This window comes from Muntiacus reevesi, chromosome 3, assembly GCF_963930625.1.
Source record: "Muntiacus reevesi chromosome 3, mMunRee1.1, whole genome shotgun sequence".
NCBI lineage: Eukaryota > Metazoa > Chordata > Mammalia > Artiodactyla > Cervidae > Muntiacus > Muntiacus reevesi.
In genome coordinates, this window is record NC_089251.1 from 2,619,844 (window position 1) to 2,685,822 (window position 65,979).

Below are 65,979 nucleotides of genomic sequence, written 5' to 3' on the forward strand. Positions count from 1 at the left end.
AAACGGGCGGTGACTGTCAGCGGGCCCAGGGTTTTCTCTGAGGTGGTGGAAACGTCTGCAGTTAAGGTGAGGGTCGCACAGCTCTGCGGATTCACTAAAAAGCTCTGAACCACACACTTAAGGGGCTTCCAGGTGGCGCTACTGGCAAAGAATCAGGAGATCCCTGGGTCTGGAAAATCCCCTGGAGGAGGAAATGGCTACCCACTCCAATATTTGTGCCTGGAAAATTCCTTGGGCAGCGGAGTCTGGCGGGCTACCGTCCATGGGGTCGTAGAGTCAGACACGGCTGAGCACATGTATCGTAAGTGGGTGGATCACGGGGCATGTGAGTTATATCTCAGTGAAGCAGGGTTTGGGTTTTTTATTTTTTAATAAGGTAATTTCCTTCCCATTCAACTTGGAGATGTGTCGTGTTCCCAGCATAAGCAGGGCAGGGCACTTGCTGGGGCCCTGATGCCGCCCTGCCCCCAGAGTACGGGCCACAGCCCCTTAAACCCCACCCGGGGAAGCAGGGGCAGATACCCTCAGAGGGAGAGCTGGGGGTGCTCCAGCCAGCAGCTCGGCACGAGCGCACGCCTTGACCCTCCCAGGCTAAGAGAGTCTTGGCAAGAGGACAGGGCAGAAGTTTTATCTTCGCAGTTTTGACACAGCTAACACACTTGCGAAATGCATCAAAGGGGAGAAACATGAGCAACCGTGGTGACGACAGTTACCACGATGCTGTCAAGACACCGAGGTTTGCTTGCAAAACTTACCCACATCAGGGATGGAGACGGGATTAAGCACGAGGACTCGGAATTCATGATTCACCGGGTATGAGGCTCAGGGGACTACTAAGCGGGCTGAACACAAACCCTCCTGAGATGAGTCAAAGTGTCCAGAGGTCGAGAACAAACTCTGCTGACGTGGGAGGAGCAGCACGTGGGCGGTGACCGTTTAACGGGACTTTCCATGACACACGGGTATAAACAACCTTCACTGGACTAATTCACCTTAGAGCTGATCCCCTCTGGTTTGGGCATTTACTAGCCTATAAGTTTTAAAGAGAAAAAACCCCATTTGTATCACCTGTTTCATGGCTTAAAGACCATTTGGTAACAACATCACCAGCTGTCAGAGCTACCAGAGCCCTTTGGAAATCACCTAGCCTCACTGTCCCAACCCATTTTACAGATGAAGACATTGAGGCCCAGGGAGGGTGACTGACCCAAGGGCACACTGGGAGTTTCTCTGACATCTGGTCCAGGCTCTTTCTGAGGAACTGTGGGAAAACTCTCCTCCCTAGCTCAGATTTTAGAATTTTTAGAATATGAGTCTTTCAAAGGAAGCTGCCTTTTTACCAGGAAGCAATCCTCAAGCAAGATTTGAAAGCTAACAAGTTTTCATACCATTTGAAGGAACAGTCCAGGTCTGCTGTTTCATTTTTTCCAGAGTAAAACGTGGAATCACTTTCTTTCCCTGACACAGAAACAAAACAGGCAACTGGAGAAGGGGAAACTTCAGAGCACAGTGGCCGTTTCAGTTCAGCCCCAAACAGATCTGCACCACATGACCCGAGTGGTGACCCGTGGTCCCCAGGGTCAGCCCACAAGGAAGTGCCTCACCTCCTAACAGATGAGGCGTTAACGAGCCAAGACACGTGTGCGTCTCCTCAGCCAGCCGACATCACCCCGGGTGCCCGGGTGCCCCTGCCAAAAGGGTGTCGCCCCAGCAGTGGGCGGGGATGGGGTGCAGAGCCCCGCTCCCTGGATTGCCCTGGCCCAGGGTCCTGGCTCCGTCACTGGGGTGACAGGGGTCTCCAGCTCACCTTCTGGCCTGTCCAGCTCATCCCCCCTTAGGTGAACCAAAGCAGAACTTGACCGCACCGGATCAGGGACGCTGCGCCTAGAGTTCGTGGTCCTCCCGGCCCCTCAGTTCAGTCCGGCAGGTGAGGGGCACCGAGGGAGAAGTCTGAGGCTCTGGTTCAGAGGCCAGTCTCTCCTGGCATCCGACAGGCTTCTGAAACTGACGCTGGTCCCTGGCTGCGCCAGGATCAGGGGGCTGCCGGATCTCTGCCAACAGGTGTCACCTCCATCCTCCAGCCTCCAGGGTGGGGGAGAGCCCCAGCCGCGCCCAAACTGAGCCGAGTGAGTGTGGGTCCACCACCAGCCCCGAGTGGGACACTTGAGCGCCTGAGGCCGGAGAAGCAGGGTTCTGTCTGGGGCCACGAGGTGCCACCAGGTGGGCAGAGTCCAGAGAAAAAGAGGGGGTTCCCACCTCCCAGGTCTACTCTAGGATGAGTCCCTCAGGTTCTGCAAGACCCCTGCCCACGCCTCCCAAGTGGGACCCGTTCCTCTGGGCGTCCCCGCAAGGGCAGGTGTGCACGTGTACACACCAACACACACACTCACTCACTGCCCTCCAGGGGTCGGAGGGGAGTGCACGCAGAGGAGCTGAGAAGGATGAGATGACGGAGGCCGGGGCAGCTCTGCCAGGGGGCAGCGGCACCCTGTATCCTAGCCACATCCTCAGGACGGGAGACCAGGCTGCCGGCAGGTGGTCCCCACGGTTCTCAGGAAGCTCCCTCAGCCGGGTGTCCACAGAGCTCCCTTAGAGGACGGGGGTCTGCGATCTTGTCTGCATCGCTCTGAACATGTAAATGAGTATGAACCCCCTAGAATGTTGGGAGGGGAGCAGAGAAGACCCCATTCCTTCTCTGAAATTGGGGTTCTTGACAAGGTGACCCCAAGGCTTGCACCGCTGGAGAAGTGTCACTCGATTTCCCATTGATGACCACCTGCACTCTGGGGTCCTTTGGGGGGTCCACGGAGGCTGCAGGTCCTGTCTCTTTGGCCCCTGCGGCCCAGGAGAGCTGACGTTGCTTCACTGTGCAGATCAGCTGAGCCTTCTGGGCGGGGGCACCTGCCTTCCCATCCTCTCCCTACCCCCGCCAACTGCCCAGGGTAAAACAAAGACTCAGTGCCAAGCTACAGACAGCGGTCTTGTTGGCAGGGCAATAGCCCTCATAAAATACATTTTGTCCTCAGTGTTGCAGTCCATGCTTAGGTTGGAAAAGAATTGCCAGACAAGAGACAGAGTGAAACAGGATAGAGTTTATTAGTGCAAGAGTTGCGTTAGGACAGCTGGCCTCCTGACAGAGACAACCACCATCAGACATCATCTGCCTGTTTGTTTTTTTGTCTTAAATTATTTTTAAAATCAGAGGATAATTGCAATATTGTGATGGCTTCTTCCATACATCAACATGAGTCGGCCGTAGGTTTACACGTGTCTCCTCCTTCTTGAACCCCTCTCCCACCTCGCTCCCCACCCCACCCTTCTAGGCAGTCATGAAGCACTGGCTTTGGGGTCCCTGCCTCACACATCAAGCTCCCACTGTTTATCTGTTTTACATCTGGGAATGTATATGTTTCAATGCTCTTCTCTCAGACCATCCCACCCTCTCCTTCCCCCACTGTGTCCAGGCAGGGAACAAATGAACGGGGTAGGAATCTTGCGAGTCATTTGCTAACTGGGTGAGGTATGTATAGTTTCTTTGTACGGGGAAGGAGAGCAGGACGGCCTTTCGTGAGACAAAAATGGACAAGCCATACTGCCCGGGAGGGCTCAAAACTTCTGCAGCAGTTGCAACACGGTGGAAAGGGCGATGGGGGTCTGGTGCTTTCTGTTCCCGCGCGGGCTCAGTGAAGGTGAGCAGCAGTGATTCTGACCACCCCATGCACCGCCGGCCTTGGTCGCTGAGAGCTGAGTGAGCTTGACCTGGGACCACTGCTCATCTGTAAAGTGTGTGAAATCACCGAGTTCCCAGAGGGCCCCCTGATGACAGTAAGCGCCCCAACACGCGCTCATCTGAGTGGTGGGCTTCCTCCGGCCCCACCTATACCAGCCTGGGCTGCATACAACTTCTGCCTGGGGTCCTGTGAGAAAGACGAGTGTGGGGCGGCGGGGAGGGGTGGAGAAGGAGGAAGAGGAGCCGCCAGACCTTCTCCCTGCCCCGGCTGGGTGTCTATTGCCCCCTGCGGGTCCCCCTGACCCAGCCATGCCCTGAGCTGGACCCTGGGATGGAGTCTGGTGACCAGCAGAGCTGGAAGAGGTAGATTCAGTGACCCTCAGGTCCCCAGATGTCCAACCCAGCCAGCCCAGCGTGCTGCAGCCCGCCTGTCAGGAAGAGTGGGCCCAGGGCCCAGGGAACTTGGGGGGAGTGGAGGGTAGAGGGGGGCGGTGATCACAGAGCGGTTAGCAGGCGTCAGGACACAGGACCAGAGGCGCCTGCGCACTGTGTCACGTGCCCACACCCTCTGGGGCCTCCTGCGGCTCTTGGCCATGATCGTGAGGCCCAGCCGCCAAGCGGAAGGGAAGCCAGTATGGCCCTGAGCGGGTGCCCACCACACCCGTCCAGAGGAGAGAGCCTGGGCGCGTCCTCGCAGAGCTGGCCTGATGCAGGTCCCCGTCCAACCCGCCATGAGCCCCCGGCCTGGGAGGTGGGCAGAGTCTAGAAGGACGGGATTGGTTCCTACCTCCCCGGCTGGGCTCAACCTTCCCCGGGGGTTTCCTCTGGGATGAGAGCCCCTCAGGTCCTGGAGGACCCCTGCCCACCCCTCCCATGGGGGGCCGATTCCTCCGGGCGTCCCCACGAGGGCCCAGGTGCACGGGTGCACACACACACAACTCAGTCACTGACTGCCCTGCTGGGGGTCAGAGGGGTGTGCACACGGGGGGAGGGGAGGGGGTGAGAAGGAGGAGGTTGCGGACGGAGATAACGACGCCCTCAGCAACATGCCCAGCCCATAGCATGGGAAGGGGGTCGCCAGGGAGCCCACCGGGCCATCCCTAGAGAGGCCTGGGGAAGACAGGGTCTGGGGTCCTGTGTCCACCTCTCTGGGCTCCAGGAGCTAGGATGAGGCTCCTCCCCAGGAGAGGACTCCCTGTAGAGGGGGTGCTCCCCGAGGCCCCGTAAGATCGCAGGAGAGTCTGCTGGCCTTGCTCCCCGGTCCATGACCCACTGTGCTCTGAGTCCTTGGAAAAAGCTTCTGCTCCCTGAGGTCCTTCTGAGCAGGCGGCAGCCTGGGGATGTGGGGGACTGGGGACCCGGGGGTGCAGAAGGCAGCAGGGACTGGACCACCCATCGGGGATCAGGGACAAGACCCTGCTTGTTGGCCCCTGGGGGTCCTCATTTGGAGCCCTGGTTGGGGTGAGGAGGCCTCTGGAGTGACCTGGGCATGGGGACAGTGGAGGGGGAGGGGGCGAGGGAAGCGCTGAGGTCCCTCTTGCCCAGGAGCCGGCAGGCCCTGCTCCCTCGGGGGTGGCGGGGCCCTGGTGGAACCACCGCCTGGCTGAGTTGCTGTCACATCCCGCCAGGCTCCTCTGTCCACGGGGCTTTCAGGGTAAGAGTATTGAGGGGGCTGCCTTTTCCCTTCTCCAGGGGGTCTTCCCGGTGTGTCTTCTGCGTTGCAAGCAGGTTCTTTACCCGCTGAGCCATCGGGGAACCTGGACCGCAAACACGGGATTTGGTCTCTGCCTTTCCAGCCTGGGGCTGCAGTGCTGGAGACGGGCACGCGGGGGCGGGCAGAGCGCGCTCTGCTCCGCGGAGGAAGCCCAGGGTCGTTCCGGGCGTCCGCCCGCCTCTGACTCCACAGGCGCCTCTCACTGTCAGCCTCCAGGCCCGCCGTGTCAGCTGCTCAGAGGCGGAGGGGGCGCCGAGGCCCTCGTTGATGGTCCAGCTGCTGCGCCCCCGGCACGAACGGGGGCCGTGTGAGGCCTGGGGGTGGTCTGGCCTGACAGACGGCCCCTGACCCGCAGGAGCTCACGGCCGGAGGGGCGGGTGGACGGGAGAGGAGAGCAAGTCCGCCGAGAGAAGAGCGCGCGCTCCGGGGAACCGGGTCCTGGGGGAGGGCCGGGAGCCCGGGGGGCCCAGAAGGCTCCACGGGACACCGATGCGGAGACCAGAGGGACAGGGGCGGCCGGCCCCGCACGCCCTGAGCGGTGAGCTGGGGCGGGGGTGGGATGGTCAGAGGTGAGGTCAGCCCCGCACGCCCTGAGCGGTGAGCTGGGGCGGGGGTGGGGGGTCAGAGGTGAGGTCAGCCCGCACGCCCTGAGCGGTGAGCTGGGGTGGATGGGGGTCAGAGGCGAGGTCAGCCCTGCACGCCCTGAGCGGTGAGCTGGGGCAGGGGGTGGATGGGGGTCAGAGGTGAGGTCAGCCCCGCACGCCCTGAGCGGTGAGCTGGGGCGGGGGTGGGGGGTCAGAGGTGAGGTCAGCCCCGCACGCCCTGAGCGGTGAGCTGGGGCGGGGGTGGGGGTCAGAGGTGAGGTCAGCCCTGCACGCCCTGAGCGGTGAGCTGGGGCGGGGGTGGGGGGTCAGAGGTGAGGTCAGCCTTGCACGCCCTGAGCGGTGAGCTGGGGCGGGGGTGGGGAGGGTCAGAGGCGAGGTCAGCCCCGCACGCCCTGAGCGGTGAGCTGGGGTGGGAGGTGGGTCAGAGGTGAGGTCAGCCCCGCACGCCCTGAGCGGTGAGCTGGGGCGGGGTCGGGGGTCAGAGATGCGGAGACTCAGAGGAGGAAGAGACTTCCGCCAGAGGGCAGGTGAGGCAGGAGCCGGGGTGGCGGAGATGGAGAGGGTGGGGGGGAGGGGGAGGGCAGACCCGGGTCTCGCTGGATGTCCTGGGGTCTGTGCTGTGTGATGGTCTTCCCCTCACAAAGGCAAGGGGCTTCCCGCGTGGCTCAGCGGTAAGGAATCCTCCTGCAACACAGGAGCCACAGGAGACCCGGGTTCGATCCCTGGGTCGGGAAGATCCCCTGGAGGAGGGCATGGCAGCCACCCCAGCATTCTCGCCGGGAGAGTCCCGTGGACGGAGGAGCCGGCGGGCACAGTCCGTAGAGTCACAAAGAGTCGGACACGCCTGAAGCGCCTTAGCACGCACATGCAAGAGGGCAAACCCTGACCTTCACACGGTGTCTGTGGCCCGGATGCAGGCTCCGCTCAGATGGGGACCTCTGCCCGAGGCTGCCCAGGAGCTGGGCTGTGGTCCCAGCTGAGACTCCAGCAGGGCAGGTGTGTCTGAGGTCATTGGTGGATTCAGTACGGATGGAGGTGCAGGTCTTTCTAGTCTGTGGGCCTGACCCAATGTCAGTTCTGTGGGTGCTGGAGCCTCAGGCACCTCATAACATCTGATCCTGCCTCTCTGGAACATTGCGTCAGAGACAGGGAGACAGGGGAGAGAAACCCAGGAGGGGGACCAGGAGCGGTCACAGACTTTTCATCAGTGAGTCTTGGAAACGACAGCCCATCGCTTTGGCCCGATTCTGTTCATTTGAACCCAAAGCCCAAAGCCCCTCCACCCTCAGGGAGGACTCTCACGGGTGTGGGCCTGGAGGCGGGGATGCTGGGGGCTGCCGTGGGGCTCACCACCCACAGGCAAAGGGGAGAGGGGACAGCAGGACCTCATCCACTTATCACTCATCTGTGGGGTAAAGACTGAAGCTAAAGGAGAAGCAGGGGGCAGAGGATGAGATGGTTAGCTAGCATCACGGACTCAATGGACATGAACTCCGGGGGACAGTAGAGGGCAGAGGAGCCTGGCATGCAGCAGTCCATGGGGTCAAATAGGTCAGACGCCACTTAGTGACTGAACAACTACTAGAAGGAGAGTAAATGTAAAAGAATGAATTCTAAAGGAATGAAGAATTAAAGAAGAAAGCCCTCCCTCCCCTCGTGTGCCCTGAGCCCTGGTAGGTGAGGAAGATCCCAGGGTGTGTGCTTTTCCGGAATCCAGTTTCCCCTGGTGGACATCGGCCAGTCCATCCTCTTCCTCTTCTGAATTGTCCAGGGCCCCCGAATCATGTAAATACTGAGTCCATTTCCGATTTGTCTCTCTCATCGCTGTGCTGAAGGGAACATGTGAGTCCATAAATCTTTGTTTAGCTTAAATCCCTGGAAGGGAGATTCTCGGTCTAATGCAAACATGATTTTAACAGTGGTCACAGTTTAAACTCCGAGGTCTTCTTGGTCACTCTGAGCCTTGTTTGGGAAAGCAAGGGTCCACATGCTGGGGCTGAAGCCCCGAGGAGGGCAGCCGATAGGCTCGGCCTGCAGTGAAGGCGACCGAAGGCCAGAGATCACCACTGCCGCCGCCCACCCCAGGGCTCAGCCTCCAGCCGCTGGCGGCCTAAGTGCAGCTCAGAGGCAGAGCCTGAGGGTGAGAAGGGGAGGCTTAGGGAGCGGAGAGGGGGCGGGGGCGGGACACACAGGGACGCGGGAGCAGCCCCCAGAGGCTGACGCTGGGCCAGGAGCAAAGACGGTGCCCACCCCGCCCCGGCCCCCAGTTTCCAGAGCTCCAGCTCTGACTAGTAACCCCGCCTAGGCTTGCAGGGGGGACCTGGGGTGCTGAGTCGGGGTGCCGCAGAGCCGGGTGACCCTCCCCCGCCCCCCAGGAGCTGTTCAGGAAGGTGGTCCCTGCGGGCCAGAAGGGCAAGGAGCACCCGGCACCCACCGTCTGTGCCACCGTCACCCCGTTCAGCAGCGTGGCCAACTGTGTCATCACCACCTGCCTCGGGGACCGGAGCGTGTCGGCCTGCCACCGGGCCAGGGTGGTGGAGCACGGGATCCCAGGGCCAGGGCATCCCACGAGAGGGCCCAGGAACCCCTCTCCAGTTCTGGAAGCTTCCTGTTCTTGGAGAATTGTGTCTGCAGCTTGCCAGCTGGTCACTGTGGCTGCTGGGTGGGTAGGACGGGAGGGGTCCTTCCGTCCCAAAGCCCGCTCAGCCTGCCCCCACGAAACCAGGCCCACTGCTCACTGTGCTTCAAGGAGAGGGCACCCCAGCTGCCCAGGAACGCGGTGCTGCTGGAATGCTCAAGTTAAGTGGCCCAAGGGGCTGCCCTGGGAGGCAGGTCTGGGACTCCCCACTCTGCCCCCAACCACAGAGAATCCAGTTAGCAACACTTTTCACGGCGGTGTAGCCCAAACTGGCCATAACCTGTGAGCTTTACGAAGTCTCAGGAGACTAATGAATCCATGGTGGGTCCTCCCTGACCCCACCTCAAGTCTTCCCCAGCGCCCCCAGGCAGCCCCTATCCCAAGTCAGAGCCGACACCTAGGCGACCCCTCCTGAGTGGGGCTCGACGGAGGTCTCTATCTGTAGAAGAGGCGAAGAAGGCTTTCACAGGGCCTCAGACCCACCCTGGGGGCGGGGGCCCCAGGGGGCTGGGGCAGAGCCAGCAGCACAGCCCAGCCTCCCAGAAGGCGGGAGGCCCTTCTGCAGGAAACAAGAGGCGGCCCCAGGTCAGGGACGCTCGTGGGTCGGGGCAGTCACTACGGCAGGCGTTAGTTACCAGCTGCCTCTGGGCTTTGAGCTTCCCTAGTGGCTCAGACGGTAAAGAATCTGCCCGCAAGGCAGGAGACCGGTTCGATCGCTGGGTCAGGAAGATCCCCTGGAGGACACGCACACCGGGCCTTGCCTGGTTCTAAGTGCTTTTGTTGTCCCTCAGGCATGTCTGACCCTTTGCGACCCCATGGACTGCAGCACGCCAGGCCTCCCTGTCCATCACCATCTCCTGGAGTTTGTTCAAACTCATGTCCATTGAGTCGGTGATGCCATCCAACCATCTCATCCTCTGTCATCCCCTTCTCCTCCTGCCCTCAATCTTTCTCAGCGTCAGGGTCTTTTCCAATGAGTCAGCTCTTCGCATCAGGTGGCCAAAGTGTTGGGAGTTTCAGCTTCAACATCAGACCTTCCAGTGAACGCTCAGGACTGATTTCCTTTAGGATGGACTGGTTGGATCTCCTTGCTGTCCAAGGGGCTCTCAGGAGTCTTCTCCAACACCAGAGTTCAAAAGCATTAATTCTTCGGCACTCAGCTTTCTTTGTAGTCCAACTCTCACATCCACACATGACCACTGGAAAACCAAAGCCTTCATGAGATGGATCTTTGTCGGTAATGAGACGGACCTTTGTCTTTGCTTTTTAATACGCTGTCTAGGTCAGTCATGGCTTTTCCTCCAAGGAGCTTGCGTCCAAGTGTTTTGCAGAAGCTAGCTCGTGCTGTCCCGCCGCCCACGGAAGGCAGGTTCCACCCTACCGTCGGAGGCGCGGGGGCCGCGCGAGGATCGCCCCCACCCGGGGCGCGGCTGGCAGGAGGTCGCAACAGAGGAGTTCAGCCAGGCCCGCGGGCGCCAGGCAGGCGGTGCGGCCGGGAGGGTCCGCTAGAAGGCGCTGCGGCGCCGGCGAACTCGGGGAGGGCGCGGGCTGGGCCTCGCGGGCCGCCGTCCGCGGTATAAAAGGCGCGGCGCGCGCTCGCGCGTCCTTTCCGGGCGGCGAAGATGGAGAGGTTGGTGGGAGGCCAGGCGCCCGTCCGCCCCAGGGCGCGCCTGCGGCCAAGCCCCGCGCCCGGCGTCTCCGCCCGGGTGCTCTCCCCAGTTTCCCGGCTTGGAAGCCTCGGGAACACGGCAAGGCAGCGGGGGTTTAACGGGTGAGCTGGGACATTAGGGGAACGTGCCGCGCGCCCCCGGCCCGCCAGCATTCCGGCTCGTGGCGGTGGGCGTCGAAGCGCAGGAGCCTTTAATGTCTGGTTTTGTTTTTAAACGTATTGATCGCCACTGTATATTGGGCCCTGTCTCAAAGCTAGTTGGTCTACGGGTTACCCGTGGTTTGTAACGCAGTGGGTGTGGAAGCGGGGTCCCCTTACCGCAACAGTGGGGAGGGGGCGGCGGCATGCATAGCGCGGCCCTTCTGTCCCTTGGGGTCTGCACGCTGTATCGTAACCTCGGTTTTCCACACAGCCCGGAATGAAGCAGGGAGTCAAACGGAAGGTACCTGGGTTTGGCGTGCAGACGGGTGTAGGTCTGGAGGGCGAATGCAGCAAAGCCAAGCCTGGGTGGAGGGCCTCGTCGCGCGTCTCGCAGGCGCACAGAAAGTCTCGGGACTCGGACCCACGGGCGTCATGATCTTCCCCGCATGCCCCCAGAGGCGTTGCAGGTGTGGCTGCCGTGTCACGTCTGCGTCATGAGGTGGCAGAGAGCAGAGAGGCTTGGTCTACGCCCAGTGTACCGGCCGGTGGACATCTGGATGATTGATAGTCTGACACTTGACGAACTGCCCACCAAGGGTGGGTGGGTGTTGCCTGAAGCCTGTCGTGTAAGAACGCCATAATTCTCTCCTAGCGCTTGGCTGGGCCCCAGGACACCCCGAGGTTACCGTGTGAGGAGCAGCAGCAGATGGGCGGTTGCCTCTTGGCGCAGCGATCAGCAGGAAAGATGGGTAGGTTTCAGTAAGGCCGACCTACTTGTATTACGAAATGGTGGCACTAAAATTTCCCTTTCAAAGGTGAGCTCAATGCCACCTAGCAACTGACATGATTGAGCTTGTTTTAGGTGGATTGAAATGTTGCAGGGTATTCACACGTAACTGTTCTACCTTTTAAAAGAAATTTTACGATGGATTGTACAGTCAAACTCTTTAAAAGAAAAAGTTGACCGAAACAGACAGTTCCAGAGACCAGCTGCAGTGGCCTGCGGTGAGGCCTGTTTAAATCCCAGAGCGTTTTTTTCCTGTGTCGCCTTGTTTATTGTACTTTCCTGATCCATTGATCTATCCAGTGTCTCACTGGTAGCTCCCTGGGAGAGAAGGTGCAGAGATTTCTCGGGGGTGGGGGGAGGCCTCCTGGATGGGCTTCCTCGGTGACTCTGGTAAAGAATCCGCCTGCCAGTGCAGAGACCCAAGAAACTTGGGTTCAGTGCCTTGGTCAGAAAGACTCCCAAGAGGAGGGAATGGTCAGCCACTCCGGTATTCTTTCCTGGGAAATCCCATGGATAGAGGAGGCTGGCTCCACTGTGGTCCCCCAGGTTCATCAGCCAGCAGCCACCTTCGTCAGTTTTAAATACTCAGCAGTAGCTTCTCTTCACTGATTCTGGACCACCCGTTCTTATTGGATACAGGAAGGACGGTGACTGAGCCTGTGGAAGTCAGCGAGAGTGAGCCTCACGCTCCAGACCAGGGTAAGAGGCCGAGCCTGCTGAGCTGCTCCTGGAGGCCGGGGGTGGGGTGGGGGTGGGGGGGGGCGCTGCCCTGCAGCTGCCGGACTTGCCGGCACCACGGGTGCGGCAGCCCTGCTGCGCCTGTGCCGTTGGGGCAGAGAGGAAGCGGCTATTTCTACGCTCAGTGCTCAGAACCGTGGGCACTAAGAATGGTTTGTAGCCGGACATCACCGAGGGAGCCCCTTGTTCCCACGTGCTCAGAAGAGCAGGCTGGGGAGGACTGAGTGAGCGGACAGGCAGGCGGCAAGCTTGGGTCCAGCGGGGTTGACCCGGAGAGGGTCTGCTGGAAGTGATGGCTCTGTCAGTCTGTGGGAGGAATGTTTAGGAGTCCCTTGAGGGAAGGCCAGAGGATTCCGTTGACGGCGCTGCTGCAGAAAAACAGGGTTTGGGAGGATTCGCTGATTAGATTCCATCTCCCAGATCCGTAGGCGCAGCTGGTCTGTGGGAGAGGGACCCTCAGGTGGGACTCCTCAGGACACGTGTCAGGACAGGTGAGCTGGGCAGGGGGCTGGCTGGGGGTCTGACGGCTTCTGGACCCGCACAGGAGACTGGTTTGCCAGAATCTGGATGTGGGCTCTCCTGGAGGGGAGTCGGGTCATTAGCTGATGGGGCAGCTGGGTGGCAAGTTAGGGGTGTGTCGGGGAGTGTGTACAGCCAGCTGGAATCAGCTGTGGGGTGCTCTTGGGGGTGTTCGAGGACCTGACTGAAAGCCGCCCTGGGCAGAACTGGGGAGCAGGATGCAGCTGGTGACTCCCTGCTGGCAGGGGTGAGGGTTCTCAGGACGATGGAAGCTGGTTCCCTTGAGCTAGTGTGACCCAGCCCTCACACCCTGTGGGAGGGACCATGCGGCAGGTGAGGGCTGTCTGCACAGTGTGTAGCTGGTGGGTTTTCAATCCAGGTCGGGTGTTTTTGTTTTTTAAGAACAATCTTGAACTTGTGGCTGCTACTAGATTTTTGGTCCACATTTCCTCGCATTCTGCGCTTGAGTTTTTCTGTGGCTTCTCCACTGGAGTGGGGCCAGGGTGACGTGGACTTGCCAGAAGTCCAACGGCAGCAGGTCCAGTCCGTCCACCTTTGAGCTGGCGGCGGCATGTCCTTCCCCACCCTGCTGATGACCCTCGCTGACTGAATCCCCTAGAAACTGGGAGGAGTGCTGGGGGGATGGGGCTGAGGAGGCTTGTCTTTGCATTCCACAACCCCGCTGCTGTCTGAGGTCTCCACCCAAGCTAAGGAGGCTTGACCAGGGGAGCGGCATTGGTCCGACACCTCGAGCACTGGGAGGCGCGCCTAGTGAGTCCCCTCGGTTTCCTGTCTGCAGGCGGGAACCCCAGTGAGCAGCCCAGCAGCCACGCACCGCCAGAGTCAAGGGCAGTACAGAGCCTGGGAGAGGCACGGCCTTGGAAATTCCTCTGAAGAAGAACGTGTGGGCTTAGCTTGTCAGGATCTTGTGTGCGGACCCACCCCACAGTCCTGAGCTGTATCTGGATTATCCCCCCACCGAAGGGGAGAAGGAGGTTTGCAGACTAGTCCTGAGAACGAGTGTCTCACAGCTGAAACCTTGGGGCCGTGTTTTCAGCACAGGGTGTTACAGTGAATGGAAAGATCTGTCTTTGTGAGGGAGCATGTCCCCATGTTGGCAAAGCTGTAAAAAATAAATGCATCTTGAATAAACTATCTTGACTTGCCTTTCCTCTGTCTGACCAGCCAGGGCCCCAACAGGAGCTGAGGGTGCGAGGGTCAGGGTCCTGGGCTCTTTACTGGACAACGATAGCTTTTTGAAATCGATGAAATCTGAAGTTCTCCTGTAATTGTGTGCGCCCCTGCTTACGTCCCGTCCACGTGTGGTCCAGGTCAGGGCTGGTCACAACTGAGAACCATGGGCTCACTCAGCTTCCAGTCACCCTTGCCCGTGGCCCCAGTCAACCCCAAGCAGCCAGCTGCCAGGATGTGGGTCCAGGGGTGGCATGGGCCCCTGTGGCTGCCCCATTCCCTGCAGTAGACTCTCCAGGTTGAGTGGGGTGGGGGTACTCAGGGAAAGTGGAAAGGCTGGCTTAAGAGAACTAAGATCATGGCATCCTGTCCCATCACTTCATGGCAAATAGGGAAACAATGGAAACAGTGACACTATTTTCTTGGGCTCCAAAATCACTGGGGACAGGGACAGTAGCCATGAAATTAAAAGACACTCCTTGGAAGAAAAGCTGTGACAATGTATTAGACAGTGTATTAAAAAACAAAGACATCATTTTGCTGACAAATGCCCATATATAGTCAAAGCTCTGAATTTTCCAGCAGTCCTGTATGGATGTGAGTTGGACCATAAAGGAGGCTGTGCTTTCAAGCGAGTCAATTCTAATGGAAAGCAACCCTGAATATTCATTGGAAGGCCTGAAGCTGAAGCTCCAATACTGTGGCCACTTGATTCGAAGAACCGACTCATGAGAAAAGACCCTGATGCTGGGAAAGATTGAAGGCGGGAGGAGAAGGGGACGACAGGATGAGATGGATGGCATCACTGACATGAGCTTGGGAGGTAGTGAAGGACAGGGCAGCCTGGCGCGCTGCCTGCGATCAGAGGCCGCAGAGCTGAACATGACTCGGTGACTGAAGAATTCACAGAAAAGCTTTATTTACATGTAGTTCTCCAAAGTAACGAAACGTAGGCCTGGGCAGGTCCCAGGGCCAGCCGTCGGTGCTTGGGCTGTGAGTCCTTCCCTCTCTCCTGCCAGCTCCACTGTGAGAGCCCAGAAAACTCCAGGGGGCGGCGGCGGTGGTGGTGCAGGGGCAGGGGCCGCGTGGCTGCCGCGCTCTGGCCGCAGAGGGCCTCGGCGGGGTGGGAGGCGGGGAGGGGCCCGGGGGCAGGCCTGGCTGGTGGGCGGAGCCACGTCTCCGGGCGGGGCGGGGCGGGGCCTCACGTGTACTTGGTGTTGGAGATCTCCTTCCAGAGCAGGGTCTTGAGATGGCTGAGCACCAGCGAGTGGTGGGCCTCCACCTGGCTGGCCAGCCCGCTCAGCGTGGCGCAGGTGCGCAGCTGCCGGCCCAGCTCGGCGCGCAGGCCGGCGGGGGCGCCGGGCAGCAGGTAGTGGCGCAGCAGCTCGCAGACTTTGGCCAGGTTGGGCTGCACCAGGTCGCCCTTGCACTGGCGCAGGAGCGTGTCGCAGGGCGCCCGGCAGTCGCGCCCGTAGGTGCAGTCGGCGCTGCGCTCGCAGTGGCGGCCGCGCAGGAAGCGGCGCACGGCGGCCTCGGGCGCCACCTGCTGCAGGTCGGCCATCCTGAAGTCGTACTTGGCCGTGTAGCCCACGTTCGCCAGCGTGGTCTCGCACATGTAGAAGGTCCCGTAGGCGCCGTGGAAGAGCTCCTCCACGAATTCCAGCAGGCCGATGGCGATCTTGGCGCGCCAGGGCCAGGCGGGCCCCAGCCACTGCTGCAGGGCCCCGTGCAGGGCGGGCGGCAGCAGCGGCCGCAGCAGCGCCGGGAGGGCGGCCGCGGGCCCCGAGCTGCGCGGGACGCCCTCCGTGACGTAGAGGTCCCCGCAGTGGCCCAGCAGCGGGGAGGCGTGCCCCTTCCCCTGCAGGGACAGCAGCAGCAGGAACTCGTTGCGCTGCAGCAGCGCCCACACCGACTTGGCCTCGGCCAGCGACACCCTGCTGTCCTTGTTGAAGTCGGCCATGAGCAGGACCTGGCCGACCAGCGCGGGCAGGGAGGGAAGGTCCCCTAGGTTCGCCTGAGAGAGGGGAGGCGGGATGTGGGCGCGCAGCTGCAGGCTTGGCACCCGGCCCCACGCATCGGCCTCCAGCCCCCAGCAGGAAGGGGCAGCGAGGCGCTGGGGAGGCACCCTCACCACCCCTGGAAAGCCCACGTGCGTCTCTGCCCCCAGCGCTTGGGGAGCCCGGAGACTTCCCGCAGGAAGGTGGGAGCACTGGGGGGTCGCTCACCCCTCATCTGCCCCCCCCCCCCCCCCCCGGGTCCCACCTCCTCCCTGGCCTCCTCCCCGCCCCCTGCCCCCCGGCCCCGGGCGGGTTCTCATGCCTGTGGGTGCTCCCTGAGCCTCACGCCTGTGGCTTCTGCTTGGAGCCGGTGGGCTAGCCAGATACCCCCTGGCCCAAGTGGCCCCCCATCCAGCCTGCTGCCTGCCCTGTGCTCACGTCCTTGGGCGTGAACTTGACACACCCCCCGCCCTCAGGAGGGCCAACTGACCTTGAGAAAGCTGAGGGTCATCTCCCGGAACTCCTTAATCGAGGTGCCCCGAGTGGGCTTGTCAAAGAGCACCAGTTCCCGCCGCGGGGCCACATCGGCCCCGGCCTTCAAGCTCAGGCTCTCCTCGAGGCCACACTTGATGGTCACCTCCCTGCCCTGCCAGAGCCCGCTATACACCTGCGGGGAACAGAGGACCCCCTGTGCACACGCCCGCTCCGGCCGACCGCGGGCGGCGGAGCCCCGGGGCTGGGCCGGGCCGGCTCACCTGCTGGCCTGGGACGGAGGAGAGGCAGGTCCTCCACTCCACCTGCTGCAGGCTGCACAGGTCCTGGCAGAGGGAGCCTGAGATGATGCCCTTGTGGTACTGGTCACACTGAGGAGAGCAGGGAGACGCGGCAAGTGGCCTGGGGGAGCGAGGGCTCCATCCGCCCGCCCGCCCGCCCGCGCCTCATTAGCCGACACACAGGGAGAGGCTTGCAGCTCTGATCAGGTCGAGCTCTGCAGGAGCCGCTGCCCCCACCGGGCCCTTCCTGGCTCCAGACAGGGCCTTGCAGCCCCCTCAGTCCCGGGTGTGGGCTGAGCCGAGCCGGAAGGTGAGGCCCTTCCCAGGGCGGTCCCTAGGTGAGGGGGTGGGGGGAGATTTGTGGCATCTGGAGCAAGCGTGGGGTGAATTCCTGGATGTGCATCACCGTTGCCATGGTGCCCAGGCCCTTGGTGGAGCAGGCCTGCAGGAAGGGAGGGTGCCGGGGGCGGGGAGGCAGGGCCTCCTGAACGCCAAGGGCCTGGACTCACCTACGGGACCGGGGAGGAGGCTTCCGTGCTGCGGCTTCAGAGCCCGACAGCCGTTCATCAGGACAGAAAAGGGACCCCTCCACTGCAGGGGTCCGCTCTGACCCCCTCAGGGCCCCCGGAGCCGCAAGGCCCTTCATGGGGGTGTCTGCCAGTGCAGGCAGCCAGGCTGGGCCGGGGTCGGGGCCTGCCGGCCACGCTGCCCACCAGGGTGGGCAGGGGCTCCCACCAAAGCTGAGGTGGGCAGTGTAGCCGTCAGCCTCAGATGGGGCAAGACCCCTCCCCTCCCAACCTGTCTCCTGTCTGCAACCGGGCCGAGCACCCTGAGGTCCATGGGTACCTGATCCGTGACCCCTGGTCCTGCCTTTCCCCCCACGCACACCCTGGGTGACCTTGGACAAGCTGTGGAATCTCTCAGAGACAGCTGATACCCCCATGAGGTGGCCAGGTCTTCTCAGGAAAGGAGGGGGTGTCCCCACGGCCCAGCAGCCAGGGAGACCGCTCTGGCGCTGGCGGGAAGGCCAGGGCGCTCTGGGAAGACAGAAGCTGCAGATCCTCTGGTTGGAAGGGGCACGTTCCTTGTCTGCTCCCCCAGGCCCCCAGTCCTCTGTGTGTGGAAGGGCTGCTGCGGGCACACAGGAAGTGCTCAGAAAACACCCACCAGCTCTGAGCAGCTGCTCACTGCACCCCACTGGCCAGACCCCATCTCACGTGTCCTCCCAGGTCTCACTGCCCCAAGAGATCCCTCCACCCACGCGGGCAGCTCGGGACCTCGCCCAGTGCAAGGGGTCCCAAGCAGTACCTCTCCCCGCCCCTGCCCAGAGGCCAGACTCCCTGCACACGCACACCTGCCCCTGGGTGTCCCCAGCCCGCCGGGTTGGGAGTAGAGCTGTGTCTGGCACCCAGCTTGGGTCTGACCCCTGGAGGGTCCCAGCAAGCACTTCTGGAATAAACAAGGACTTTTCCCCTGGGGCTGGGTGCCCCGCCTTTGTGCCTGATGTTGGCCTGCCCCCAGCGAACAATTGACAATTGATAAGCCCCTTGCAAGTCTCGTCACATTGGCTCTGGACCCCTCCACCACCACCGCCGGACTGTCCCAAGTTTGGCCCCCACGGTACCCTGGGCAGAACAGGTCTGCTGAGCCCTTCCACAGTGCCACACAGCCCCCCAGCAAGAGCGCCCCTCACCCTGCAGGGGAGCAGAAACTCCAGGCCCCCACCAGGAGACAGGTTCAAAGCCAGGGGTCTCCCACTGCCCCCACTTCAGGACCCCAGGAACTCCACCGGGGCGGGTCCCCCCAGGCATGGATGCCCCAGACCCTGTTAGCCCGCCGAGGGCTCCCCCCTGCCCAGGGAGGCTGGTGGAGTCAGCGTCTGAGGGTTACCAGGGCCCCTTCGGCTGGCGTCACCTCCCCCTCCACCAGTCACAGGGCATCCTTCAGCAGGAGCCGTGAGCCACGTGGAGCAGTGCTCGTGGGCACACACACACTCCCGTGGACAAGCACACACAGGTCCACAAGCGCCCTCACACACATGTGCACAGCTTTGGTCTACCAGCCACAGTGGCGACTTAGCGCATCTCCACCCCCAGGCCCGGAAGATCACACCCTGCAGCCTCCTTTGCTGGACCCCTGGCCCCTCCTGATATGTCTATAACCGGCCCTGTCCACCCATCCGTCCGTTTGTCCACCCCCAGCCACTCGCCTGTGCTCCATGGGGCACCCCTTCCTCCCGGACCTCCCCCACGGCCTGCAGGGACAGCCCCGCAGGGCGCAGCCAGACGCTCCTAGAATCCACTGGGCGGGCACCTCAAGCCCCGGTTTCTAGGCTGCCCACCGTAGGAGCGCTGGCTGGGGGCGGACGGAGCCCGCAGACGGCCCCAGGCGACACTTACGATGACCACTCTGCAGACGTGGCCGCGGCAGAGCTCCGCGTAGGACGAGTAGTGCACGTAGGCCAGCCAGCTGCCCGCGAGGACGCCCAGCCACACCAGGAAGACATACTTGACCCTCAGGCCTGGGAGCCGGCCCTGCGGGGGAGGGGCCGTGAAGAAGCACAGCGTTCCAGGCGCGCTGACACCGCCTCCTAGACCCCGGCGCCCCCAGCCCCGCCTCCTAGACCCCAGCCCCCCCCCCAGCCCCGCCTCCTAGACCCCAGCCACCCCCCCCAGCCCCGCCTCCTAGACCCCAGCCCCGCCTCCTAGACCCAGCCCCGCCCCCTAGACCCCAGCCCCCCTAGGCCCGCCTCCTAGACCCCAGCCCCCCCAGCCCCGCCTCCTAGACCCCAGCCCCCCCCAGCCCCGCCTCCTAGACCCCAGCCCCCCCCAGCCCCGCCTCCTAGACCCCAGCCACCCCCCCCCAGCCCCGCCTCCTAGACCCCAGCCCCGCCTCCTAGACCCCAGCCCCCCCAGCCCCTCCTCCTAGACCCCAGCCCCCCCCAGCCCCGCCTCCTACACCCCAGCCCCGCCTCCTAGACCCCAGCCCCGCCTCCTAGACCCCGGCCCCCCCCAAGCCCCGCCTCCTAGACCCCAGCCACCCCCCCAGCCCCGCCTCCTAGACCCCAGCCCCGCCTCCTAGACCCCGGCCCCCCCAAGCCCCGCCTCCTAGGCCCCAGCCCCGCCTCCTAGACCCAGCCCCCCCCCGCCCCGCCTCCTAGACCCCAGCCCCGCCTCCTAGACCCCAGCCCCCCCCCCCAAGCCCCGCCCCAGTCAGTGTCTCCTTCCCCCACTCCGCGCACCCACTCCGGGTGCAAGGCAGGGAGGGGCCTGGTGTCTCCCAGACCTTGAAATCTCACAGGCAGGGAAAAATTAATTCCAAATGAGGAGGATTTAGGGTAGACAGCTCTTTATTTTGCTGAATAAAGAGATTTGGAACGATTTTTTCCCCCTGTCCTGCCCTCATTTCATCATGACATGTAACGTCTGTACAAGGTCAGGCTGGAGCTGCGCTTCCCCACCCCGGACCCCTCACCCTGGCGCGGCACCCTGCACATGGTTCCTCCCACTGGGGGAGACTTCAGGCAGGAACGGGGCCGGCAGAGAGCGCCGGGCTCGGAGCCGTGGTCACCTGCGAGCTTTTAAGGGACACAGCTTCGCACACCCCCCCCCCCCATCACAGCAGCCAAAGGGTAGACACGACCCGCGGGATGCACTGAGAAGTGGGCAAGCCAAACACGGCCCATCCACAGGAGAGAACGGTATCCAGTCATGAAAAGGCAAAGAACTCCCACCCAGGCATGGATGACCCAGCAGGACATCATGTCCAGGGAAATGAGCCAGACACAAGACAGAGCCTGTGTGACCCCACCCATGCCACAACCTAAAGGACTCAGATCCACAGAGACAGGAAGGGCGGCGACAAGGGGGAGCGGGGGGAGGAGGGGGCCTGCCCAGGACGGCCAGTGAGTGTGCGAAGGGGACAGAGCTTGAGGGCTTGAGTTTGGGAAAATGAAACGAGTTCTAGAGATGGATGGTGATGGTGGCTCAACAACGGGGATGTGTTCAATGCCCTTGAACGGCGCACTTAAAAACTGGCTAAGATGTTAAATTCATGCGATGTGCAATTTACCATAATAGAGAACAGATAACTAAGACACTCAGCCCCTGGCGCCGCTGCCAGAGGCTCCGTCCCAGGAGCGTGGGGTAGGCCAGGAACTGCTTCTCTGGGGGGCTCAGTCCCTCGGCCAGGTCTCCCTGGCTGACGAGTGGAATCACGGGGGGGGGACCCACAGCCCTACAGGAACTGGGGGGCACTGTCTCCCATCCAGCCCCCAAGCCAGGACTGCAGGAGCATCAGCTTCCTTCCCCACGCCCATCCCGGTAAATCACAGCCTCAGTGGCTGCTGTCCAGGGGTGGTCAGCTGATGGGCCAGGGCTACCAGGCGCTGCCCCGTGCAAGAGCTCAGACACCCCGACCGGCTCAGCCAAGCCCCAGAGAAGAGGGCCCGGGAGAGCAGGGGGCTTCAGGCCAGCCTGCCCCGGACGAGGGCCACTGCCAGCACTGGCCACACATCCCACTACCCGAGGGTCAGCGGGCGGCTCCAGTCCTGGTCAGTCATGGGTTCTCGCCACCTGGAGGCTGGGGCCCAGAAATGGGGCCAGCAGCTCTCCCGTGAGGACGGGGCAGGGCCTCCAGGATTAGCCCAGGCAGCTGCGCTCGTTTTTACGGTTCCTCCAGGAAAGGCAAGGTCCCCCACTCCTGCTATCTGGCCCACCCCCTCAGCCAGCCAGCCCGGGAGGCGCTGAGGCAGGAGGACCCCCGAGCTCCGGCGCAGGCTCGGAGCCACAGAGGCCCGGGGTGGTCCTGGCCAGGGTGGCAGGCCCGGGTCGCAGGTCCACTGGTCCTGCCACCACATCTGTTTCCGCCAGTTTTGTTCAAAGGGAAAAACAGGAAAGCAGACCAGCGGGTGGGGGGCCGGGGAGCCAGGGGCGTTGCTGGGGACAGGACAAGGTCAGAAGACTTCCAACAGCGGGTAACCGCGAGGCAGGCAGGCAGGGCCTCTGGGAGCTGGCGCCAGGGGTCCTGGGGTGACAGGCGGGAGAAGGGCGGGCTGTCGCCTGCACTGGCCTCAGGTGCTGACCTGGGCCAGACCCAGGTTCCCGGCCTGACCGCAAGGCCCACCTCGGACACGGCCCACCCTCCTGCCAGAGCCCCTCCAGCTCCGGCCTTCCCGCGGCGGCCCTGCTCCACAGACACTGACCCCGGTGCCGAGCTCTGCGTGACCCCCAGGCCCTGATCGCAGGCGGGCACTCCCTCCGGGGGGAGTCCCTGCCCCTGTGGGGTCCTGACGCCCACCGGTGAGCATGCCCCAGGACGGGGGGAGCCCACCCCTCATTGTTCCCCGGGCCGGCGGCTCCCCCCGCCCCCTGGCCTGCCCGGCTCCTATGGGGCACTTGGGGGGTCACTCGGGCGACAGAGCAGCATGATGACCGGCAGCCTTGGGGCCAGCAGCCCACGTGCACCGTGGCCTCCACCCCTCACCACCAATGCAGGAGTGTGTTTCACATGCGGGAAACTGAGGCTCAGGGTGTGTCCTCACATTAAGTGGGGGCGTCTCAGAACCAACCCAAGCCATTGGGAACCCATCACCTCTCCTGTCCAGGCTCATCTACTATTCCGGGGCTGAGCTCAGAGGCCTGACACCCCCGGTCGCAGACCCGCCACACTGGCCTCCTCTGTCAAGGCCTTTCCCTCAGGATGGGGCCACTGCACCCCCACCTCCCAGCCTGGGGGAGGACGCAGACCCTCAGCTCCCACCCGACCCGGAGCTGGGTGGGGACCCCTACCCCCCCAAGACCCCTGATGGCAGGACGGCTTCTGGTGCAGACAAGCCCCTGCGTGCATTACCTGGCTCCCGCCCTTCTGGGCGGGTCTGATCAGGGCTGTCTGCTTCTGCCCGGGCTGGGGTCATGAAGGGGGCAGGTTTGGCCTGCGTAATTTGCGACTCGCATTCAGCCCAGCTCAGACTACCCCAAGTAGCCATGACAGGGATCGCGGCAGCCGGCCCCCAAAGCAGCCTGGGGATCCCCTGCAGAAGGCAGGGTCCTGAGAGGGCCAGGGATCTGTCCAAGGTCACTGTGGGGTCAGGGCACACTCCTCATCTCTGGCTGGCTGGGGGATGGCCCAGGGGGAGGGCATGCCCTTCTTAGGGTGCTTCTACGGGTCCCAAGTTTTCCATCACAGAAAGACAAACCTGGTCTCCTAAGTAGAGCAAAGCGGGGCGGACCTGGTGTGGCTTCGGGGCCTGCGGGAGCAGCTCCGGCCCGCGGCGGGGCGGGGGCCTTCTGCAGCCCCAGAGGCACTGGGGCCAACCCCGCAGCATCCGCTCACCCGATCGGCAACCCCCACCCCGGGCCCCGGGCCCTGCCGGTCCCCGGCCCCCCAGGGACCACGCACCCCGGCCCTCAGCGACCCTGAGTCCGGAATCCGCCCGGGATCCCCGGGCTGGATGCCGCGCGCCCCCGCCGCGGCCCGCGCCCCAGGGCGGGAGGTGGGGGCGAGAGCCGGCCGGGCCGGGGGCGCGCCTACCTGCAGGCCCTTGGAGAAGGGGCAGAAGAGCACCAGGTGCGCCAGGCGCCGCAGCCGCCGCATGGTGGGCGCGGGCCGTGCGCGGGCCCGGCTCGCCTCCGCTCGGCCTCAGCCCCGCGGGCCGGCCCGCCCGCATCGGCCGCCGCGCCTCCTCCCCGCCCCGCGTCCACGCCGGAGCGCTCGCCTCTGACGGCCCGGCGGGTGCGCGGGGAGGGGGCGCGGCGGGGGCGCGCGCCGGGGGGAGGCGGGGAGCCAAAGGCGCGCGAGGGCGCGTGGCCGCGAGGCGGGCGGCGCGGGGGCGCGCGGCGGGGAGGGAGGGCCGGGGGCGCGGAGGGCCGCCTCGCGGGGAGGGGGAGGCGCGCGCGGCCCCGCCTCCGCCCCACCGCCCCGCCGCGCCCCGCCCCTGAGGGAAGGGGGAGGGCGCCGAAGCCCCGCCCCCCCGCGCCCCCGGCCCGCCCCCGGCGGCGCAGACAAGCCCCCTGCGTGCAAGCCCCCGCCGCCCGCGCGGCCGCCACGGGAGGGGACTGCACGGCCAGGGCCGTCGCGCGCCCCTCGGCGGAGGAGGAAGCGGGTGATGGAGCCGGGCAGCCTGCGGAGGTCCCCCGGGGCAGGGTCGTACGCGCGGGGCGCGGGAGGCGCGGGGGCCCTCCAGGAGTCATGGCGAGGCCCCTAGTGGGGTCCTGCGCAGACCACAGGGCCTAGAGGGGCCGTGGACACTGCGGCAGCGTTGGCCTCTTTCTCCCGCTTTTTAAAGAGAGTAAAACGCACTCTTGCACCGCGCGGCTCTGCCGGTGTTCGCACAGACAGCCCCGTGGGCACCACGCTTGCAGGCTGCAGAGTAGTTCGGGCCTTGCTTTCTCCCAGGCTCCCCCGCCCCGGGCCCAGTCCTGGTGAGCTCCGGCTCGTCCCCTGCGGCCGCAGCCTCCAGGTCTGGCCTCTGTCACTGGGCAGAGGCCCTGCACGTTCAGCACCCCTCTTTGCCAGCGCGGGCACCAGGCACCAACTCGATCAGCCAGTCAGGAACCTCCTGAAGGCCCCCGGAGTTGGTCCTGGCTTGGGACATCAGGCTCAGAGCCGCCGTCAGGTCAGAACTGAGGTTCTGTGCTAAGGACACTCCTTTTCCCTGAGGTGACACAGGCTGGGGATGCCGTGGTCGGCTCGGTCGGTGTAGGTTCCCCTTACACTCCCGGTGGGAGGTCTGATCACTCCACTTTCCTTTGGGCACTTGGTATGACCCCTTTTAAATTCCAGTCATTCTGTGGGGAGCTGTTTCTTTGTGGTTTCTTTGTGGTTACTTGCATTTCCCCAAAGGCTATTGATGTTGGCTATTTCTTACAAAGTTAGTTGCAACCTGTATATATTCTTTGGCAAAGCATCTGTGCAAACTTTTTGCCCAACTTGTGTGTGTGTGTGGGGGGGGGGTATTGTTTGTTTCTTTGTTGAGTTTTGAGAATTTTTTATATCTTCTGGAAACCAGCACCTTATCAAATATGTGATTCCCAAAGATTTTCTCCCAGTCTCTGGCTTGTCTTTTCATTTTCTTAACAGTGCTTTTCAAAGACTACACATTATTAATTTTTTTTAAAGTTTCTTTTATTTATTTTTAATTTTTCGGTTGCACCGGGTCTTTGCCGCTGCGTGCGGGCTTTCTCTAGTTGCAGCAAGCGGGAGCGACTCCTCATTGCTGAGCACAGGCTTCTCACGGCAGCGGCTTCTCTTGTTGCAGAGCACGGGGTCTGGGTGCACGGGCTTCAGTAGTTGTGGCTCGAGGGTTCGGGCACAGGCTCAGAAGTTGTGGGTCACAGTCTGAGTTGCTCCGCGGCATGTGGAATCTTCCCGGACCAGGGATCAAGCCAGTGTCCCCTTCATTGACAGGCATACTCCCATCCACTGAGCCACCGGGAAAGTCCTACACGTTCTTAATTTTGATGAGGCCCAGTTTGTCCATTTTTTCCTTTTGTTTGTCTGCGCCTGTCAAATCTAAGAAATCTTTGCCTAACTCAACCCAGGGTCACACAGATTTTCTTCCGCGTTTTCTTCTAGAAGTTTTATAGTATTAGGTTTCACATTTGGGTCAGTGATTCAGTTGAGATCATTTTGGTACACGGCTTCCCAGGTGGCGCTAGTGGTAAAGAATCTGCCTACCACAGTAGGAGATGCGAGAGAAGTGGGTTTGATCCCTGGGTCAGGAAGATCCCCTGGAGGAGGGCATGGCAACCCACTCCAGTATTCTTGCCTGGAGGATTCCATGGACAGAGGAGCCTGGGGGGCTGCAGTCCATAAGGTCGCACAGAGTTGGGCACGACTGGAACGACTTAGTACATGGATCAAGGCCGTGTTTTGGCTTGGGGTTTGGGGGTTTCTGCACATGGATATCCAATTGTTCCAGCACTTTTGTTTAAAAGATGAGCCCTGGGATGGTTTTGTAGCAGACTGTCTCTGCGAAGACACTGTCCTGCAAGCAGCCTTCCCAGCGCCTGGATGGTGGTTTCCAGCAACCTCCAGAGGGCAGATTCCTGCAAGTCTGCCAGGACCACAGTGACTCCTCTGCTGTCCCGTAAGTCACAGCTGGGCTCCCCCAGCAAGACCTCAGCCTGGGAGTGGGGGCTCCAGCTCAGCCCAGCGCGGCACTTTGCTCTCTTTCTCTTCAGGCTGTGCTGCATGGCTTGCCGGATCTTAGTTCCCCAACCAGGAATCAAATCTGGGCCTTTGGCAGTAAAAGCATGGGGTGCTAACCACTGGGCCACCAGTGAATTCCCTACAGGTCACTTCTGTGTGTCCTTCACTTCCATCCGCCTTTGCAGTTAGTAATTCTTGAAGCAGAACTTTCCCAGTTCAGATTGCCATGTGGCTTTTGTCTGCTAATAGGGACCTAGTTGACACAGGTCTGGTGCAAAAGTTGTTGTTCATTGTTCAGTTGCTAAGTCATGTCCCACTCTGCGACCCCATGGACTGTAGCACGCCAGGCTCCTCTTCCCTCCACTGTCTTCCTGGAGTTTGCTCAAATTTACATCCATCGAGTCGGTGAGTCTATCCAACCATCTCATCCTTTGCTGTCTTTCTCCTCCTGCCCTCAATCTTTCTCAGCATCAGGGTCTTTTCCAGTGAGTCAGTTCTTCACATCAAATGGCCAAAGTATTGGAGCTTCAGCTTCAGCATCAGTCCTTCCAATGAATATTCAGGGTTGATTTCCTTTAGTGTTGACTGGTTTGATCTCCTTTCCGTCCAAGGGACCTTCAAGAGTGCAAAAGAGACATGGGCATTTTTATTTATTCTTTTGGCCGCCTCATGCAGCTTGCAGGATCCCAGTTGCCCAACCCAGGGATTGAACCCAGGCCTTCGGCAGTGAAAATGCTGAGTCCTAACCACTGGACCACCGGGGAATTCCCAACACGGGCACTTCTACAAAACTTATGGAGACTCACTCTGCCCCACAATTTGGACCATGTGGCCTACCCTCAGATACCCAATGTCTTCAACCAAATGGTAGTGATACTTGGATTGAAGACTGGGATGGGCTGCTAGGAGCATCCAGATGGCTGGAACAGAATTAAGTTTTCATCACCTTGATCCCCTTGTGGACCATTCGGGCTGGCCAAAGGGTCCTCTTAGAAGAAGGGAGGGGCCTCTGCTCAGGAGGGCCTGTTTAAGGTTAGGATTGGGGTCAGATCCTGGTTATCCCCAAAGAAGCTTTAGAGCCCCACCCGCCTTTCCTTCTGCTCATTGCCATGGTGACCAATGACAGGTGTCCCCCTTTGGGGACAGTCCTAGTTGGCGCTGAGCTGCCTGACCAAGGTGTGGGGCCAGGAGGGGGCGGCGGAGGTAGAGTCGGAAGTCTTCTAAGTGAACTTTTGAGAAGGCCATTCCAGTGCTTTGTGATGCCAGGGGCTGTGGGCGCCGGGAAGTGGGGAAGGGCCTCTGGCTCCTTGACCGCCAGCCCTCTCTGGGGCAGCTTTTGTGGTAAAGAAGCACCATGATGTGCTCGTCCGACTCTGACCCCGTGGACGGCAGCCTGCCAGGCTCCTCTGTCCATGGGGATCCTCTGGGCAAGAACACTGGGGTGGGTCGCCATGCCCTCCTCCAGGGGATCCTCCCAACCCAGGGACTGGACTCAGGTTTCCTGCACTGCAGGCGGACTCTTTACCGCCCAACCACCAGGGGAGCCCCAGAAGTCCCGTATCAGGCTGCTAATGAAACGGCCGCCACAACACTGCTCAGAGCCAGGAGCCACCGTGGCAGCTCCTCTGAGAGTCCTCACGTGGCCTTCAGAGACCCTAGTTCCAGAGAGGCCACATTCTAAGTTCTGGATGACCATGAATCTGGGGGTACACCATCCACCCCAATACACAGAAACAGCGACATCATTATAAACAGCCAGAGGCAGTGACAATGCAACACATTTTATCAAGGGACCCCAAAATAGAAATGGCTTAATCAAGAGAGATATGTATTTTTCTTTCATGTAGCACTCAGCCAAGCTTCCGAGTGCTAGTACGGAGACCCCACCTTCTCGGGGATTTGCTCAAGGCCTGGTTTCTGTCTTGCAGCCCAGAGTGGCTGCTCCAGCTCCAAGCATCACCTCCACACTCCAGCAAGGAGGAAGAGCAAAAGGGACATGAAGAGCATGTGCTGAGTCACTCACTGTGTGTGACTGCAACCCCGTGGACTGTAGCCCACCAGGCTCCTCTGTCCATGGGATTCTCCAGGCCAGAATACTGGAGTGGGTTGCCATGCCCTTCTCCAGGGGATCTTCCCGACCCAGGGATCGAACCCAGGCCTCCCACATTGCAGGCGGATCCGTTACCATCTAAGCCACCAGGGAAGCCCATGAAGGGCATAGCCTTGCCTTTAAAGATGGGATCTAGAAAAGCATACCTCTTCTGTTCATACTGGGCTTCTCTGGTAGCTCAGCTGGTAAAGAATCCGCCCGCAATGCAAGAGATCCCGGTTCAGTTCCTGGGTCAGGAAGATCCCCTGGAGAAGGGAAAGGCTACCCACTCCAGTATTCTGGCCTGGAGAATTCCATGGACTGTATGGTCCACGGGGTCACAAAGGGTTGGAGGCGACTGAGTGGCTCTCACGTTCACTTTCTGCTCACATCCCATTGGCCAAAGGTTAGTCACATGACCTTTCTTGCTGCAAAGCATGATGGGAAATGTAGTTTTTCATGGTCAGTTAGTTCACTTCAGTAGCTCAGTCGTATCGGACTCTTTGCGACCGCATGAACTGCAGCACGCCAGGCCCTCCTGTCCATCACCAACTCCTGGAGTTTACTCAAACTTATGCCCATCGAGTCGGTGATGCCATCCAGCCATCATCCTCTGTCGTCCCCTTCTCCTCCTGCCCCCAATCCCTCCCAGCATCAGGGTCTTTTCCAATGAGTCAGCTCTTCGCATGAGGTGGCCAAAGTACTGGAGTTTGAGCTTCAGCATCAGTCCTTCCAATGAACACCCAGGACTGATCTCCTTTAGGATTGACTGGTTGGATCTCCTTGCTGTCCAAGGGACTCTCAAGAGTTCTCCAACACCACAGTTCAAAAGCATCAACTTTTTGGCGCTCAACTTTCCTCACAGTCCAACTCTCACATCCATACATGACCACTGGAAAAACCATAGCCTTGACCAGACGGACCTTTGTTGGCAAAGCAATGTCTCTGCTTTTTAATATGCTGTCTAGGTTGGTCATAACTTTTCTCCCAAGGAGTAAGTGTTTTTTAATTTCATGGCTGCAGTCACCATCTGCAGTGATTTTGGAGCCCAAAAAAATGAAGTCAGCCACTGTTTCCACTGTCTCCCCATCTATTTCCCATGAGGTGATGGAACCAGATGCCATGATTTTAGTTTTCTGAATGTTAAGCTTTAAGCCAACTTTTTCACTCTCCTCTTTCACTTTCATCAAGAGGCTTTTCAGTTCCTCTTCACTCTCTGCCATAAGGGTGGTGTCATCTGCATATCTGAGGTTATTGATATTTCTCCCGGCAATCTTGATTCCAGCTTGTGCTTCATCCAGCCCAGCATTTCTCATGATGTACTCTGCATGTAAGTTAAATAAGCAGGGTGACAATATACAGCCTTGATGTACTCCTTTTCCTATTTGGAACCAGTCTGTTGTTCCATGTCCAGTTCTAACTGTTGCTTCCTGACCTGCATACAGGTTTCTCAAGAAGCAAGTCAGGTGGTCTGGTATTCCCATCTCTTTCAGAATTTTCCACAGTTTATTGTGATCCACACAGTCGAAGGCTTTGGCGTAGTCAATAAAGCAGAAATAGATGTTTTCCTGGAACTCTCTTGCTTTTTCGATGATCCAGCGAGTATTGGCAATTTGATCTCTGGCTCCTCGGCCTTTTCTAAAACCAGCTTGAACATCTGGAAGTTCACGGTTCACGTATTGCTGAAGCCTGGCTTGGAGAATTTTGAGCATTACTTCCTTTTCTCCGTTGCTTTTTGCTTCTCTTCTTTTCACAGCTATTTGTAATGCCTCCTCAGACAACCATTTTGCCTTTGTGCATTTCTTTTCCTTAGGGATGGTCTTGATCCCTGTCTCCTGTACAATGTCACGAACCTCCATCAGTTTTTCATGGTAGCCGCCGCATATTCCGCTAAACTTTGTGTTTTTCTGGAACCCCTCAGTCTTGGGCACAAGTATGTCATGGGGAAAACGGAGAAATGGAGACTCAGGTCCTTCCAGACATAGATCATCCCACTTCCCCAGGTCCTGATAACATAGGACTGAGGCCAGGGGTCACTCATGTCTCTCCAGGCGGGTATTCTGAGAGGTGTGGATGCCTTCGGGCCCAGGCCAGGCCTGGGGAAGGTGATGGCTGCCCCAGTGGATGGGGGAGAGACGGGGGAGGGAGAGGATGGCTCCAGGCAGAGGGACGGAACTCGCAGAGGCCCAGAGGCAGCGGGCTGCGGGCCGACGTGGAGCCTGCTTTTGCGTGGTGACTGTTGCCGCATTCAGGTGATGCTGCAGTGGGGCTGTGAGCCCCTCGTCCGCTCTCTGCACTTACTCTTCGCCGTCCTGATGGGTCGGGTGTCGTGGGGTCCGTTCCGGGGGCCTCAGTTCAGTGCATGTGGCTCTCTTCTCTCACTCACTGCATCTCCGCCACGTGCTTGTCATCTGATCTTGATTTCACGCTTGCTTGACCTTAACGCTGGGCTGGATGAAGCACAAGCTGGAATCAAGATTGCCGGGAGAAATGTCAGTAACCTCAGATATGCAGATGACACCACCCTTATGGAAGAAGTGAAGAGGAACTAAAGAGCCTCTTGATGAAAGTGAAAGAGGAGAGTGAAAAAGTTGGCTTAAAACTCAACATTCAGAAAACTAAAATCATGGCATCTGGTCCCATCACCTCATGGGAAATAGATGGGGAGACAGTGGAAACAGTGTCAGACTTCATTTTTTTGGGCTCCAAAGTCACTGCAGATGGTGACTGCAGCCATGAAATTAAAACACACTTGTTTCTTGGAAGAAAAGTTACGATCAACCTAGACAGCATATTAAAAAGCAGAGATATTACTTTGCCAACAGAGGTCTGTCTAGTCAAAACTATGGTTTTTCCAGTGGTCATGTATGGATGTGAGAGTTGGACTGTAAAGAAAGCTGAATGCCGAAGAACTAATGCTTTTGAACTGTGGTGTTGGAGAAGACTCTTGAGAGTCCCTTGGACTGCAAGGAGATCCAACCAGTCCATCTTAAAGGAAATCAGTCCTAAATATTCATTGGAAGGACTGATGCTGAAGCTGAAACTCCAATAATTTGGCCACCTGATCAGAAGAACTGACTCATTTGAAAAGACCCCGATGCTGGGAAAGATTGATAGGGGGAAGAGAAGGGGACGACAGAGGATGAGATGATTAGGTGGCATCACCGACTCAATGGACATGAGTTTGGGTAAACTCCGGGAGTTGGTGATGGACAGGGAGGCCTGGCGTGCTGTGGTCCATGGGGTCGCAAACAGTCAGACAGGACTGAGCGACTGAACGGAACTGAACCTATGGGAATCCTGTGGGTCTCACTCTAGGCTGCTGGGAGGGACTGAGCCTGTGCAGGCAGGGACCCCGCAGAGCTGGAGGCACAGGGCTCAGGGCGTCTGCTCTCGGGGCCGGAGCTGTCCCCCCTGCTCACACTGCTCACCTGCTCCGCAGCGGTTGGAGGTCTTGGAGACTTCTGCTTCTTGAGTCCCAGGACCCAATTTTTTGTTGTTGTTGTTCTTGTTAGGGGAAGGGTCCCTTGGATGTCTAGTGCACTGCCTGCAATGAGCCAAATAGTGGCCCCAAAAGAGATGTGCTCACATCCTCACCCCTGGACCCTGTGAATGGGACCTTATTCATAAAACAATCCTTGCAATGTAATTAAGATCTTGGGAAGAGGAGACCAGTCTGGGTTTTCTTGGGGTGGAGGGGGGGACAAATCCAGATAGTGTCCTCATGGGAGACTTACAGAGAGGACAGATGGAAACAGGGGAGGAGATGGGCAGAGATGGGGCCATGCTGTCCATGCCAAGGGAGCTGGGGGCGGGGATGACCCTACCCTGGAGCCTGTGGGGAGTGGCCCTCCACACCAGGATTTTGGACTTCTGGACTGCAGAACATGCAGACTAAGTTTCTGTCATTTTTAAGTCACCCTTTGTGGTTATTTGTTACAGGGGGTGCTTTCAAGAATGAGAAAGTTCTGTACCTGGAATGTGGCTTGCAGCAGGGGCCTTTGAGAGGTGCAGTTGGTGGGAATGGGGTACCTTGGGGGCCACTGGCTGGGGTGGTCCCAGGCATCTTCTGGCTTCTGCCCTATAGTTTGGAGGGATCTTATTTTTTGGATGCTGGGAGAGGCTTTTTTTTTTCTTTTAATGCTCATTGTCCATTTCTCCTTTGTGGTTTATTAATTGCATATCATACTCTTTTAAAAGTATTTGTTTTTATTTATGTTTGGCTGCACCGGGAGTTGGATGTGGCATGCAGAATCTTCAGTTGTGGCACCTGGTATCTAGGTCCCCAACCAGGGATTGAACCCAGGCCCCCTGCGTCGGGAGCTCAGAGGCTCAGCCACTGGGCCACCAGGGACATCCCTGAGGGATTCTATTCAGAATGCCTTTTGGAGGCCTTCTTGCTCTTCTTCCCAGAATATTCTCTCTATGAATTCTTTTTTTTAAAACATTTTTATAATTCTTCTCCATGCATGCAGTTACAAAAGCATCTTGTATCCGTGATCCACTGCCGCATAACAAAGCACCCCATGCCCAGTAGCTCAGAATGGTGAACACTTCGGTGGGTCAGGAATCTTGGAGCCGCTCATGTGTTTCTGGTCCAGGATCTCTACGAAGCCAGGCTCTCGGTCCTTTGAAGGCTTAAGCGGGAATGGAGGACCCATGAGCTGGCGGGTTGATGCTGGCTAGAGGTCAGTTCCCGGCCAGGCCGACCTCTCCGTGGGGCTGCCTGAGTGTGCTCACAGCATGGCGGCCTGCGATCCGTTTGCCAGGTTGGGGCAGAGGTCCCTGGAGGTCACACACCAGCATTCCCCCTGTGCCGGGAGTGAGGGTCCGGGGGCCCCCTGGGAGCCTGCATCATTTATCCCCGAGGATGAGTCAGGTCTACACAGGGAGGCTATGAGGGGATTAAACCACAGCAGGACACGCTGAGGTTAGACCCAGTGCAGAACTTTTCTTAGTGTGACCCCAACCAATGCGGTGCATTTCCCAGCAGGTTCTCACAGGAGCCCTAAGACAAGGACTGTTCCTCCACGCTGTGGAGCCAGCCAGCCTGGGTCATGAAGATGAGCACCCTCTCAAAGCCACATGCTGCCGTGATGGGGCCAGGCCAGGCACCATAGTGACTATCTGCGTGAGTTATTTCACGATTAGGAACCCTAAACTAACTAGCCACCACCAGCTTGAAGAGCTCAGGAAAAGGTCGAAAGGAGATGCCACGTGTCCCACCACCTCCCAGAATCCTTCTCACTGGAATGCATCTTGGTTGAGCAATGCGTGCACCGCTAGGAAGGACCCTGAGTCAGAACGATTGGTCAGTGACAACTCGGAAACTAATCCCATCATCAGTAAACCTGAGCCTTCGAGCCACGGGGCAGAGCAGTCCTCCTGGGTCCCCTCACCCTCCTGTTCTCTGTCTGGGTGCCCCTTCCCAATAAAGTTCTTGCTCCGTGAGCATGTCTGTCTCCTCGGGCAATTCATTTCCCAGTGTTAGACAAGAGCTCACTCTCAGGTCCTGGAAGGGGTCCCCCTTCCTGCAACAAATGGCAATCCAGGAGATGTGTTCGGGGCGCTGAAAGCAGAATGGAGAGGGGTGAGCGTCAGCTGAGGACAGTCTGCCGCCCAGGAGGCGGGGAGGGAAACAGACAGGGGGCTAAACCGCCCTGGGACTGCAGCTCCCACGTTCTCACAGTTCGTGCTGCCCAGGGCCTGCGCCTTTCGCCATCAGAGGCCCCCTGGAGGAGGGGGGAATGGCAGGTCTCTTCCCCAGCTACCCCGGGTGGGGGCTCCGTGCTGAGTTACCATGGAAAGCAGATGGTTAGAAACCGTTGACCCAGAAATGTCGCCTGCTGGAACCTGTCCTGAGTTAATCATTAAGGAAGGGGGTGAAGACTTAGCTGGTCATCACCCAGCCTTGTTAAGAGAGAGTCCAGAACACCCCACATGCCCGCCGAGAGGTGACTGATCTCATACACAAATGAAGGTCCATTTGGGCAACAGTCCTGTGCAAACCTTAAGACAGGGCTACAGCCCCAGGCCCCGAACTCTGGACACTTCTCAAGAGAGACGCATTCTCCAGGGCCCGGGGTCTGCCTGACCCCCACAGAGAGGCCGTAGCCTGCATCTACACCCTCAAGATGGTCAAGATTTGGGGGAAACAAGTCTTTCCGATGCCAAAAGGAAGCTTATCTTTATTGATGCTCGTGTGTGTGTGCGTGTCTGACTCTTTGCAATGCAATAGCCTTCCAGGCTCCTCTGTCCATGGTCATTCTCCAGGCAAGAATACTGGAGTGGGTTGCCATGCCCTCCTCCAGGGGATCTTCCCAACCCAGGGATTGAACTTGCATCTCTTATGTCTCCTGTATTGGCAGACGGGTTCTTTACCACTAGCACCACCTGGGAAGCCTACAGATGTTTAGACAAGCTCATTTACCTATCATCCAAATGAAAACACAACATTTAGTAAAACTTCACTTAGGACTTGTGGATCCCCGAGAATACAGCTGAGGACTCCAGATCTCCTGAGAAACCCAGTGACAAAGCGTAGGGGGAGTGTGGTCCCAGTTGTGTGTATTACAGACAGGAATGCAGGTATACATTGATGGGTGTATATGCAATAATAAAAAAAAATCCTAAAATCTGGAAAGCCACGCACTTAGATGCTACAGTGATAACATCAGTTGGATATTGAGGTTACAGGTGACTTTTATTCATTCTTACTCACCTGTATCTTTTCTTACTAAGGTGAAATTCACATGCTGTAAATTTAACTGTTTTAAGTTGTACAATTGAGTGACATTTAGTACATTCACAGTGTTGGGCAATCAACGTGTCTATCTGATTCCAAAACCTTTTCATCCCCCCCAAAAGGAAACCCAAGTACGCCTCAAGAGTCACTCCTGATTTCCCCCACCCCGGCCCCTGTCACCCACCAAGCTGATTTCTGTCTCTCAAAGCCCTTCTCTTCTGGATATTTCATACAAGTGGAATCACAGTATATATCCCCGGGGGATGGCAGAGCAACCCACTCCAGTGTTCTTGCCTGGAGAATCCCCATGGACAGAGGAGCCTGGCGGGCTACCGTCCACAGGGTCACAGAGAGTCAGACACGACTGCCTCGACTTGGCACACACGCACACAGGCATTCCACGTGTGCCTTTTGTCTCGCTTCTTTCCCTTAGTTCCCGGCGCTCGTGTGTGTGGTCACGTGGCCAGGGCTTCATCCCTCCTTGTGGCTGACTGGCGCCCCATCGTATGGATGGCCCATGTATTATTATTATTCCATTCACGAATAGAAATGTCCATTTATCAGTTGGTGGACATTTATCTGTACTTTTTTATTTTGGCCCCGTCACGCAGTGTGTGAGATCTTAGCTTCCCGACCGTGGACTGACAGGCAGAGTCTTAGTTCCTGGATTGCCAGGGAAGCCCCACCTGTATCTAAGACCCTCTGTGCAGAGGATGAGTCAGACGCAGGGCCTTGCCCCACCTTCTCTCCCAAGTCCTCCCTGTCCCATCCTTCTTCACTTCTCCACCCCTCCCTGCTTCCAGGCTTCAACCCGCTCAACAGTGAGGATCTGGAGGAGGTAAGGTTAGGACTGTTATCAACACAGGTCATGAGAATGGCTCGTGTTCCACTCTGGGCTCTTTCAGATCCTTGACACTTGAAGATTCCCAGCAGCGCCACGCCAGTCACAAAAGGACAGACGTCGTGGTCCTAGGAAAGGGCAGCGTGCAGTATGCAGGTGCGCGTGCAGACATACGAGGAGTGTCCACGCACCTGGAGGTCTGCAGGAGGCGTCAACCAGCCCCGCCGAGGGATGCCAGCTCGCTCCGGTCCCCAAAGGGCAAAGAGGGCTGCAGCGGACTCCCCATGAGGGCGGCTGGGCCTCACTGTGCAGTTGTTCCTCCAGGATAAACTCGGAGCAGAGTTTGCCTAGCTTTCCCGGTCTCCGAGGACTGGGGCCCGGCAGGCACAGGAAGGGGAGGGTTCGCCTAGAGGCAGCTCTGGCGGAGGTGGGGGGGAGGTGAGGGGGGCGGTCACAGGCTCATCAGAACCCACAAACCCGCCCTGGGGCACTCTGTCCTCTGAGGACAGGTTCTCCCAGGAGGGTGTGGCGTGTGGACTGTGTTCTGGCAGGCTGCCGTCCCCCCGGCCAGATGCTGGGTGCCTGCCAGGCCCCTTACGCTCCGTCTGGCCAGCCAGACCATTTTTCCCCGGGCCGGCCTGCGCTCCTGCCCGGGGCCTTGAGGAGGTGATGGGAAAACAGGCCCACCGTCCTCACTGCGGGGGCTGCAGGGCAGAGGCAGAGCACTCCTGAGGCGCCCCTGGGGCCCAGGCTCTGCCTGCACCGGCCGGGCAACACGAAGTGCGGGTGAGACTCCACGCGCGGCCTCTGGAGGCCCTGACCCGCGGGGACCCTGCACGCACCCCTCCTGCCCGGGGCGACAGGGCTCCGCTGACCCCGGGCGGCCTGTGTGCTGAGAGGCCAGCAGAGCCAGGAGCGAGCCGGCCGGCGCTCCACTGCGGCCGTGGCCACCCTCGGCTGGGACGCCATTCAGACGGCAGTGCCGTCAGCCCAACAGATCGAGGGCCTCCCCAGGACGCTGGCCTTAGAGGGGTTTCCGGGGCTGAGGCAGGTGGTGGGGGGGGGGCTCCCCCTCCGTGGGGGCTCAGGGCCAGGCCGAGGCGACCAGACTGCCCAGGAGTCCTCGGCCTCTCACTGTGCGCAGTGTCCAGCGACGTCCAGCTGGAGGCAGAGCTGGGCTTACAGAACCCAGGGGCCAGGCGCGGGGGCTCACACCCCTGTCAGGACCCCTGCCGGCTAGGACCGCCCGCTGGACCCCGGGGGTCACACACACCGCTCGTGGCTGCTGGGACCCCACAGCATACCCCTGCCCCTAGCCTCAGGTCCCGGGCAGGGCCCACAGTCTGCCAGGCCCAGAGCCCAGGACTGGGGGTCCACAGGCTTCTAGCGGCCCGTGGGAGTGTTTTCAATTTTTTTTCCCCTCCAAATCAGAAAGAAATTGGAAGGGGAAATAATGAACTTTCAGGGTTCATTTTTACCCTTTTCACACCACTACGGTCAGAATATAACTTTCCTTTTTGTAGAGGAAGGGAGGGAGGCAGAGACAGGAGGGAGCAGGGAATGGGGGGGGGAGGACGGGACAGGGAGAGCTTGCTTGGAGCCCACAGCCTTGGCGGTGGCAGGCGCTCTGTCGCCCCAGCCTCCGACGTTGGGGTGAGTGTCCCGGGGCTGCTGCTCCCAGCCTGTGCCGACCCCGAGCCCGGTGGAGAGGTGGGTGGGCGGGGAGTTCAGAGGAAGGGGACAGAACGCAGAGTGGGCAGGGGGCGGGAGGAAGGGAAGCCCCCAAACCCTGTACAACCCCCCGACACCATTTCGGCCACAGCGTGGGCACCAAGCCCTCCAGCCTGCTGGCTATCCAGGGCCAACCACTGTGCCCCTCACTGGGGCAGCCACCCCGGGGCGGGTCAACTCTTGGGAGGGGGGGCGGGCAGAGGCTTGGGTGTGCCCCCCTGCGGAGCAGAGAGGCCGGGCCACCCCAGCCCCTCCCCCGGCCTCCACCCTGCGGCCGGGGCTGCGTCCACTGGGGGGCAGTGCCGCCCAGCCGTCAGCAGAGTCGGCTGGCGAGTGTGGTTGAGAACCAGAGTGGGCCTGGGGTGCCGGATGTATTTTATCCCTGTTTGAGGATAACAAGCAGGACACCCGGTGAGATTTCCATCCCAGATAAACACCGAATGACATTTTTTAGCACACGTTTGTTCTAAATATTACCTGGGACGTTGTTCAGTGGCTAGGCTGTGTCCCACTCTTTGGGACCCCACAGACTGCAGCACACCAGGCCTCCCTGTCCATCGCCAAGTCCCGGAGCTTGTTCAAACTCATGTCCATCGAGTCGGTGATGCTATCCAACCATCTGATCTTCTGTCGCCACCTTCTCCTCCTGCCCTCAATCTTTCCCAGGATCAGAGTCTTTTCAAACGAGTTGGCTCTTTGCAGCAGGTGGCCAACGTATTGGAGCTTCAGCTTCAATCCGTCTAATGAATATTCAGGATTAATTTCCTTTAGGATGGACTGGTTTGATCTCCTTGAAGTCCAAGGGACTCTCAAGAGCCTTCCCCTGGGACATACTTGTCCTGAAAAAGTGCTTGCTCTTTGTTGACCTGCGGTTCAGATCTCCCCAGGGCCCTGTATCATTTTATTTGCCAGGTCTGCTGCCTGGTCCTGGGGCAGCACAGGCAAGGGCCGGGAAGGCATCCAGGTGGGGCTGTAGCCCCGGCGCCAGCTTCACCAGCTCAGGGACGGATGTCTGGCTGGGGCACCAGGAAACCACACCCGCACTGCACAGTAACGCAGGGGGTTGTTGGCACTGGTGCTGGCTGGCATCCAGGCAGGGTGGGGCCGGGTGTGTTAGAATGAGCTCCGGAAGCTTGCCTCTAACCTCCCACCCAGAGGCAGCAGGACCCAGTGACTGTGATTAGGGATTCATTTATCCAGGTCTCCGAATGGTGAAATCCCCGGCGGTGCTAGTGGTAAAGAATCTGCAAGAGATGCAGGCTCTGTCCCTGGGTCGGAAAGACACCCTGGAGAAGGAAATGGCGACCCGCTCCAATATTTTTGCCTGGGAAATCCCACGGACACGAGAAGCCTGGTGGGCTACAGTCCGTGGGGTCTCAAAGAATCAGACACGACTGAGTGACTGAATACACGCTGAATGGTGAAGGGGGAGGCGAGGGTCAGAGGCCAAAGAACTGGGTCTGCTCTCTCTGGGAGGGTCGGCTGCTATAGTTTGAGTTGTTGGAATGCTCTAGGCTTCTGCAGTGCGCAGCCTGCGTAACTGTGCCAGGTGGTCCCGGGCTGTGTCTCTGCTTCCCTCTTCACCCAGGGCCTCCGCCTCATCTCCACCTGCCAGGCTTCCTCTTCCGCCATGGCCCCTGTGGGAGCGCAAGAGTGTCACTGGTTATATTTAGGTCATGGGTTCACCTTGAGTTTCACTGTCACGTACGGACAGATGTGAGAGTTGGACCATAAAGAAGACCGAGGGCCAAAGAATTGATGCTTTTGAACTGTGGTGGAGAAGAGTCTTGAGAGTCCCTTGGACTGCAAGATCAAATCGGTCAATCCAAAAGAAAAGCAACCCTGAATATGCACTGGAAGGACTGATGCTGAAACTGAAACTCCAATACTTTGGCCACCTGATGCAAAGAACTGACTCATTGGAAAAGACCCTGATTCTGGGAAAGGTTGAGGGCAGGAGGAGAAGAGGGCAGCAGAGGATGAGATGGTTGGATGGCATCACTGACTCAGTGGACATGCATTTGGGCAAACTCCAGGAGACAGTGAAGGACAAGGAAGTCTGGTGCGCTGCAGTCCGTGGGGTCACAAAGAGTCGGACACGACTGAGCAACAGACCAACAAGTGAGTGGAGAGACTCATGCTCCCCCGGGTCTGCTCTGCCCCCGTGCCACGTGGCCAACCTCCACGGCTGGCTCGAGTGCTTGCGTCTAAGTTCGCAGAGGGGCGAAGGCAGGAGTTCAGAAAGCCCGCTCCCTGGGACGGGGTCTCCACAGGGGAACGCAGAGCAGGCTGGACAGACAGAATGGGACTGCTCCCTGGGGCCCGCGTGCAGCTCCTTTCAGTGATAGCACCCTCTTGGGCCCAGTTATCTGGAGGCCACCCCTGGTGCAGAAGCAAGCCAGCGGTTTCTGCCAGTGACTCTTCTCTGACGACCCTGTCGTCAGTCCCTTTCTGCGGGTGGTGGCCCAGGCTCAGCAGGTCGGGCCCTGGAGTGTCCCCAGGCAGCCCGTGAGCTGGCGGGCCCCAGGTAGCAGGCGTGCTCCTCTCTTGACTTACAAGGGTGGAGTCCTTCATTCATTCATTCACCAGTGAATTGTGCAGGCCCCAGCCACAGCGTAGGGAGCTGCCGGGACAGGCCTCAGGGGTTGGGTGAGAGGACGTGGTGGGTGGTGGCAGGAAGCGCCAGCCTCTGCCCTGCCCTCGGGGCCCCGGGACACGGCCAGCACAGCACCCACGGCCCAATCCGGGCCTGACCTGGCTGGGGGAGGGAGGCGGCTTCCCTGCAGGCCCCGTGTGGGCAGCCCTGGGTCACGCAGCTTGGCTCTGGGTCGGAGAGGAAATGCAGCAGAAGGGACTGCTTGACCTGGCTCACGTCAGGTCAGGTGGCTAGGGGTGAGGGGAGCAGGCCAATTTAGGATTGAGTCCAACACGCGCAGGGGAGGGTGGAGGAGGCCTGGTCCCTCCCTCTCTCCCCAGCCCCAGCCTCCACGGTGCAGGGGACATCCCCCACACCGTGACGGGGAGGGCTTCTCTAGGGGTTCATGGAGGCGGGACAAGAGGCCCCAGGCACCGCCGAGCCCCACGGCCGAGAGGCAGCCCCCTGGTCCGTGGCCGAGGCCAGGACTGAGTGGCGTCAGGCAGCGGGCAGCCCGCTTGGCCTCCGGCCCTCTCCAGTCCTCCGGGCTGGCCTGGGCAGCGCTGGGGCAGCTGACGGAGTCTGGACGCCAGCTGGGTCAGGGGTGAGGTGACCGAGGGCGGCTGCCCAAGGGCGGGCCTGGCACCTCACGCCACCTGTCCCCCTTTGTGGCCAGTGCCCCCGGCCTGCACGGGGCCCCACGCCCGGCTGAGCACAGTGAAGCCCAGAGGCATGGCTGGTTTGCAGTCATCCCCGGGGGCTGACCCCGGGCACCAGCGCCTGTCTCCTGCTCCGTTTTGCTGGCCAGGGGCCCCCAGGCGCTCTCTTGCCCTTCTGGGCCCCTGTCTGTTCCGTGGACGGTGGGGGGAGGCCATCTCCAGGCGGGGTACCCAGCAGAGACCGGGGTGCCAGCTGACGTCAGGGGCAGGGAGGCCGCCTCGACCCTTGGGGCAGCCCCTCCTTGATGCTTTCTGCCTTCAGACCCTCTCATGCCAAGGTCCCCGCTCCCACCCGAGCCTGGAACTCAGACGTGAGTGTCGTGGCCGCGACAGGCCGAGCGTGGGGGCCGTCACTTTCGTGGAGAGCTGGCCGGGGGCGGGGCGGGGGTCGCGGCCCTCGGCTCTCCAGCAATGGGAGAGGCCGCTGCAGAAAGGGCCTCACCCCCTGGGGGCTGCCAGCCTCGGCTCCCCTCGGGTTCTTGCCGCCCCTCCTCTGTTCAGCGGCATCTCCTGGACTCCCCGCTCACTGCCCCGGACAGCTCCTCGGACGCTGTCCCCCAGCCCAGAGCCCCTCTGGGAGAGGCTGTGGCTCACCTTCCCAGCCGCAGCCCCCAGGCAGGCCTGTGCCGCGGCAGCTCGGACACCACAGGCAGGCGGACGCTCCCTGCTGGCCCCCGGGCACGGGCCGCACATGCCTGGCTCCCCGGGCCCCGGCCAGCACCCCGGTGGAGCCCCAGCCCGTGGTACCGCCCTCACCCCCTCCCTGGGGAGCCTGTGGGCCCAGCAGCGCCCAGCACGGCAGAGACCTGGGAATCGGGCCCAGAGGCCTCGTCTCATCTATTTTTAAGCGCGAGCCCATGAAAGATTCACAGGCAGCTTTATTTACCAGTGGGTGGGGGGTGGCACACCCGCCGAGGGGGCCCCACACACAGGCCCTGGCGAGCTTGCCCGAGCAGCCTCCCCTCCGGCGGCACCTCCTTCCGCAGGCCGGGCTGCGCTCTCTCCGCCTGCCTTCCTCCCAAAGAGCTTCTCCCTAGGAGGGCCGGCCCCCCGGAGACACTCCCCCAGAGGGTGGGGGGCTCCTCCCGGCGCCCTCGACAGGGTGCTCTGCACCCCGCTCCACGCTGTCCCTGATCTCCTGTGACTCGGAGCCTTTGTCCCCTCCTGGCTCCCGCATCCTGGCTTTATTTTTTTCCGGGCAGGTTTGAAGGGAGAGGAATCCACCTCCTGGTGCCAGGGGCAGAGTTGGGAGAGGCCTGGAGAAGGGCCCCGAGGAGGAGACGGAGGCTCGGGGAGCTTGGAGCTTAGCCATCTGTCCCGAGCTCAAAGATGTCACTCGGCTGGGAGGGGTGACATCGGCCTTCAGACGTGCTGAGGCCCGGCCCTTCCCTCCGGAGGCCCCACCCGAGCCAAGGCCAACCCTGAGACCTCAGGGCCCCACCCCTGAGGCCGGGACTGAATGAGCAGGTGGGTCGTCAGGCCCGGCGCCGACCCCCGGCGACCCCCACGGCAGGGCCGGTTTAGGCCAGATGGTCACCTGGTGTCACGTGCTGCTCGGCTGGGCCCCGGCAGACGCCCAGGAGGCCTCTCAGCTGTCACCCGGCCAGCGCTGGGGCTGCTGACTTATTATGAACCGGGCACCTTCCCTGGGTGCTTGCGGGGACGTGGGGCACCCCGAGAGGGTCACGAAGGACGCTGGCACACCCCTGCCCCTCAAACTAGTGCTCCCTGAGGAGGGCACGCTAATTTTAGAGGAAAACCCCTTATCTCAGGGTCTCCACCGACCCAGAGGATCCTCTGGAGACTCACCTTCTAGAAACAAAAAGAGTTCCTTTCACAGGAGAATAATGAATATGTGTCTCAGACCCAGCGGAGTCTGAGGCATCCTCTGTCCCCCCCCCGCCGTTCCAGATCAGGGGCAAAAGTGGACACTTTCTTTCCACATTTCCCCAGAGGAGCAAGGAACTGGGGAAGAAGGTAAAAATTGAGCCACAGCCCCTCCATCTGTCTGGAGACAAACAGTGGCGTCCAGAACCACCATGCCTGGGAGCGGGCCAGGGCGGCGGGCCAGGGGCAGCGGGTGGGGGTACGAGGCTCAGCCGGCCACGCCCCGTCGCCTCTGTCAAGTCGGGGAGCGCTGGTCCTGGAGGCTGCTCGTGGGGCGGCTCCTCTTGGCCAGGCCCCGTTCTCTCGGGAGGGGGGGAGAGGGCGGTGAACACAGGAACCCACAAACGTGTGACTGAGTCATGGGGATCGCTGGGAAGAGTGAGGCGGGTGAGGCATCCGAGGGGCGGGCGGTGCCGCCTTGGCAGTGCTGGCGGCTGGCCATACAGGACCTCGGGCAAAGCAGCGCTGTCTGCGGCGGGGGGTCTGAGGACAGGATTCGTGCCTCAGCAAGAGCCCCCTGGGGCCTCCAGCTGAGGAACTGGGAACCCCGCGGCTCCACCGGCGGTCCTGGGCCCACCTGACCCCCAAAAGCTTCTCTTCCGAGTCTCGCTGTGGTCTGTCAGCCCCATGGCCAGCGCAGGCACGGTGCCCGCGCTCTGCCCTCCTCCCCGGGAGTCGGGGGAGCACTCTCGGGCCTCCTCCAAGGGCGGAAAGAGAGCCGCTCGCGGACTTGACGCAGCCCACCAGAAGTGTTTGCTTCTGTTCAGCTGCTCGGCTGCTCAGTCGCGTCTAGCTCTTGCAGCCCCACGGCCTTCAGCCAGCGAGGCTTCCCTGTCCAGAGGGGCTTGGGCTTTACTGTGAAACACGCACGGGTGTAGCCCGGGGAAGGGACGCTCCCCTCTCGTGAAAAGTGAGAACACATGTGCCCAGGCTCCTCCATTCTCCGCAGGGAAGCCCTCGTCCCTATGGGCCTGATGCCCCCCAGTCACCCCGTGATGGGAGATCTTGTACTTGTCACCCAAAACAGCAGTTTGGGGGCTTCAGCAAAGTATTTCAGCCATAGACGCCCCAGCATCTGAAACAGGGCAGAGGCCGACAACAAGCTTTTGAAGGCCTCCAGACAGCACGTGTGAGGCCACTGGTCCATGGTCACAAACCCAGGCCCGGGGCCACAGTGGAGGGCACCTGTGCGTGACAGAAACTCGGTGTTACAACCTGGGTCTGCTCTGAGATCTGTTGATGGCCCCCCCAGGGGTGACCTGGAGCTCCTCCTGGCAAGCCAGAGGCTGGCCACACCACTGCCCTGCCAGGCTGGCGCACGCGCTTTAGTTGAACAAGTCGCCTGATCCCTGGGCAGGCCTGGCACCTGGAGCAGGAGATAACCCTCTGGCCCTGGCTCCCACTGTTCGGCACCGGCCCCGCCCAGAAACTGGCCTCCTGCCTACCCAGCCCGGCCTCAGACCACCCCTCCCCCAGGCCTGGGTCTCCCCCCAGGCGCCGGAGGGGACCCGAAGGGGCAGGCTACCCGTTCGGTCACCGTGCGCGGCTCAAGGGCCCCTTTGTGCGGTGACCGGGCTGGCACGCGCCGCCGAGGTCTGGGCTCAGGGGCGGTGCCGGCGGTTGCAGGGGTGGGGGGGGTCCGGACCGGAGGTGGGGGTCTGCGGGGCGCCGCTGCGAAGGTGAGGGGGCTGGGGGCGGGCGCAGCGCCAGCGGCCGGGGTGGGCGGCCGGCGCCCGGGCAGGGGCTCCGTCCGGGGGCGGGGCGGGGCGGGGACCGTGGCGGGCTGGCGCACCTCGCCGCTCCCTCGCGCGCCGCGCTCCCCCGCCCGGGCGCCCCGCCCCTCCGCCCTCGCAATAAGGGGCGCGGGCCGGGCGGGGCGGGCGGGAGGAGGGCCCGCCGCCGCCGCCAGCCCGCGGCCCGCGCCGTCGGGGCTCCGGGCGCGGCTATGGAGCTGTGGCCGTGGCTGGCCGCGGCGCTGCTGCTGCTGCTGCTGCTGGCGCAGCTGAGCCGCTCGGCCCGGTTCTACGCCAAGATCGGCCTGTACTGCGCCTTCTGCTTCACGGCCTCGGCGATGGCCGCGGTCGTCTGCCTGCTGCGCCACGGGGGCCGGACGGTGGAGAACATGAGGCAAGGGGGGCCGGGCGGGCGCGGGGGCCGCTTCCGCTTCCCTAACTTTCCCGTGTCCCTTCCCTCCTTCCTGCCGCGCCTGCCTCTCCCGGGCTCCGGGAGTGGTGCGGGCAGCTCGCGGACGCCCGAGGGGAGAGCGGCTCGGGGAGCGCGCCGGGGGGTGCTGGCGGGTGGGCTGCGGCCTCCGGAGCCCGCGTCGTCGTGTCCCCGCGCCCTTGCCCCGGGGCCCCGGCCAGGGGCCGGCACGGAGGGCTTTACAGAGGTCTGGCCCTCGGCGCCGCGCAGGGTGCCGGCGGCTCCGAGAGGAATGCGGCCGGGCCGGGCGGGCAGAGGCTCGGTGCCGCTTCCCCGTGGCGGGGGTGGGGGCTAGCGCCGTGCACCGCCGCGCCGGGGTCTCCCCGCCACCCCGCCCGCCCACCTGTCGGGCGATGAGCGCACGTGTGCTCGGCCCCTTCCTTCCGCTTAGGAAGGTGTGGCGGCTCCAGCCCGGGGAGGTGGGGCGGGGACTGCTGGCCCTTGGGGTCCAGCTTTAAGCCAGGGGAAAGAACGCGGTGGTAGCTAGGGTGTGCCCCCCCATCCCTGGGGTTGGGGAGCTTGCTGTGGTGGGGGTCAGGCTGGGCTGACAGGAAGAGGTGGAGACCTCTCCCGGGCAGAGGCGGGGGCTGGGGGGGGGGGGGCGTGCATGGTGGCCCGAGAGGGGCTCCGTGGCCCTTTCCCCCAGATTCCGATGAGGAGGGGCCGTTGCTAACATGCCACCCTGTGGCTTTGGCAATGATGGCCTTTTGGCTGTGGCCTGGGGTGGGAATACTGTGGTCCCTAAGGCCCCCACCATCCCAGCACTCACAGGGCAGGGGGTGAGGGGTCCTGGCTTTCTGCCCTTCCTCGCCTTGTCCATCCGGGTGAACTGACGCTGCCAGGACTGGCCTCTGTACAGTTCTTCTCGGCTGTTCTCAGGGATATGTGGCTCCCGCCGCCCCAGAAGTGGGCGTGAGGACTAAGAGTGGGGAAGCCTGGTGGGTGGGCCGTGAGACTCTAGTGCCCCCTCACCACGTGACCCAGGGCAGCGACCCAGGGAGCAGAGATCACAGGGGTGGCCCACTTGTTGCCTTTCCAGCTGTCTTCCCAAGCAGTCAGCTCTCTGGGATGGGGAGGGCCTGTATCCAGAAATAGGGGGTTCCTCAGAGCTGGGCCCTGCCGGCAGGGATGCTGGCTAGTTTGAGACCCTGGGACCCCCCTGCAGACAGTGGGCTCACAGCCCGTGTCCGTTCCGCACCTGCTGGGGGCCAGCCAGGAGCAGGGCAGGGGCTGGTTTCCGGCAGCGAGGGCTGGTGGGCTCCTCGGAGGGGCAGCTGCCCCCCCCCACAGCCAGGACCGAGGGTGGCGCGCCTGTTTCTGAGGCAGGAGGGGCCCTGAGCCTGGCTTGTGTTGCCTGCGGGTGGGACGCGAGTCCTGGAGCAGGTTTTCAGCAGGCGTTCCCAGCGGTCACCCTTTCTGTCCCTGGCTCTTGTGTTGCCAGGTGGCCTTGACTTTAAAAGGTCCAACTCGCTCTTCCAGGGCTGAGCTTGAAAGCTGCTTCCCCGGGGTCAGCCTGGAAGTCACAGCCACCCTTTCTGACCAGGTGGTGGATCTGGCAGGCCGGCCTGACCAGCACGTGGCACCCCAGGCCTAGCCGGCCCCGTGGCCTCTACTGTCTCGGGCTTGTTCCCCAAGCCCAGGAGCCCAGCTTGGCCCCCAGCCTCGCAGGAGATTCGGGCCCGCCGGGGCGTCCTCCTGAAGTGCTCAGGAGGGAGCTTCCCTCCCCGGGACAGCCCGACTCAGGCTCTGCAGAGGCCAACCCAGGATATAACGGAGGTGCTGAGTCCTCCCCAGAGAGAGGCAGGCCTGGGGGTCTGGGAACCCACAGCCCCCTTCCCCTGCAGCCCCAGGCCCCACAGGGTGGGTCATTGTGAGGACACCCAGGCTCCCCAGTGACGGCAGAGGAGGGTCCCTTGCGAACACGAGTTCTCCAAGGGACGCGGCCGTGGAGGGCTGAGAAATGCAGAGGTCGTGGAGGCAGCGCTGTCTCTCTAGGCGCTGTGCCCCTCCAGGGGCAGGCCCACGAGGACAGTGAGGCTGGGGGGCCGTGTGGACAGGCTCCCTCATTTCAGGCCCCTCCTGGGCTGGGACTCTGTGGGCTCCTGGCTGCCCGCCCCCCGCTCCAGTTTAACCCTGACTTCCGGAAAGGACCCTGCCCATCAGTTTTGCCTTGCACCCCCCATGCACTGGCGGATGCTTCATCCTTAGGGAGAGGGGTTGTTCCTAGTCCCACTTTACAGATGAGTCCGCAGAGAAGCAGCTTGAAACTCATGTTTCTGGGGGATGGGGGAGTCGGTGGGGAGGCAACTGGCAGGCCCCAGAGCTAGGATGTGGCAGACCTGGGCTGCAGACCCTGAGGGTGACTTCAAGGTGGGTCTTTTCATCTTTCATCTGTCTCACCCAGCATCGGGGCTGGGGGCAGCACCGTGGCCACTTTGGGGCTGGAGACCAGGCTCAGGGGAAGTCCTCAGTTCCCAGAGGGACAGCCCAGCTCCACCCACCCTCTTGCTTTCCCGTCTTCCCTGTGACCAGCAGCCCTTCTCTGTGATGGGGCAGCCAAGGAGGCCTTTGCCGTTGAGTTGTGAATTTTGAACGTGCTGGGCGCGGAGGACCAGAGGCAGGCTCTGTTGTGAACACGCTGGGGCCGAGGCCAGGGACCCTCTCCCAGACTGGCGAGAGCCTGCGTGCCAGGAGAGGCTGGGTCCTCACCCTGGGGGCAGGTGCCCTTATCACACCCGCTGGGCAGAGAAGAGAGCGAGGCCCGGGATTAGCCGTATTAGAGCTGGCTTTGTCTGTAGGACCAGGAAACCAGATAACAGCACTTTAACACAGAGAGTTTCCTTTGTCACACGTTCCAGGTGACCAGGACGGGCAGCTGGGACCACAGCTAGGCTGCAGAGTAGGGGGCAGGAGAGTGAGGTGCCGGGTCGGTAGAGCCCCCACCCGTTGGGGATGGGCATGGCTGCAACCAGGGCCTGCGGCCCTGGTCTTGGGGTGGGATGGTGGGGGCAGCCCTCCCCCTGGGTGGACTGCAGGCCCGGAAGCAGCGCTCCCGAGATCTGGACACTGCTCGCAGCCCCACCTCCTTCCAGGCCACTCCTCTGGGCCCCCGCAGAGGCTCGCGCCCCCAGCTCCCGCCCACCCTGTGTTCCGGCTCGTCTGACGCTTGGGAAAGGCCGCTGCCTGCCAGGCGGCCTCACTGGGGTCTCTGGTCCCCTGAGCAGACTGATGGCTCTGTGTGCCCGCCCTCCTGGCAGGGCCTTCCCGAGTGAGTGCCACCAGCCACCCCCCTCCACCCCTGCCACGTTGTAGGGCAAAGCCCACGGGGTCTGGTTGAGGACTTGATGCCGCTTGGCCGAAACAGCCACCAGGTCTCCCCAGGGCTGTCTCGCCTGAGTCGGGGCTGAGGGCAAAGGTCAGCAGGTAGCCGAGACCCGACTTTGAACCACCTCCCAGTGGCCAGGAGCAGGTACCGGCTGTGGGACGGGCCTCTTCCGTTTACTTTGGATTCTCTTCTGCCTGTATTGTTGCCAGCAGAGCCGCTGTCTGTGCAGCGCTCCCAGCCCGGCAGGTCTCGGGCGTTCCAGCCTCATCTAACTCGACCCTTCCACGACCTTCCAGTCTCACGAGTGGAAGCAAGAAATGTAGGGAGGTCAAGTCCGTTGCCCAAGGTCACAGTCGTGAGAGGAGCGTCAGGGCCTGTCTGATCCAGAGCTGGGGCGGGGTCCGGGTGTCCCCAGATGAGCGCAGCTGGTCCTTGGAGGCTGGCTGCCAGGGCTTCGGCCCCAGGCCCCCGAGAATCCACACGTTTATGGCGCTTCCTTTGAGGCCAGCGGCCCAGATCAGGGTTAAGTGGAGGGCTCCAGAGAAAGACCCACAAGGGGTGAGGATAACGCCTCTGCTTACGGAGATCACTGCCCCTGTGGGCTCTTGGAAAGGGGGGCAGGCCCCCCTGCCTTGCGGGGAGAGCTGGCACCGGTCACCCACAGCTGCCTGCAGTGCTTCTGGAAGGCTGGGCCACCCAGCTTCAGGCAGCCTTGGCTCCGCCTCCCGGGAAAGGCAGGACTGAAGCTGGGGCTGCAGGGCGTGGGTGCCAACATCCCTGGCCACACCTGTTACTCCAGCTGTGAAGCTGGGGCCCTGCTTCCTGTGGGGAGGGGCACTGGGGTCAGCTGGGCTCCGAAGAGGCCTGGGCTGGGCGGGCCTGGCTGCCTGTGGAGGGCGGCTGCTCAGAGCTCGCAGAGCCCCTCCTGCTGGGGGTGGGGTGGGGGCCAGAGAGCACCCTCGGGGTGAGGGGAGGCCTGCAGAGGAGCGCAAAGGCTCCACCTGGCAGCCCTGGAGCCATCGCCCCGCCTCCAGGTGGGCCTGTGCCTGGCATTCCCCATGCATTTTTCCAAAGTCAGGTTTAGGGGCGGGCTCCAGCCCATCCCAGCTTCCCCGCTGTGTGACTCTGGGCCAGTCGCTCAGCTTTGCTGAGCCTCCACTTCCCTATATGACCTTGTGGGGTTACTGTCTGAGCGAAACTAGATGGCTGGCGTCTGTCCCTGGGCAGGCTTTGCAGGTAGCGTGGCGCTGCTGCTCCCGGGCATGGGTGTGGGGCGTCCATCCCTGTGGTTACGAGCGTGCTGCACCCGAGGCCAGGACAGACCGGCTCTCCCTGCTGGGCCCTGGAGCCTCTGCATGGTTTGGGCAGCCTCCCTCCTCCTGGAGGAAGCACTGTGAGAATGGTAGGACGTCCCCGCCCCTTTTACGGAAAACCTTGACGAGGCGGACCGTAGGAGAGCGAGACCCCGGCGCCCACCCCCCTGCAGGGAGTGACTGACGGACCCCTCCCTCTGAGGAGCACCGCCCGCTTCTGTCTGCTCCCTAGATGCCCCTTTCTTTAACCCTTTCTTTCTCGGCTTCCTGTACTTGTCTTCCCGTGCTTATGTCAGAGGCTGTGTCCTTTCGTTTTGAGTGCCCTTATTTGTAAAATGTAGTGAGTTGCCCCCAGGGCCTGTCTGTCCCTTCTGGAACCCTTTGTTCCTTGGGAGGTCTGCCTCAAAGGGGATGGGAGAGGCCCCTGCTAGGCTGAGTATCACAGGATACTGAGATCACAGTATATACAGTATCTTTCATCCTCCCCCCCCTCCCCCAAATACTGATCCTGTCAATTAGATACAAAAAGAAAATATAGAGAAGTTCTGGAGAGGGATGTTTGGGAGGACTGCATTATACACTTGTAAATGGTTTAAAATGATAGATTTTATGTTTGTATATTTCACCACAATTTGTTTCCTTTTGGCTGAGTCAGGTAGCATGCGGGATCTTAGTTCCCCAATCGGGGAATAAAGCAGGGCTCGAACCAGGGCCTCCCTGCATTGGAAGGGTGGACTCTTAACCACTGGACCACCAAGGAAGTCCTTCATCACAACTGTTTAAGAAGAAGAACGGAGCCAGTAGATACCTGTACCAGAGAGACCCACTGTCCTTTCCCGACGTGGCCTGGGACTTTGTGAGCTTGGCAGGGAAATGCAAGTGACAGGTTTGCATTAGAAGTCCCGGGAACCATCCTGGCAGCACATAAATAGGGATCTTTGCTCTTTCCTCTGCCACAGCCCTATCTATCTTGGCTGTCCCCACGGGGACGCTGAGGTGTTCTTTCCCTAATCCTGACCTCGCCTGTGCGTCGGCAGCTTTAGGATCAGTTGCCAGAAGAGGATTGCAAATCTCAGGGACTAGGCTTCTTAAGGGCTCTGCTAGGTGCTGCCAGCCTGCCCTCCGGAAACCTCTGCGGGCTCCCACCTCTGCCGGCAGCCTTGGGCCGTTTCCCAGCACCTGCCGGCACCTCCTGTTACCTGGCTGTCCTCTGCCGATCTGAGGGATGAGGACAGGGCGTCTCGTTTCAATCCGCGTTTCCTTTGATGGCCAGTGTGACTGCGTGCTTCTGTGTTGTTGGATGACGCACGTTTTTCCCGTTTGTGAATGGCCTGCTTGCGCCCTCTCCTTGGGTCAGTCAAGCCTCACAATGACCCGAGAAGCCGTCTCTTGGCAGTCAGGAAGCCCGAGGCTCCCCAGCTGAGATGGCCAGGCGAGGTCTCCCGAGAGGGTCCGAGCCAGGTGGGGACAGAGGGACAGGTCTGGCTCGAGCTGGCAGAGGCTCAGCGCTAAGGAGGACGGCCCGGCTTCTGGGTCCAGCAAGGCCGGCTGGCCCGACTGTGAGAGCAGCCGGGGCTCAGCTGCCTCCCTCGCGGAGCCCCTCTCTCCCACCTGCGCCGAGGGAGGAGGAGGGGAGAGAGGCTGTGTGGGCCAGATGCGCGCCTGCCTTTCAGACAGAGAGGCAGAGCCGATGGGATCCACTCGTGTGAGGCTCAGAGGAGTCTTAGCCTCAGAGACCGAAAGTGGATGCAGGGGCCCGGGGCGGGCAGTGCGTGCGTAATGGGAACAGCGTGTCCGTCAGTTTGAGCAGATGAAAGAGCCCTGGGGCCGGAGGCTGGGGGCAGTTGCGCAACAACGTGCCTGCACTTGAACTGTGTATTTCAGACCCGTTCAGAGGGTAAACGTTGTGCCGGGTGTATTTTAACCACACTTTTAAAGACTTGAGGCTGCCTTCAGGCCCAGGGCCCAGCTCTGAGCCTCTGCTCTATTGAGAACCAGCTCTGGGCCCAGGCCCTTCTGGCTGGAGTGGAAAAGGCCTGCCTCCCGGCCAGGACTGTGAGGAGCAACCTGGAGGCACGGGGTGGGGGTGGGGGTGTGTGCAGGAATCCTGGGCAGGACGTGGAAAGCTCTTGGGTCACCGGCAGCCCACCCTCAGCCCCCCGCCACCCACGGGTGGAAGGACCCAGGGGCCCTGTTGAAGCGGCAGAGGAGTGACCGCAAGCCTCGGGCTCCGTCCCCCCGTGTGCTCTGACCCCTCACTGCCACCGATCCTGTGCCAAGTGTATGTGGCGTCAACCTTCTCCCTGCCAGCCAGCTGCCCGGAGACGCCGTTCCCAGGGATCACCCGTCACCTCCTGCGGGGATAGGCCCCTCCGGGTCACGCGTGCCCAGGGCAGCCTCCTGCTGGGAGCAGGGCCCACGCACATCCTAGCTCCCCTGGCATCCTTGTGTGACCTTGAGTGTGTGTGTGTGTGTGTGTGTGTGTGTGTGTGTGTGTGTGTGTGAAACGGGCGGGCTGCTGGTTTGTAGGGCAAGGAGGCGTGAAGGCCATGTCACCTTGATAGTGCCTGCTGGGCCGGTCTCCCCAGCAGCGGCTCTTCCGAACCAGGAAGCAGCCCTCAGCTCCTCACTGAGGTCTCCGCTTGGTACCCACGCTTCCCTCCCTTGGGTGTGGCTCTGCTTCGAGGGACAGTCACGTCCCATGGGGGGCCCCTGCCCCGGCCGCTTCTGTGGGCGGCCTCTCCACATTGGGTCGTTCGGGCTCTGATGCGACCGAGCACAGAGTTAGCCAGTCTGGGGGGTTCTCAGTCTGCACCCCCGTTCACCCGGGCCCCCCGCCTGGCGTGAAAAGCAGGATTTGAGGGGTGGAGGCTGGGTGACGGGGCAGATCCAGGTACACGGACGTGGAAGGAGGCGTCCTTCCCATGACCCGGCGTCGGGGTCCCCGAGGCCTTGCTTCTGTGTGATCTTCATGCCACCGGCTGGGAGGCGGAGGGCAGGAGGGCAGGGGGAGCCATCCTGCTAAGGGACAAGACCTGCAGGCTCTCGGAGGGGAAGGCGGGCTCAGGGTCAGTGGCCAGCCTGCCAGGGTGGGCTGGGGGTCTCCAGGCTGTGGACGCAGAGCCCGAATCACGCCGGGGCAGCGGTCCTCTCTCACGGGGCCCATCTCCCCCACAGCATCATCAGTTGGTTTGTCCGGTCCTTCAAGTACGCATACGGCCTGCGCTTCGAGGTCAAAGGCCGTGAGACACTGGACGAGGACCGGCCCTGCGTCATCATCTCCAACCACCAGAGCATCCTGGACATGATGGGTAAGGCCGGGCCGCGGGCGGGGGGGGTGTCTGGGGGAGGCTACCCTCCCCCGTTGCCTGGGGGTAGGGGGAGGCTGCTGTCCTACTCGGTGGAGGCTGGACCCAGCTGGGCTGGCAGGCGGGGGTTTGACACTGGACGGGGCGGGGACCTGCGCCTCCCTGCGGCGGGTAACGGGACCAGGCAGCCTGTGCGGGGGCCCCAGGCTCTGCTGCGGGAGCCCTGCTTCAGTGCCTCCCCTGCTGGGAAGCTGAGGCTCAGAGGCCAGACGGCGCCCAGCGCCAGTGATGTCCGAGGCCCAGGGCTGGCCCACTTCTCCTTGGGGAGTGGCCCCTGAGTTTCACTCTGTCTCCTCTTGTCCCTGCCTGACGTCCGGCGCCCGCAGGCCTCATGGAGGTCCTCCCTGACCGCTGCGTGCAGATCGCCAAGCGGGAGCTGCTCTTCCTGGGGCCCGTGGGCCTGATCATGTACCTGGGGGGCGTCCTCTTCATCAACCGGCAGCGCTCCCAGACGGCCATGAGCGTGATCACTGACGTGGGCGAGCGCATGGTCAGGGAGAAGGTGAGTGCCCGGGGCCGGGGGCGCCCAGCGCTGTGGACACTCACGCCCGATCGTGGTGTCAGGTCGGCCCCAAGGGTGAGTCCCTGCGGCAGAAGAACCCGCCTTATCAGTGCGTGGCTGAGAATCGCATACAAAAGAGCCAGGCGCGGGGCCTCGGCTGTCAGCGGTGGTGGTCTCTGCTGAGAAGTGGGGCTCCCCCGGGGTGGGTGCCTCCCTGGGCGGCCACCGGCTTTTGCGTGCAGCCTCCTGTCTCCCCGACAGCTCAAAGTGTGGATCTACCCGGAGGGCACGCGGAACGACAACGGGGACCTCCTGCCTTTCAAGAAAGGTGCCTTCTACCTGGCGATCCAGGCCCAGGTGCGTCGGGGCTGTGGCCTCCCAGGGCGGCCGGGGTGGGAGGCCCATCCAGGCTGACCTACAGCTGACAGTGACCTCCCGGCCCGCTGGGGCCACCGGCGCTTGGCGACCCCCTGCCTCTGGACAGGCAGCACCTGTCCGTGAGCTGCTGTGGAGGGCAGTCCCTGGGGCCCCTTAGCCACTCTGTGCATGAAGGCTGGGGCCAGCTGGAATGACGCTCATCACCTCCGTACCTGCCCACGGAGCTCCAGGCTCCTGCTGGCCGGGCGTAAAGAAGGCCCACTGCCTGGGGTCTCTGCAGGGCTCTGCCAAGGTTGCGTTCAGCCCCCCACACCCCTCGCCAGGGCGTGGTTTGGGACTTGGCAGTGGCTGCGGGGAGTGGGGGGGTGTGCACCAGGGCTCACATGGGCCAGGACAGAGTGAGCGGAGGGCCCTGCACGGGGCTTCGTGTTGCTCTGGTCCTTGACTTCTAGGGGTACAGTTTGTCCCAGGTGACCCGGAGATCTGGGGGCGATGGCGGGAGAGGCTGGGGGCATGTCCCTCCGTGAGGCAGGGCTTCTGGGGGTTCGGGTGCCCTGTCTCAGCCTCTGGTCCTGTGCTGGGGGCTGTGCGAAGGGAAAGTCATCGGCGGGGCAGGGGGGGCCTTTCTTCCTGCCTGGGCAGAGTCAGGCTGGCAGCTGGGCAGGGCTCTGCTTTCTCCTGGCCTTCACCTGGGACAGGTGGCCTCGAGCACCCCTGGTGGCCCTGAGCAAGGCTGGGAGAGCCTTTCTTCCAGAAGCTCCCAGCCAGCGCTGGGGAGGGGAGTGAGGGAGCTGGAGGGAGGGGCGGACGGGCTGCCCACGGTGGGGACGGGCGCCTGGGCTCTCATCCCCACCCTGCCCAAGCACTTGGCGGAGGAGACCCCCACCACAGGCCGGGGGCCGGCATCTCTTCCCTCTGCGGTGGAGAAGGGGTCACCGGGGTCATGGGAGAGAAGAGCAGAGCTTTGGGGGCTGGTGGGGTCAGGGCAGCCTCAGCCAGGACGCCGGGCAGCATATTTCCTGTCAGTTCCGCGCCCTGGGGTTAATGATTACTCCCAGGTGCTATTTCTGACACTGGAACCACCGTTGAAGTCATCATTGGACTTGACCCTGGTGTCTTCCAGGAAAACCGGCAGGTCCTGCCCCCTCCTCTGGCTGGATTTGCCCCCAGCTCCTCCCTGGGGTGGGGGGAGAGGCTGGGAAGGGAGAGATGGGCAGAAAGACCTCAGTTACCTCCTCCGGCTAAACTGGACAGGGCCCTGGGTCATCTTGAGACCCTTGGGGGATGCGGAATGTGAATCAAATGGATGTGTGCCAACCCAGGAAGTCTTCCTGGAGAAGGGTATACTTGAATGAAGATGTGCAGGATGAGTTTATGGACTCGGGGCCACCCAGGGCACGAAGGGTGTCCCGGGAACTGTGCGGAAGCACCCTGAGGCAGGGTGACCACAGGGGCCATGGGGGCAGGCAGGGCTCTGCCCTCGAGCTCGTCGCTGGGGATCAGCTCCAAGGCTGGGCTGGGCTCCACCCTCAGGCTGCTGTGTCTGCTGTTCCCAGGTACCCATCATCCCCGTGGTTTACTCCAGCTTTTCCTCCTTCTACAGCTGTAAGACGAAGCTCTTCACTTCAGGTAGCCCCCTGCCCCCACACACACACCCTTGTGCACACGCAGGCCCACCCATCCGATCTCCCGTGACACCCGGACCCCGCTTCTGGGGGGGCCACTCAGGCCGTGCCCCTCAGCGACTGGGGGCAGAAGGAAGGAGGCCCCGCCTTGAGCCCCGTGGCCGTGGCTCCTGGGGGTGGCGGAGGCCCAGCTACACACACACACACACACACACACGCACACACACACGGGCCACACACAGACACACACACACACACACGCGGGCCGGGCCGTGCTCCTGGGGGTGGCGGAGGCCCAGCTACACACACACACACACACACACACACACACACACACACACACACACGCGGGCCGGGCCGTGCTCCTGGGGGTGGCGGAGGCCCAGCTACACACACACACACACACACACACACGCACGCGCGCGCGCGCGGGCCGGGCCGTGCCCACAGCTCGGGGGCCCTTGAGCGGCGCGCTTCCTGCCCAGGGTGGCCTCTGAACCAGTGCATCCAGCCCCAACTCTCAGGCAGCAGCCACCCGGGGATGCCCCCCACGCCCCCCACCACAGCTCAGGACCTCCCTCCGTCCTTCTCTCCAGACCCCCACGCGAGGGTGCCTGGCGCCCAGGTGGGAAGTGGGGTCCAAGGGAGAAGCTGCCTGCCCCACACCCAGGACCCCGAGGCCGCCTGCACCCCTGTGGATCACAGGAGGGGCTGCCCCAGAGTCTCCCGGGGGCGGGAACGTCCTGGAGCCTGACCGGTCCTCACGAGGGGGCGCGCACTCGTCCACGCCCGCTGTGAATGTGCCTGAGAGCACGTGTGTGCCCATGTCAGTGATTCGCAATTAAGAGCCAACCGCCGGAGACCGGGGTGTCGGGAAGAGCCGGCCCAGCCCAGGCCCTCGGGAGGCTGGCAGACGGCCAAGACGGGGGGCGAGAGGCCCCCCGTGGGAGCCCCCAGGTGGCTGATGCCTGCACCCCGCCCCACAGGAACCATCCAGGTGGAGGTGCTGGACGCCATCCCCACCCGTGGCCTCACTGTCGCCGATGTTCCCAAGCTTCTGGACACCTGCCACCAGGCCATGAGGACACGCTTTTTCCACATATCCAAGATCCCCCTGAAGAACGGGGCCCCCTTGGGGCCCGCCGCCCCGGAGAATGGGGCCCCCTCGGGGCCCGACGCCCAGCAGGCCCAGTAATCAAGGCCCGGGGCTGGGCAGGACCTGGCTGGACGATGGACAGAGGGACACCCCACCAGACACCACTGTGTCCCTTCTAGCCTTCCCCCGCCAGAAGCAGGGCGTCTCTTCCTGTCACTGCCTTGGGTCCAGGCCCCCCGATGTCCCTGCAAGGGGGAGTCAGCCCCCCAAGCTCTGAGGGCAGGGCCTCGCCCACCCCCGTGCCTCTGGGGTCTGGCGTGGGAGCGGGTCTGGACCCCCATGGGCTGACAGGGCATGGCCGAGCTGCCCGGCCCCCACCCTCCCGCCCAGGCCTGCGGGGCACAGAGGCCGGCCTGCATCAGGCCCTCAGGGAGAGGCGGGGCTCTGGGGGGCCGGGACACCGGGGCTCACTCCAGCCGGGGGGCCTCAGGGAGCCAGAGAGCAGGGTCTGTGGCTCCCGCCGACTCTGGGGAGCAAGTCTGCTGAGTTGGGGCTGTGCTCGTCACTGTTTTTTATAAACGAACTCTTGGAAGTGCCTGCTGAACTGTGCTCACTCAGGGGGTGGGCAGGGCTGCCTCGGTTCCGATCCTCAAGCTGCCCTCACCTGCCCCGCCCCCGGACGACTGTGGGACCCCCCCAGCCATCACCCTGGGCAGTGTCCCTGCCGGGCTTGGGGCCACAGTCATCCTGGAATGTTTTCTTCCACTGGGGGTGGCAGGCACGCCCAGGGGTTGGGCAGGCACTTGGAAAGGAAGCTAAAGATTTGCTCTTTGGCTGCTGCCTGGGGGGGAGGCCAGTGTCACCTTCTCTCAAACCACCTTCTCCAGCCCCTACTGGAGTGAAAGTGAAAGTCGCTCAGTCGTGTCCGACTCTTTGCAACCCCATGGACTATACAGACCATGGAGTTCTCCAGCCCAGGATACTGGAGCGGGGCAGCCGTTCCCGTCTCCAGGGGATCTTCCCAGCCCAGGGATCGAACCCAGGTCTCCCACACTGCAGGCGGATTCTTTACCAGCTGGGCCACAAACTGGAGAGAGGGCGCCAAGACCCTGTCTTGGGGGCACCGGGGGTGGGGGAGGGCTGTCTGCCTCTCTCCCAGCGCGTGGCTCTCGGCCTGGGGGAGGCCCGTCAGCTTCAGGACGCTCCCGAGATGCCTTCATGGACACGGCGGCTCAAGTCTCATTTTATTCTCACAAAGGACAGGGCTGCCCAGCGAGGGGCGCAGGCCCCAGGCCCTGGGCAGGGTGCCTCGTACCATCCTCGGCCGTGGGCCCACAGACCCCGAGAGTTGGCCGCGGTGCAGGGGGCTGGCTGGCTGGGGCTGGATTCACACAGGACGAGCCTCACCCCGCCCCGGGGGAGGGGGCGGTGGGCCCTGGGCCGCCGCGGTCAGCAGAGGTGGGGCGGGGCGGGGTGAGGAGAGTTTCCGGGCTCTCGGTAGCCAGGACTGGGCCGGTGGGCCTTTCACACCTCCTTCTTGCAAGAACCTGTGGGTGGATGGGGGGTGTGGGTGGGGATGGGGTCAGAGGGCACCGTTTCTCAGCACCCTCCCGCCCAGCCCGTGGCGGCCCTGCCCCACACCCTCTGACCCCTGGGTGGGCGCGGGGGTCTCGGGCTGTGTGTGTGTGTGTTGGGGGGCGGTCACGGGGCCCACCGCACTCACAGGAGCCCAGCTGCTCCTCCAGGAAGGAGATCTGCTCGCTCAGAGAGTCGATGCGGTCCAGCTGCCGGAGCGAGTGGGCCAGGAGGCTGCCCGGGTCCGGGAGCCCGTGCTCCAGGGCGCGCGAGGCCAGGCTGTGCAGCGGGGCCAGCACGAGCTGCAGCTTCTGCGGGGTTGGCAAGGCCCCGGGGAGCCGGGGGGGACCTGGTGACCCCGGGCCAGCCCCTCGCCCTGTCCGTTCCGTAAGGATTTAAGGACAACAGGTGGCCGGAAGGCACCGCTGACCCTCAGACCCAGGTCCAGCTGCAGGGCCCCGCAGTGTCCACCAGAGGGGGCTGCTACGCCGGGAGCACAGGTGACTCACACAGGCCCGCCAGGCCAAGGGTCCCCGAGGCCTGGGACCCCCAATCAGAAGGGCTGGGGAGGGGAGACAGGGGCTTCTGAGAGGGTCTCAGGTCAAGAGCCCTGTGGGAAGGCCTCAGGGCACTCTGTCCCTGTAGGGACCAAGGCAAGGGAGGGACTGGACCGAGCTTCTCGCTCTCCGTGGGGTCCCCGCCCCGTCATGTCCTGGGGTCCCAGACATCCGCTGGGCATGGTGCCCAGACCAAGGAAACCCTAGGCTGTGGGCATCCAAGGAGACGGCCCACCAGGACCCCCCTCGGAGCCCCGGTCCCAGGCTGAGCCCCTCCCTCCCACCCCAAGGAACCCAGCCCAGGCCTCACCTGCTCCAGCACGTCCACCCTCGACTGGAGCCTCTGTACTTCCTCCTTGACCTCACTGTCTGCTCCTGGGGAGGGCAGCTGCGGAGTCAGGGAGGCCCGGCGCCCCGCCCCGCACCCCCCGCCCTGGGCCAGCCTCACAGCCCGATGCGGGTGGGGGGGCCTCCCGGCGTGGGGCCCGGCCCTCGGGACCACGTTCCAGCCCCGGCCGCTGCCCTGCTGAGTCCTGTCCCCACCCCGCTCCGGGCCCCGCCTTCCTCCAGGGCCGCGAGGTGGCCCGGGGACTCATGCCCGCCCGCCCGGGGGCCAGGGTCCCCGATGCCGCCGCCGTGCTCAGGGTGGTCTGGGCCAACGTCCACGCAGGCTCCGTGCCGGGCTGCTGACGGCGCATTATTACTCACGGTACGAGTTTGAAGTGTCACAGCGCGTACCAAAAGTAATAATGTCCCGTCACCAGCAGGGATGCTGTGTCTCTGGCTGCTCAGCGAAGGGACCTGGGGCAGCGGCGGCTGAGCTAAGGCCCCCCCCACCCCTGTCCCCGCGGGAAGCGACTGTGCAGTCTGCCTCCAGGACCCCCCCATCACCACCACCGCCCGATCACCTCCAGGACTCCCCATCACCTCCAGGACCTCTCCATCACCTCCAGGACCCCCCATCACCTCCAGGACCTCTCCATCACCACCACCCCCCGGGCCCACCATGCTCACCCCCAGGCACAGCGGCAGGAGTGGCATCTAGATGGCACCTTACCTGTCGCGGGGCCTGGGGTCACCCTGGGGGCCCCTCTCTCAGGCAGGCACACTGCCCCGTCCACAGATGGCCGGTGGCCCTCCCGACACCGGCACCAGTAACTGCCCGCCGTGTTGACACAGCGCTGGGGACAGCCGCCCCCTCCGGCGCGGCACTCGTCCACATCTGCAGGAAAGGGGGTGTCAGGCCCACCCTGAGCCCCCTCAAGACGCACCCCTTGGGGGGCTGCCAGGACCCGTTGGGGTGGCCGGGTGCCAGCCTCACCTGTCTGGCAGGCGTTGCCCCGCCACCCGGCAGGACAGTGGCAGCGGCCGGGCTGGACACAGCTTCCTCCGTTCTGGCATGGTGGCTGGCATATCGCTGTGGGGGTGGGCAGGCCTGTCAGCGACCCAGGAGCGTGCCCGGGGCCCCGCCGCAGGGGCGGGATGCAGCCAGGCGGTGGGTGCCGTGCAGGACCCGCTCTTGCCCTGCTGGGCTCCGCTTCCCTGACACCGGGCGCTCCAGGTGCTCACCTGCCCCACAGGCCCCCGGCAGCCCACCGGTCCGCTTCCAGCCGGGGCAGCAGGCGTAGCGAGGCCGGGCGGGGGCCGGCCCAGGGCGGTGGCGGTAGGCGGTCCTGTAGAGGGTCCTGTGGGGTGGGGGTGGCGGCTCAGAAGGGCCTGTGGCCCTCAGGGGGCGGCGGCGGGGGGACAGGGGCTCCGTGCTGACACCAGGTCCCCCCACCCCCGGGGCCTGGCTTCCCCACCCCGTCACCCCATCCGCCCGCCTTCCGGGCTGGCTCCGGCCCCGTGCGGTTCGGGAGCTGCATGAGCCGTCTCCCCTAGCATGGACGAGATCAGCGGGTGTGCCCCCAGAGGGCCTCTCCCCCCCGGGGAGGGCACCTCAGGGTCACCGCCCGAGCCGCCTGCCTGCCCCCAGTTGCTGTGTGGAGCGGGACGCCCAGGCTTGGCAGAAACCCAGCGAAACCTGGGGTAGAGCAGATAGAGGTGGTGCCTCGGGGAGAGTCTCCTATTCTGGGGGGGGGGGTGCCTAGGCCCTGAGGGAAAGGGGCTTCCCACCCTGTCCCCATTCCCCACCAGAGGTCCTTAAGAACCTCGCGGGAAATAGAATCTTTCCCAACCACATCACATCCCCACAGCAAAGAATGAGAGATTCCGCCTCCTGCCCGCCAGCCCATGCTGGTTCAGACTGGGACGTGCTGGGTCTTGCAGGAGGGGAAGGATCTCCATCTGTAACTGTTCGGGGGCTGCCAAGGGGAGGGGGTGCCCCCTGGGGCCCAGAGGGCAGGACCAGGAAGAGGCAGGTTTCAGGGAGCCAAGTGGGAAAAATCTCGCAGCCAACGATGCTGGGGGGTGGGTGGGAGTGTCCCCAAAGCGGAGGGGAGTGGACAAGGTGGCGGACCCCTCTACAGTGAGGGTGGGGGCGCCGATGCCCCGGCCGCTCCTGGAGTGGCTGGTTCTCGCAGTCACGGCAGGCACTTCCTGAGTCTGGGGCCGCCCAGGTTACACACGACTCCGTCTCCAGCACACACTCGGACCTGGCCTCCGCAAGGCCCTTCACTGCTCGGGGCCTTGGTCTCCCTCCGGGGACCCTCCCGGCCCCAAGACTCGCATGTGGCAGGCAGGAGGTGGGGGGTGCTCACCGGTAGGTGCTGCAGGCTCGGTACCCGTCGCAGGTGGTGAGGAAGGGCTGGTATACACGCTGCACAAAGGACTCGGATGCAGGGCCCTGGGGAGCCCCGACGACACACACCCTGCGTCTGCGGGGGATGGGGACGGACGGGGCCAGGGCGTCAGCAGGGGGCTCCCGGGGCTGGGACCCTCCAGCCCCAAAGCCCAGGGGAGCCGGGGACCCGGGCAGGGGATTCCCCAGCGGCACCCTCAGCAGGGGCCGCAGGGAAATGCCAGATCCCAGGACACTGGGGGCTGCCCCCGAGGAAGGCTGAGGGCTCCCGGCTGCACACCCCGTGGCCCCGAGTCCCGGCTCACCCAGGCCGGTAGATGTGCTCCGTGCCACCTGCTGCCAGCACCAGGAACCAGAGTGGAAGCAGCTCCTGGGAGCCCCACATGGCCCGAGTTTCGGGGTGGAACAGCCTTCTCCTCGAGGTGGCCTGGAGCATAGAGCGCAGCCATGTGAAGTCCTTCTGCAGGGCCCCCCTCGAGCCGGCACCACGGGGGAGACGGTCCCCTCGGCTCCTGATGCCTACCCGGCTCAGCCGCTTGTTGGGACCTCTCACCGCAGCAGGGGAGCCCCCCCGGCCAGTGCTAGCTCCCCTCCCCGCCAGCCCTCCTAAACAAGGAGGCTGGCCCTCACCAGCCACATACAGCCCACCCTCAGGCCACAGAAGGGCCAGGACATCTGGGGTCTGGAAATGGAAGCTGATGCCCTTGCCTGGGGAGAGAGGCACCTGGACCCTGCTGGGCTCGGTCAAGTTCACCGGGGAAGGGGGAGCCGAGTGGGGATCACCCCTTCCCCCCCGGCTGGGCTTGGGGCCCTTCCACAGCAGGCAGGGCTTGTACCCCAAACCCTGGTCTATACATGGGGCGTCCATGGCAGGCCTGAAACCGACCCCAGCTGGCTTGGCCCTGGCAGCCTTCGGGGACCTCACATCCCCAAAGCCCCATGTCCCTGGGGCCCCAGGCCTGGGAGCCTGGGGGTGTAGGCGCCCGGCAGGCAGGAGGTCCTTCCTGGGGTGGGGCCGGGGCCTGCCCTTGGGAGGGGTCACGCCTACGCTGGGGCCTGAACCAGCGGTGCAAACCGCCTCCAGAGCTCCCAGGACAGCGGCTCCATCGGCCCCGGATGGTGGGGGGTTGGAGCAGCACCCACCTGCCAGTGGAGCCAATCACATCCCTGTCCTGGCGGTGGGTGGGAGCCAGGGAGGCTAGAGAGCAACTTCTGGGAATGAGAGAAAGCCTGGCCCAGAATTAAAGGTCCCTGCGTGAGAAGCCAAGGGGACTGGAGCGGGGCTGCCGTCGCTGTGTGCAGCCAAGGGTCTGGGGAGCGCTCTGCTCCCCTGCTCCGGGCGCCCCATCTGAGGTTTCCCCCAGGGTCCCCCGAAGGACAGGGCACGGGAAGGAGCTGAGCCTGTGCGTGTGCTGGGGGCGGGCAGCAGACTCCGGGTACAGTCGCCTCCCTCCCTGGGACCCAGTTTCCTCTGGCTCTGCCGGTCAGTCCCATAGACAGGGACCGCCACGAGCATCGCCGAGCCCTGTAGCCACACTGGGATTCAGCTGGGCGCTCGGTCCAGGCCTTCACCCGCCGCACCACCCGGCCCTAGGGTGCATGAGGGTCCTTCCTGTGAGCCCCCCCGTCCTCTGTGGGGGGCCCGAGAGGGGAGGGCTGGCTGGCCGAGCAGGCAGAAGCTGCTGAGGTGCTGGATTGGGGACGGCAGCAGATGGCTGCTTCCTGGCAGTTTCCGGGCTGGGGTATATCCTCAGTCAGGCGGCTCAGGGGATGAACTCTGCAGGGGGACACCCTGTTAGGGACACACTCGGGGGCCTGGCACTCCCGGCAAGGATTGAAATGAGGGGGGACAGGTGGCCCTGGGAGTGGGCCCCGGGAAGGCAGAGGCGGGCCGGTGGGCTGGCAGCACCTGGCAAGGGGCCTCCCAGCTTTGGCAGACCCTGAGGTCACCCACACCTCGTGCACATGTCACTGTCCCCCACAAACACCCACCCAGCACCTCCGCTACCTATGGAAAGCTGGTTAGGAAGGAAGTCGTGTTTTTTCAAAGGAGAGACTGGATTTTTGAAAGTCATGCTTTTCTCCTAGCCCAGAGGAAGCGGCTGGCCCTGGCCTCCCGCACTGGGGGCCAGCAGTCTCGTTTCCCTTTGCAGTTACAGCCCCAGGAGGGCGGGGAGCCAGGGCAGGCAGGCCGGTAGGGCAGGGGGACCCGCGCTGCCTTCAGGGTGAGAAGCAATACTGCTCCATCCCCTCTGAGGGTCTGCAGGAGCCTGCCCCCAACCTGCCCCGAGGCGCGGGGGCGGGGGGCGCGCTGCACCGCGCAGCCGCCACCCCCGGAGACTGAGTCCGCAGAGCAAGGGGCCTGACTCGACTGCAGGGCGGTAACCCTGGGTCCCCCCTTCCACCGCGAGGGGTGCTCTGGACGTCAGGACCGGGGGTGGTGGATGCGGAGACGCGGGGTGAGATGCCTCCCTGGGGGTGCGCCCTCTCCACCGCCCACCCCACGCCTCCCCTTCCCCCCTGCACCGTGGGGAGCGGGAGCGAGGGTGAAGTGACCCCCTCCGGCCACCGAAGGGTACAGCTGGCCTGGGTTGCGGGGTCCCGGGCCCGCGAGGCTCCGGGCCAAGCCCTGGGGGAGCCGCAGGGTCCGGATAGGGGGATAAGGTGCCGCGGCGTCCCCCACCCCGCCCAGGGAACCCCCCCACCCCGTGGCCTGGCCCGGGTCACCCGTCACCAGTAGGGGGCGCCCTTTGCCAAGGACGCTGGGCCCATTCTCCAGACCCGGGGGCCGGGCTGGGGGTCGGTGCCCGAGGGGCAGAGCCCGGCGCTCCGGGCCCGCTCACCTCCGGGCTCCCTGCGGTCGCTCCGCGTCGCACCCCCCCCCCCGCACCCCCAGCTCCGCGAGAGGCCAGGACCCCCGCCTTCCCGGCCCCAGCCCCCCACCCGGACCCCAGCCCGAACTGTGAGCAGACCCCCAGCCCGCGGCGCTCCCCGCGCCCCCAGCCGGGCACCCCGCTCCCTCCGCACTCACCGCCCAATCCGGGGCGCGCACGCGCCGCTGCCGCCACCGCGCCAAGGGGCCCGGGCCCCGCCCGCCCGCCAGCCCCGGCCCCGCCCCGCCCGGCCCGCCCCCGGCCCGCCCCGAGCCCCGGGTGGGCGCGGAACTCCCCGCCCGCCCCCATTGCGCAGGTTGGGAAACTGAGGCTCCGCGGCAAACGGCGCCCCCGGGGCCGGGCAGTGAGTCAGCTAGAACCGGGGCTCCTGACGCACAGCCCGCCCCCGATCGCGGCCGCCCCTCCCAGCCCGCTCCCCGGGATGCCCGGCTGAGGCTGCGGCCAGGTGCCCTGAGGCAAGAGCCCACGCGGGCCGCGGGTAGCTAGCTCTCCACCCCCTCAGGCTGAGCAACCACTCCCGGGGATGGCCATCGCAACCGGGGGCCAGGTCACCGGGCACCGGGGGCTGGCTAAAGGCGACGGCTGCTCTGCAGCCACACGTGGGGTGAAGGGCAGTGACCCCCAGGGCGCACAGACTTCTAGAGATGGGGGTGGGGAGATGGGGGGTGGGGAGATGGGGGTGGCGGCCTCAGCAGCGCCTTGCTGGCTCCTAGGTGTGCACTGAGCCTGGCTTCTGGCCACTGTGCCAGGTTAGGGGCCCTGCGGGGCTTCCACCGTCTCCGCCTTTATTCAGGACAGTTGGGACCACCCTCGAGTGCGCCTCAGGCCCCCGAGGAGTCCCCCGACTGCATGGTCACCGCGGGGGTCTCCCAGGCCCGTCCTCTCTCCTGTCCAGGCCCCTTTGCACGTTTGCAACGTGGGCTGAAGCAGCCCCAGGTGGTGGAGTAGGCAGCAGGGCCCACCGTGCGGCCGGCACAGTGGGGACCAGGTGTGGGGCGGCCGGCCCTCCTGGGAACTCTGTCGTTTGTGCACCGGGATTATCACACCCTCCCTGGGCCTGCCTGTGTCAGCAGTGTCTCCCTCGAACCCGAGCCCCGGCCCTGTTTACCTAAGTGCATGTGTGTGCAGGTGAAAGGTGCCCAGGCGGGGCCAGGCCCCCTGCTGCTGCCCGGGGCACTCACCTGGGGAAGGGGGCTCCCTCATGCCCCGGACGCTGGTGGCAGCTGCTCTTCTGGGTGGTGGGGGCCGCCCGTGCCTCCCTGGTGCCTGTGGGTCAGACACACAGCCTTGATCATCCTGACATGCCAGGGCAAGACAGGCCAGCCTCCATGCCGCTGAGGGCCCTCAGCCTGCACTTGGCCTGCAGACCCCCACCCTCAGATGGCCACTCAGCTCTGCCCACACCCTTGGCCTGGGTGTGTTCGTTGCCGGGGGGTCCTGAGACCCCCAGACAGAAAGCTTCTCTGCACAGCCTGGGGTGCTGGGTGGGCGTCCTGCGCGTACACGGGGAGGGGGCCTTCGGGCAGAGCCGGCAGCTCTGGGGCATCCGGTTCAGGCCTCCCTTGGTGCCCAGGAGGAGAAGGAAGGGGCCCGAGGTGGCTGGACGGGAGCCCCTTCCTGGACCAGGGGGCCTGGAAGGCCCTGGAAGATGCTCTGAGGGCGGCTGAGGAAGCCGCTGCTGGAATGCTAGGATGGTTAAAGGGGGGGGGGGCGCCCTGCCACTGGAGGGGTCTCTTCCCTCCAACCCCAGCAGGCGGTCCCAGGCAGTAAAGAGTTCCGGGCCAGGCCTAGGGGGGACTGAGGGGAAAGCTCCCCTGCTCCTTCCCCTGCCCCCATCCAGCCCCTGAAGCTGGTCATTTGACCCTTTGACCTCCGGCCTGAGCCAAAAAGGGGAGGCCTGGAGCGCTGGATGGGCTGGTCCTCGCTCGGCTGCTAAGCTGGGTGGTGGGTTAGCCTCTGTGTTCTCCGCTGGAACGTGGGTGCTCATCATACAGACTGCTGGGGAGGACGGGGAGGGGCCGGGAAGGTCCCTGTGTCCCCTTGGGGACCTATGCTGCTCTGGGTAGGAGGCTCCTGTAGGGTGCCAGGGGGACCCCCGAATGCCC

The 65,979-nt window shown here is 62.8% G+C and overlaps 4 protein-coding genes, 2 long non-coding RNA genes and 2 other non-coding genes across 11 annotated transcripts; 5 read left to right on the top strand and 3 right to left on the bottom strand.

Annotated features, from left to right (window-relative positions):
- The first annotated feature begins 10,279 nt into the window (after positions 1-10,279).
- On the top strand, positions 10,280-13,693 carry LOC136163655 (uncharacterized). Its single transcript, XR_010662282.1, has 5 exons — positions 10,280-10,458; positions 11,150-11,246; positions 11,924-11,983; positions 12,443-12,513; positions 13,341-13,693. It is a non-coding gene; the product is annotated as an uncharacterized lncRNA (long non-coding RNA).
- Positions 10,943-11,074, top strand: LOC136165851 (small nucleolar RNA SNORA17). The gene has a single exon (XR_010662817.1). It is a non-coding gene; the product is annotated as a small nucleolar RNA SNORA17 (small nucleolar RNA).
- On the top strand, positions 12,059-12,192 carry LOC136165835 (small nucleolar RNA SNORA43). Its single transcript, XR_010662801.1, has one exon. It is a non-coding gene; the product is annotated as a small nucleolar RNA SNORA43 (small nucleolar RNA).
- Positions 13,694-14,646: 953 nt separating the features above from the next.
- Positions 14,647-23,221, bottom strand: DIPK1B (divergent protein kinase domain 1B). Its single transcript, XM_065928112.1, has 5 exons — positions 23,034-23,221; positions 18,902-19,036; positions 16,485-16,592; positions 16,220-16,396; positions 14,647-15,746 (listed from the first exon to the last, which is right to left on the bottom strand). Exons 1-5 carry the CDS (start codon positions 23,094-23,096, stop codon positions 14,934-14,936), a joined length of 1,296 nt encoding a protein of 431 aa, XP_065784184.1. The 5' UTR covers positions 23,097-23,221; the 3' UTR covers positions 14,647-14,933.
- Positions 23,222-25,327: 2,106 nt separating this feature from the next.
- On the bottom strand, positions 25,328-41,144 carry LOC136163657 (uncharacterized). The gene is made up of 3 exons (XR_010662285.1): positions 41,007-41,144; positions 37,536-38,695; positions 25,328-26,267 (listed from the first exon to the last, which is right to left on the bottom strand). It is a non-coding gene; the product is annotated as an uncharacterized lncRNA (long non-coding RNA).
- Positions 41,145-44,157: 3,013 nt separating this feature from the next.
- AGPAT2 (1-acylglycerol-3-phosphate O-acyltransferase 2) lies at positions 44,158-56,705 on the top strand. Its single transcript, XM_065928133.1, has 6 exons — positions 44,158-44,426; positions 52,317-52,450; positions 52,834-53,009; positions 53,271-53,366; positions 54,944-55,016; positions 55,999-56,705. The coding sequence occupies exons 1-6, from the start codon at positions 44,245-44,247 to the stop codon at positions 56,205-56,207; spliced, it is 870 nt and encodes a 289-aa protein (XP_065784205.1). The 5' UTR covers positions 44,158-44,244; the 3' UTR covers positions 56,208-56,705.
- A 635-nt stretch (positions 56,706-57,340) lies between these two features.
- Positions 57,341-63,767, bottom strand: EGFL7 (EGF like domain multiple 7). Of its 4 annotated transcripts, none has more exons than XR_010662281.1 (10): positions 62,124-63,767; positions 61,286-61,407; positions 60,940-61,056; positions 59,810-59,925; positions 59,562-59,657; positions 59,298-59,462; positions 58,551-58,615; positions 57,832-58,059; positions 57,599-57,655; positions 57,341-57,553 (listed from the first exon to the last, which is right to left on the bottom strand). XR_010662281.1 is itself a non-coding variant. In XM_065928116.1 (10 exons), the coding sequence occupies exons 1-9, from the start codon at positions 62,472-62,474 to the stop codon at positions 57,633-57,635; spliced, it is 1,218 nt and encodes a 405-aa protein (XP_065784188.1). In that variant the 5' UTR covers positions 62,475-63,740; the 3' UTR covers positions 57,341-57,553; positions 57,599-57,632. The 4 variants fall into 4 exon arrangements, 3 of the variants coding, with proteins under 3 accessions (XP_065784188.1, XP_065784186.1, XP_065784187.1); XM_065928116.1 differs by having other exon boundaries at positions 57,832-57,994; positions 62,124-63,740; XM_065928114.1 differs by having other exon boundaries at positions 57,341-57,655; positions 62,124-63,765.
- LOC136163901 (uncharacterized) lies at positions 63,445-64,307 on the top strand. The gene is made up of 2 exons (XM_065928728.1): positions 63,445-63,625; positions 63,760-64,307. Exons 1-2 carry the CDS (start codon positions 63,445-63,447, stop codon positions 64,305-64,307), a joined length of 729 nt encoding a protein of 242 aa, XP_065784800.1.
- Positions 64,308-65,979: the final 1,672 nt, after the last annotated feature.

Bases quoted from the DNA above. Each gene is read 5' to 3' on its own strand.
- DIPK1B (XM_065928112.1), bottom strand. From the start codon at position 23,096: ATGCGGCGGCTGCGGCGCCTGGCGCACCTGGTGCTCTTCTGCCCCTTC. The intron at 16,397-16,484 runs GTGAGCCGGCCC...TGTTCCCCGCAG, and splicing joins CCTCCGTCCCAGGCCAGCAG to GTGTATAGCGGGCTCTGGCA. The intron at 15,747-16,219 runs GTCAGTTGGCCC...CCCCTCTCTCAG, and splicing joins TGACCCTCAGCTTTCTCAAG to GCGAACCTAGGGGACCTTCC.
- AGPAT2 (XM_065928133.1), top strand. From the start codon at position 44,245: ATGGAGCTGTGGCCGTGGCTGGCCGCGGCGCTGCTGCTGCTGCTGCTG. The intron at 52,451-52,833 runs GTAAGGCCGGGC...CGGCGCCCGCAG, and splicing joins GAGCATCCTGGACATGATGG to GCCTCATGGAGGTCCTCCCT. The intron at 53,010-53,270 runs GTGAGTGCCCGG...TCTCCCCGACAG, and splicing joins AGCGCATGGTCAGGGAGAAG to CTCAAAGTGTGGATCTACCC.
- EGFL7 (XM_065928114.1), bottom strand. From the start codon at position 62,474: ATGGGACTGACCGGCAGAGCCAGAGGAAACTGGGTCCCAGGGAGGGAG. The intron at 59,926-60,939 runs GTGAGCACCCCC...CCCACCCCACAG, and splicing joins CGAGCCTGCAGCACCTACCG to GACCCTCTACAGGACCGCCT. The intron at 59,658-59,809 runs GTGAGCACCTGG...CCACCCCCACAG, and splicing joins GCCGGGGGCCTGTGGGGCAG to CGATATGCCAGCCACCATGC.
- LOC136163901 (XM_065928728.1), top strand. From the start codon at position 63,445: ATGCCTCCCTGGGGGTGCGCCCTCTCCACCGCCCACCCCACGCCTCCC. The intron at 63,626-63,759 runs GTCCGGATAGGG...CCCATTCTCCAG, and splicing joins AGCCCTGGGGGAGCCGCAGG to ACCCGGGGGCCGGGCTGGGG.